A 59,926-nucleotide genomic window follows, 5' to 3' on the forward strand; every position below is an offset into this window, starting at 1 on the left:
TTTATTTTATATGATTATACATTTATGTCAGTCACCATAATATAATATATATATTCTTTTGAAGTAAAAATGCGTCTATATTTACTCATATATAGTTTTAATATTTATGATTATGTGATTTTTTTAATTTTAATTTTGTCATTTTCCCTCGTTTTTGCTCATAAATAAATAAAAATAATTTCATCTATTCAAAATATATATGCTTTGAAGTGGACTGATGTTTTACATATCGGCTATATAACAAATAACAGACGTGATTTTAAAAATATAAAAAGAAATGTGATTTTGGTCTATCATTCTTTAATTGTGTTTAGTAAAAATAAATATGTGAAATTATGATGTATCTCATTTGACATTAGATTATAAGAATACTATTTTAATAAACAATTTTCAATTTTGTTAGCTTCAAAGGGAAAATTGGTTCATTGTTCTAGGGGTGTAATTCGAAAGTTTGTAACTACCAACCATATTATAATAATGCTTAGTGGACTTGTACATTATTGCATAGTAAACTTGTACATTATAATTGATAAGTCGATGTTGCATAAAATTTACATCGAAGCGTTGCAATGGTAAGTCCGGTATTTTTTATAGCATAATATATTAAAATATATATAAAGAATAAGAACTTTAAATAAAGTTGTCAAATTGAGTGTTAAAGATGAGGGGGTAATTATGTAAGAATCTTTAAAATTTACAAAAGTTAACTATATTTAAAGGGAATAAATTGTAACTATTTTAATTAATATGGAGCACACATTATATTTGATGTTGCAATGACCTTTTTACCCATCTTGAAGCTTGTAACATGTGCTTTATGAGTTGTAAAACTCTTAAAATTACACTCTTAATTTTGCCCATCGCTCATGCTTTATATATAGTAAAGATAAGGTAGAATTTGTTTAGCCAACATGGAGGGGATTCTTTCTTCTGAGTATATTATATATGTTTGTGTAGGCATTATCATCCTTGGACCATGGTGCAACGGGAAAACGCCCTCCACCTTCTCTTCATTCGTGGAACAAAGTCAAGCCCACCTTGGAGTGTTGCACAAAACGCCCAAGCCACTTTTGTCCCCAAAGTGCCCAGGGGCAGAGTGGCCGGCATTATGGGGCTCTTTCCCCTGCTAAAACGCCTCACTGCTTTTGTTGTTGTTGTTGTCGTCGTCGTCGTCTTTTTTTAAGTGATCGGATGTGTGTGAAATGATTATCTTTTTTAACTAATTTTTTCACCTATTTCACCCATGTCTCATGTGGGACTATATTCCACAATTTTGTGGTTGTAAAATCGTACGTAGTTAAAACTAAACACCTCCAGGCATTTTACGTCATGTGACGCTCAGTCAGCATTTCAAAATTTTGTAAAAAAAAAAACAAGTATACTGGTAAAATGCCCAAATAATAGTTTGGTGTATGATTTTTCGAATTCTCTTAATATGACACCAGCTATACATAACGCTAGTCGAAGTGGAATGTTGTACCCCGAGAGTGGCTTTTGTGTTGTTGGAAGTTACGGGAATGGTAGTTACTATGGCTATGGTTATGGAAGTGGACAATTTGGCCATGGAGATGGAACGATAGTGCACGACTTTGAAACACCGGTAACAACAGCAGGAGCTTAAGCCCCATCCGAACCACACTTAAACTAACAATGTGTATGTTATATACAAAAAAAAACACGCTAAACAATGTGTTTCAATGTTGTTCGATGTTTAAATCTTTACCTATATGTATATGTAGGTTCTATGAATAAATAAAGTTTTTTTTCTTTTTAAAAGAAAAATAAAATTATAAGAGATGTATAATTAGTATTGCATTTTAACAACAAACCAAAATAAAAACCCAGATTTGAAAATAACTACTAACTATCATACATGTTATGTTTCCCATTTTTTATAACTAGATAATCTGAAAAAACGTTTTTTCTAAACAATTTTCAAAATATTAAAATATTATTTTTATATATTTTATATTAATTTTATACAGACAAGTTATAAAACTCATTATTAACACAATAAATAATGTATTTTTATAAATTTTTCCAGGCTACTGAACACTTATTTTTTCATAGTTGTAATCGCATACCTAATTTTAATTTCAAGAATTCTAAAGTTAGCTTTTAACTTATAAGTGCATTGAAAATAATAATATTAGTAAGGAAAAAAAATCTTAAATTAGTTTTATACAGTCAAGTTATATCACAAAGTTTAAAAACTCATACTGATTTGGATTTCATTATGTTTAAATTTTAACAAATTTCGTTCTATTGACTTTATGTGAGTGAGTGTATCATTTTTGTTGTTTATATTTTACGTTTTTTCAGAAAATCCGTGTAATCTCAAAGGAACACAACAAATAATGTTAGTTAAGCAGATTGTTTTCTTCAAGACACATTATTGCAAATTCTATTGTACGATGACTTTGCATTAACAATGTACTATAAGTATATTATTAATTGTCTTTTGATTATTTACTAAATATTTTATATTAGTTAATTACCTGCGTAATACACAATTCTCAAGAAATTTTCATCATATATATACACACGATACAACTTTTTCCTTAAACAAACTCTCTAAACCTACTCCTAAGTCTATACGCATGCCCCCTGAAACTAGAGCCATTAAATCATTTTAGAAGCAACATCTTTTCTATCACGCACTTATTGTTGGACTTCAAGCACTTTTGGTGCACATACCTTACCAATCATGTCTATCCATGTTCTACAGTATGTGGGCCATTATTTCAAGAAGTAGAATATATGAAGTAAATATGAGTTGTAATTGAGAGTGCACAAAGCATGATCAAGCTAGATGTGTAAGTTCACATTATCCACACCCAAGTGGATCCATCATAGAGGTGTAGTGCCACGTTTGGTGACAAATGAGAAATCTTAATACAACGGTGAATACATCCGGTAACCATGTTTAAATGTGTGTGTGTGCGTGTTTTTTTTTGGAGTCTAACATCAACACTCCACAAATAAGAATACTCAAGATGGCCCAAGGATCATCTTCTTCACCAACATTGTTCTTTGGCACCACAAGAACAGAAAATAGCATGGAGTTCATGAACCAAAGCAATCAATCTCAAGGCTCAAGCAAGTTCTTCAATAGTTTTATGTAATTACTCTATTATCTTATACCTGTGTATTTGATTCTTTCATTAATGCGTAGAGTTTACAACACATAGAAGGCAAAGAGGCAACAAACTGCGCCGCTAGCTGGCCCTTTTGTATGATAATAAGAAACTTGAAAAGTATAACCATCAAAAATTAACTATTTATGAATTGTTTTGATATCAACTTAGGGAAATATACTTATTTTACTTTTACGTATATAATTATTATTATTTTTTCTAATTTGGAACTTTGGCTTATTGATAACAGATCCAGATGCAGATAATGCTATAAGAGTATCACCCAACATTCTATTGTATGCAACCAGGTATGTTTGTGAAGTATGTAACAAAGGGTTTCCAAGAAAGCAGAATCTGACACTTCACCAACGAGCTCACAGCTGTTCTCATGCCTTAGGAGACCATGGAGATGGGACAGATGCGCACGACTTTGGATTTTGGTTTTGAAAAGCCGTATCATATTTTTGGATTTCAGTTTATTGTTATTTATATTCCTTTGAATTTCTATTTGGCATTGTATTTTCTTATTTCAGTTTATTATCCTTAAAATGGATAACAATAATGTAAAAGCTAAATATCCTCATTTATTTGTTTTCAGGTTCCTATGATTCAAGCAAAAAAAATTTACTTTTTGTCACCAGAATGTTAAAATAGATTAAGCTTGTGGGTATAGTATACTAACACAACTTAACAACCTGATAAAATAATAAAGTGAACATTAAGCATGTTAATGCAGCTTGTTTCTGCCATTCGGATGGCTATCACTTGAGCCACCATGTAATGTGAGAAGAGGAAGAAGAGAGATGAGGAGAGAAGATAAATGGGTGAAGTGGTGGTGCTTGAAATTCTAGAGTGCTCGAGATGCTTCAACACAGATGGACTTAATTGGTCTAGACTATTAAAATTGTGTGTAATTGATGAAGTCCCTATGGGGCGTTATGCGTCATGTGACGCCACGTAACCATAGCGGCTATAGCTAAAAGAGGTGTAGTGGATGGAGCCCATTCAAATCATTTCATCAATATTATTTTATTGTTACTTTTATATTAAAAAGAAGAAAAATAAAGCAACCAATCAGATTCCGCTTCTCCTCCCTCTTCCGATGTTGTGAGGGAAGCCCCCCCCCCAATGGCGCCCAGAGCAACCCGGGGGCGGTGGTTCAGTCGCTATGGGGCGCCATGGTTGGGGTGGCGCCCCACTACAGGTGGTTTTAGTGTGAACAAACACCTCATATGTCAACTTTTGTGTGAAAACGCACTCAAAGTGGACAAATGTGATACACATGTGTTCTTTGTGTAAAACTACATAGATATGTTTTTATTTTTTCAAAATTTGAATTTTAAATACTTGGCATTTTCTTCAAGTTTTTAAAACTTTTTATTTATATTATATTGACATATTACTTACTTTGAATATTATTTCAATTTACAGTTTTTTTTTCAAATATTACATCACTTAAGTTTTTATAACTTAATTAAAAATAAGTTTTATGTATTAATATAGTAAAACAAAATCTTTGTGTGGAAATTTTTCTATATCCCACTACCTGCTATTGATTTCTTTGTACATTACTCGTACATGTACTAAATTATTTTGTGGGACCAATTAAGATTTGTGCGTTCATACACTCCGAACAAATAATGCATGTATGTGACAAGTCTCATCCTCCCGGTGAATTAACCGTAGCCCAAACTGACATAGGTGAACAAGAAGAGTATACTAAGGCGCTTGAGAGAACCATGTCGAAGGAACTCGGCCCCTTTTTGATAACAAGGCAGAAAGCCCCGACCTGACATTCATAAGTTTCGAATGAGCCGGATGAGGGGAAATTTTCACGTATGGAGCACTGAGTTACTTACGGAATCTCAAATCTCTCTAGCTTCTTCAGCTTGTTCCTGTTCGTCTATTCGGGACGGGATCTTGCGTAATTGAACGGAATGCTGTTGGCATGTTTGAGCTAAGCAAGTAAACTACTTTGAGAAGGATGTGATACCACCACCTATCAGGCTCGAGGAGCGGTCCACGGAGCTGGCGGGACAACATTTGTCAATCCATGAAGGAGGGTGGGTTGGTAATTAGACAGGAAATTTGCATGCCAAACTTGCGGGGGCTTATGTTGTTGGTCAGTTTATCTGGGGCAAGTTTATGAGATCTAAATAGGGTTATCCGTTTGGCATGGCTGTCTCTTGGGAGCACTAACCCCAAGGAGCCAAGAAGGGATGCACGGAGTCTTAATAAGTTCTAACGCCCCCTTAACTCAATCATAGCCGTTTCGTTTGTAGACGTCAAATTCGCACCTCTCCGAACGTGGGGGGAAATCCTCAAGGGTCTCATTGTGGAGTGGGTTTATTTCGGGAATTGAATTTAAGACAATATTTATATTTATTTTGAATTAATTTGACTATTCATTTTTTTTTTGAACAACCAACAAACAGAGAATTATCTAGGTAGTCGCACAGGGTGAACAAATGGTAAAAAACCACAACCAACTGGCCCAACCTAGTTGTACAAAGCCTTTAAGCGCATCCAAATATCTCTAGTTTCAGGGTAACCCACCGGCCGGAAGGCCCACTGATGGTAAAACTTGAACGCCCTCAAAATCAAACCAGAGATCATAAAGATCCCCGTCTTTTCTCATTGGTTCACCCACCCAACCAATTCAAATAGGCTTAGGTTATTCATACATCAAGGAGGTTATTCACACACCAAGAGGGCCTATACGAGTCGTATAGGGCCTATACAACTCGTATAGGTGTAGTGTCAAGTCATTTTCGGTCAGGTGTGTCAGTTTTCGTTTATTTGCATCATATAGCCTATATACAAGCCGTAAACTCGTATAGAGTCTGTTTGACTCATACAGTATTTTTTTCGATTTTTTAAAATTACAAAATATTAAAAATAACATCCGAGTTGTTTACAAAATAGAAACACGTAATTTAAATTTTGCTATATACATAAAAACATGCGAACACGATGAGCGTTTTTGGTAATGACTTTTTATGTGTGGTCATGCAATTCATTTTGATTGACGCCCATGTGAGTTAACTAAGTTTTTGAAATATAACTGCCATAAAAATAATTACGTTTGGAACAAGAAAAACCGATACCTGGCCTATACGAGTCGTACACCATCTATACGGCTCGTATAAACCATAAAATAATTATAAATATCTGACCAAAGTACAGCTGACATGCAGTCCATATGAGTCGTATAGACCCTATACAGCTGGTATAGGTCTATATGGCTCGTATAGGGTCTATACGAACAAGAATATCTATACGACTTGTGTAGGGTCTATACGGCTCGTATAGACTGCAAAAAGCTGCCATACTGTCACCTCCGTACGCATGTTAATAAGTTAGGCCTATACGATACGAGCCGTATAGCCTTATTCACACACCATGGGAATGGTGTTTGTATATAATAACCCTTCAAATAACCCGAAAAGCAACCTTCGCATAAAAGTAACCGATTTTAACAAACATTCATTATCCAACCCATCCAATTTTGCTATTACTGCCATATAAGCTTGGACTTCATTGCACCAACTCTTGTACATACCATCAAATATGGGCACTTGCCATTAAACGCCCATATCCATGTAATATAATTATGAACTTTTATGACAACTTTGAATCATTCATTCATACATCAAACGCACAAGTGGAGTAACATCAAAATTTAAACCAACCATTTTCACCGTCGTTTAACTACCTTTGTGATTTTCGGTTCAGTTCTCGGCTCAAAAGTTATGATGCTACATGCATCCATTCGTACACCTCGTCAAAATTTAAACCGGTTCTCAGTTTGATGCACTAGATGCATAGCGCTGCATCCAAACACCCCATTATTTATGATTGTGAAATAGACAACCAGACCCAGCCCACTTGACAATAACATATCACAAAACAACATACAAATACAAAATAGTTTTAGTTGCGTTTTCTACATACAAAAAGATAAAAACCGGAATCTGCCAACCAAAACCATTTCATCAAGATACAAACACTTTGCATAGTTTGATAACTTATTAATGACCACCAAAATGCTTCTCTTTCAACCTTTTCTGTTAGGTCTTTTTCTCATTTTTTATGGAGAGATTACTCACAAAAATAGATTAATTAAAAGGACCAAAATGCCCTTCCCTGATCATCCTTTGGTTCTCATTATTGTAATACTCCCCTTTCCTCCTTCGGTTCGAATCTTGGTCTTTCCAACAACGGGTTTGCCTGAAAAGGCGGAAGTCAGGTATGATTTAGTGGCATTTTCCTTATTTTTCTTTGATTTTAAGGGCGGTGGAGTCAATATTTTCTGGTTTATGTCTTTTATTGTAACCGCTCCTTGCATACCACACGGTTTTACAAAGGCAAATGGAAGCACAACCGATGATGCCATCTTTGTAGGTGTCTTGGTAAAAGACCTTTTTCCTGAACATTACAAGAAGGCAAGATTAAGATCAAACAAGAAAGCAGGTTCTTGTGAAAACGGATCAACCATGTGTTGTGATTTTATATATAACTAGAGTAAAGTGCCATTTTCGTCCCTGAGGTTTGATCACTTATGCGATTTGGTCTAAAAATTAATTTTTTTGCATCTGGAACCTTGAGGTTTTACATTTCTTGCCATTTCCATCCAATTCACCAACTCTGTTAGTTTTAACGTTAAATTAAGGCATTTCCGTCTTTATATCCATTTGTTTATTTTCTAACTCAATAAAATACAAGGGGCCATTGATAATGAAGAAAACAATTAATAAAAGACAAGTGGGACCCACCATCCTCATCATCTAATCTTTCACCAGCATCACTCTCCCCATTCTCCCCACTTTTCAACATAACCCCAACCTGATGAATTTATAGCCTTGAATGAGACGAATCGCCGGAGATGACGGAGATATACCAGCCGCTAGAAACAGTACCACTACGCACCTTCTCCGATTGCACCACCATGTCGAAAAACACAACCTTGACCCCAACCCATCCCGTCACTCCTGCCGGAAACCATCGCCACAACCTTCTACCCCGACTAAAACTCCTGCCAATTTTCAGCCAAAATCAGACCCCTACACCACCCACCGCCACCGGTCACCACTGCCACACCTCACTACCACCGGTCGCCTCAACAGTACACACCTCCACGAATCCAATGCTTTGAAGAAATCAAAAACATTTATGTGTTTCTCCACCCAAAACCGAAGAACCCCGCCCGCAAACGTCGTGATTTTTTTCTCGGTTTTCTCCATCGTGGCAACCCACCTGCAAAATCTATTTGGTGCTCTCCGGATGCAAAAAAAAAATTGAAAGGCATTATCTTTACAAGAATGAATCGTCTTCGAGGGGAATCTTGTCCAGAGGTTGCAGTGGTTATTGTGGTGGTTGCCGGAGACTGCAGAGGTTGCAGTGGTTGCCGGTGAGGGTGTTTCTTGGTTAATCAAAGAAGATGGAGATGGTGTGTGGATTTTGAGATGTACAAAGATGAGAAAAGGTTTGGTTGGGTGTGTGTTAAAGGATGTTGGTTGAAAAAATACATAATATTTGCAATTAAATAAACAAATAGGGTAAAAGACAAAATTGTCCTTAAGATAACGTTAAAAGTTAATAAAGTTAACGAATTGGATGAAAATGGCAAGAAATGCAAAACCTCAAGGTTCCAGATGCAAAAAAGAATCTTTTTGGACGAAACTCGCACAACTGATCATACCTTAGGGACGAAAACGGCACTTTACTCATATAACTAATGTATTAACTATTACTAAACTAGTATATAGTTTGTTTCATTAGCGAGCTCGAGCCTGAACTTGTATAGGCTCGCGAGCTTAAACGAGCCAATTATTTATATAAAGACATAAACTTTGTTTGATAAAATAAATATATATATTTATATAATAAATTTATTTTATGTAAAAATATGATTAATAAAACTTAATAATATAGAGTTAAGAACGGTTTTTGCCCCTGTAGTTTGGCAAAAACCTCAGTGTTATTCCAAAACTCTTTTTCACAGTTTTAGTCCCCCCGTCCAATTTAATCATTTTCATTCCATGACACTAACACCGTTTGTTACTTATTTAGATGGAAGGGTATTTTAGTCATTTTACACCTAAGAAACTATATAGTTACAAGTATAAATATATATGTGAAAACACTTATACATGTATATATGTATAATAACTAAAAATAAACGAGCCAAGCTCAAGCTTTAGACATAGCTTAAACTAGAGCTCTCTTAAGTAAATGAGCCGAGCTGAGCTTAGGCTCAGCTCATTTAAACCTTTGCATAAACTATCAGAAATGGTATTTATTTGAAATGAACGATTAGGAAATGAAAAAAAAAACATCAGATATGAAACAAACCTTTTAGGACGATATTTTTACGAGTAGGAGTGGAGAGAGTTTGACTGGCACCACATCCGTTCTCATGTTCAGAATCGTTTGACTCTATAAAGTTACGATTTAGTGACAGATATTGCATATAAGTGAAGATTATGAAATATTTGAATATAGTTTGTGTACCGGTAGGATCAATCTGGATAGCAGCAGATGGATTCCTGTTTTGCACATATTGGTAATTAAATTAATATTCCAGTCGTTAATAGTTAATTTAATGAATTATCATAGAGTTGACAGAAAGTCAAAAACATACGAATCATCAATGTTTATATGCATTTCCGTAACGTTTATTAAACAATCGGCTAGCCATTCCTCTGAAGACTGATCTAGACCCCCGTTACAAGATGTGTCATCTGTAAACAATGAATTAATTGGTCATAATTAATATAAAGATTTTGGTATTTTTGATATATGGTAGATGATCAAAGTAAAAAATTTTAAAAGAAACAATCATGAAGGTGTTGGTAGGCATGTAAACGAACCGAACAGTGTGTTCGTGTTCGTTCGTTTAACTTTAACCGAGCAAATGATCAAACATGAAATTGAGCGAACAGGGTTTCTCGTTCGTGTTTGTTCGTTAACAAAATGAATATGTTCATGTATGTTTATGTTCGTTCATGTTCATTTGTTAATAGTAAAGTTAACTGAACATTTTGCACACACAAACGAACATAAATGAGCACAGATGGCCAAATACCAGCTAAAAGTAAACGTGAGCATCAAACAATTAGGCTAAAGAAATTACTAAAACCAGAAAAATTGTAAAGGGCCTAAAAGTTTATGTAAATATATGAACGAACATAAACCAACAGACTTAAAACAAACATAAACCTACAATCATAAACAAGCATAAACGACTGAGCATATAAACGATCATAAATGAACGTTCACGAACATAAATGAGCAAACGAGACACGCGTTCTACTGTTCATGCCCGTTCATTGAACTTAATGAACAAAAAGGGTCATTAAACGAACTTCCAGCCGAATGGCTCACTGAAAGTTTGGTTCGTTTACAGGCCTAGATCGTTTAAAGTCGTAATATTTAAGAAAATAGTAATTAAAATGTGAGCACAGTTACTTTTGTAAGAAATGCGAGTAAAAGTCAACTGTTCGGTTATTTAAAAGTCAAACCTGCAAATCCAGCAACCCATTGGTTCATATCAGATAAAGCTTCATCCATTGAAGTATCCCATTCCTGCTCGTTTAACACCTAAAATATAATAAATTATTTCACTTGATAAAAAATAATAATTTGAAAATAAATTTAACTAACCTTGGTTTTTAGATATACAGATGAATAGTCCTCTTCATAAAATGGCATAATATCCACATCCGAAATTTCATTATCAAAATGCAGCATTCGGCGTCTTTTTGCTTGTGAAAATGTTTCTTTACATGGCTCGGTTCCCTTGTTTATGTTTTCTGCATTTTTATTCCTTGTATTAGATTATTAATGTAACAAGTTTATACCTATGTTAGAATAAAAATGTTAAAATGTACCATTGTAGTTAACTTGATACTCCAAATCCTCAGGGGACTTTGCTGGAGTCGTTTCGTTAAACACGCAAGAAAAATCATCTTGATTTTCAATTACATTGTTCCATAGGCTATTAGAAGCATCTGCTTACAACCATTTTAACCGATTAAAATTTTTAAAAAATTGTCGCATGTTGATCATGTTAATGCGAGATAAATAACTGTATGTTGAACTAAATCTTACGTGTTTGCAAACTGTAATCTTCATCTTGCCAATCCCACATCTCCGTGCTGAAATTCAACATTAAAGAAAATCATGAATAAAATCAAATTCCAGATCCTCAACTTCATTTCAATACTTAATTTAGCAAGCAAAAGACTTTGACACGAACCCGACAATTTGAACAGGTCGTGTTCCAGGTCCAAACCCGAACATGGCCCTGCATATTAGCGGGTTGACCCGACCTGAAAATTATTTTTTTTATCTTTCCATCATATTACCATGTTAAAGTTATATTTTTACAACAAAGAATACAAATTTATACAAAACAATTGCAGTTTAATTATAAAATGAATGTCAATTCCTTTTTAGTTTTAAGTTTTAGTCCCACCGTGTGCTACACCATAGAGTTCTGCTCTTATGGTGGCACAACGACTGTCAAATGATAGTCGGCGGCGGGGGAACACCCAAGCCAAACTTTAAAGCCAATGTGGGCCCCGTTAAGACAACATAGTCTGGCCAGAGTGGGGCAACGGGGTTCCCAAATTGGAGAGTGTGGTATCCTAACAAACAAACAACAAAGTCGCCGTTCTAAAAAGAAAAAGGTTAAACGAGTCAACAAGTGGACACCCAGGTTGACCCATACCCGACCCATTTAGCTAAACCTTGTTAACTGACCCAAAACCCGCAAATTTTCACACCCCTAAGCAAAAGTCATGAAATGAAGCAAAACCAAAGTCTCAAATACTTTATTTGTATCCCTAAAATGGGCATAATATAATAATCTATCTGCATTGTTGTGAAACCACATATAAATACACAAACAAGGTATAATAACCACAAGATTAAAAAGCCCTAAGGTAGCAAACAAAATCAAAGGATGAATATAGCACAGGAAGGAAGAAGCAGAGTAGTATTTGTTAAGACTTACTTGTCTTCATCATTGTAGTTCATTTGGTTTGAGTGACTAATAATAAAATCTGGAATGAAATGAAAATAGACAGTTGAAGTTGAAGAGGTGTGTAGAAGAAGGAACAGAATAGAAGAAGTTGTGGGAAAGTGTGTAAATGGGTATGGAAACAACCGCAGGCAATCGCACCACAACCCTCTTTTTTAGGAATGTATGTTTATACAGCTAAACGACACTCAACTTTTTGCTAGATTTATTTATGTGTTATCATAATATGAATAATAATAATATCTAGTCTTGTTTCTCTAAAACAAAGTGCAATTTTTTTCCTTTTTCTAAAAGAGTTTGATAGTTTGATGCGATATAGTTACCAACTTACCATTCTATGTCCAAAACAGAAATTATTCTTGATTATGAAACACGATCAAACTCGATTAATAACTAAAAATTCAAATAAATATAAAAAAGTGAAAAATGTTATGATATAACTAGAACCTATTAGCAATATCGAGAAAATGGGAGAAATGATTTTCATTCTTTTTTAATATTGAGTACAAGATCTCTATATATAGGCTCATTACATTAATCATAAAGAGAAGTTAAGTACATGAAGAGTCCTAATATTATGGCATACTTGTATGTAGATAGTCACTATTAATGATAATTTATAACACTCCCCTTGACTATCCACATGATCAAATACGTTTGTTAATGCTGACTCATAAAAAACCTTGTTAGGAAAACCCAGTGGGATAAAACCATAGCTAAGAAAAAAAGAGTGCAGCGCGTATTATTCTCCCCCTGATGATTTTAGCTCCTTGAGTCGACGCATCCCGATCCCGTGAACTAATTTCTTGAATGTTGAGGTCGGAAGTGATTTAGTAAACAAGTCTGCCAAATTTTTGCTAGAGCGAATTTGTTGAACGATAATATCTCCATTCTTTTGTAGATCATGTGTGAAAAAGAATTTTGGCGAGATATGTTTGGTTCTGTCTCCTTTGGTGTATCCTTCCTTAAGTTGTGCAATGCATGCTGCATTGTCTTCATGTAACCTGTCGGTCCCTCGTCTGCAGAAGGAATACCACAAGATCCATGAAGGTGTTGTATTATAATTCTCAACCAAACACATTCTTGACTAGCTTCAAGGATTGCCAACAATTCTGCATGGTTAGAAGAAGTGGCTGTGATTGTTTGCTTCACAGAACGCCATGAAATTGCAGTGCCTCCATGTGTGAATAAATATCCTGCTTGGGATCGGCCAGTATGAGGATCAGACAAATACCCTGCATCTGAAAACCAACCAAACTTGTTTTCGATTGATTAGTAAAATACAAGCCCATATCTTTAGTTCCTTGGAGATATCGAAATATTTGTTTTACCCAATTCCAATGTCTCCTTGTTGGGCATGAACTATACCTTGCCAACAAATTTAATGAAAATGATATATCTGGTAGTGTATGGCTCGCAAGGAACATTAATGCACTGATTGCACTCAGATACGGTACTTCTGGATCAAGAATTTCTTCTTCGTCTCCTGGTGGTCGGAATGGATCCTTTTCCACATCAAGTAACCTTACAATCATTGGAGTGCTCAGTGGATGTGATTTATCCATGTAAAACCTTTTGAGTAATTTTTCTATGTAAGTTTCTTGTTGCATAAGTATCCCACCTTTAAGATGTTCTATTTGTAACCCAAAACAAAACTTTGTCTTTCCAAGGTCTTTCATTTCAAATTCCTTTTTCAAATATTCGATAGCCTTTTGGAGATCTCGAGGAGTTCCAATTATTTTCAAATTATCAACATATGCGGCAATTATAACAAATTCATACTCTGATCTTTTTGTAAAAATGCATGAACAAACAGAATCATTTTTGTAACCTTTTTTCAACAACTACTCACCAAGGCGATTATACCACATGCGCCCAGATTGTTTCAGCCCATATAATGATTTGTTTAGTTTAATTGAAAGATGTTCTCTAGAACTTGATTTACATGAAGGTAGGTTGTCACAAGATCCATTAGACGCATATCAGCCCCTTGTTGTATTACCAGACTAACAAGATAACGAAAATTCTTTGCATCTACCACGGGAGAATACGTCTCCTCATAATCAATTCCAGGTCTTTACGAAAATCCTTGTGCTACCAATCGTGCTTGTAGCCTGTAATCTCATTCTTTTCATTACGTTTTCGCACAAAGGCCCATTTATAACCAACAGGCTTTACACCTTCAGGTGTTTGAACTACGGGACCAAAGACTTCCCGTTTCGTAAGGGAATTTAATTCTGCTTCAATTGCGTCTTTCCATTTTGGCCAATCATGTCTCTTTTACATTCATCAACATATGTTGGTTCATGATCCTCATTGTTTTCCATTATTTCTAGAGCTACATTATATGAAAAGATACCATCGACACCAACTTGGTTTCGATTCCATACCCTCCTAGACATGTATAGTTTGTTGAGATCTCTTTATTTTCAGGTACCTTATGTTCATCTTGAACCATCATGTCTAGTGTCTCTTTAAGAGACTCTTTTTCTGGCATTACTGCTACCTCGATTTGACTATGTTCATTATTTGCTCCTCTTTTCTTTCGAGGATTTTTGTCTTTGGAACCAATTCGTCTTCCACGCTTTAGGCATGCATTAGATTCATTACCAGTATGTGGTGGTCCTTCAGGGACATTGATTTTAATTGGAGCATTAGCAGCTGGTATATGTGACTTAGTTACTCTCTTTAGGTCGGTAAATGTGTCTAGTAATTGATTTGCTAATCTTTGTAAATGAATTATTCTTTGAACTTCAAGTTCACATTGTTTAGTTCGAGGATCCAAAAGAGATAACGATAATTCATTCCAGCATATATCACTTTGATGAATCAACATTCATCAAAGTGGCAATCAACAAAACGAGCCGTAAATAAATCTCATGTTGTTGGATCTAAATACTTAATTATAGATGGTGATTCATACCCAACATATATTCCTAACATCCTTTGAGGCCCCATCTTTGTACGTTGTGGTGGAGCGATTGGAACATGTACGGCACAACCAAAAATCCTTAGATGGGAAACATTTGGTTCATGACCAAAAACCAACTTTAGTGGGGAAGAAGTATGATAACTTGTTGGCCTGATGCGAATTAATGTTGCTTCATGTAAAATCTCATGCCCCCAAGCAGTAACTAGTAATTATGATTTCATAATCATTGGTCTTGCGATCATTTGAAGTCGCTTAATAAGCGATTCAGCAAGCCCATTTTGTGTGTGTACATGAGCTACAGGATGCTCCACACTTATTCCAATAGACATGCAATAATCATTAAATGTTTGGGATGTAAATTCACCAGCATTGTCTAACCGAATTTTCTTAATGGGGTAATCTAGGAAATGTGCTCTTAACCTTATTAATTGAGCAAGTAGTCCTGCAAATGCCATATTACGACTTGATAATAAACACACATGAGACCATCTAGTTGATGCATCAACCAGGACCATAAAGTATCTAAATGGTCCACTAGAGGGATTTATAGGCCCACATATGTCCCATGTATTCTTTCTTAAAAAACTTAGAGTTTCGGTTCCCACCTTAGCTGGTGAAGGACGAGTAATTAATTTTCCTTGTGAGCATGCAACACATGTAATTTTCTTAGAATAAAAGACCTTTTGGTTTTTTAAAGAATGCCCGCGCGAATTTGAATAATTTTCCGCGTCATAATTGATCCGTTATGGCCTAACCAGTCATGCCAAATGATAAAATGTTCCCGGTCCATAAACTTTTGCTTTATGACCATATTTGATTCAATTATATTAATTTTAGTATGGTACAAACCGGAGGCAAGTGCGGGTAACTTTTCTAATATATGTTTTTCACCCGAAATCGAACTTGTGATTTGAAGGTACTCAACATGTCCATCAATTGTGTCTCAAGATGATATCCATTTAGACGAATATCTTTAAAACTTATTAAATTTCTTTGAGACAATGTGGCAAATAATGCATTGTTAAATGTAACGCCCGGAAATTTCGTCAATCAGCTCGATCGTTTATAAAAGTTTGTTTAAAAGGCGGGGTTTCATCTTTTTAATTTAGGAGCCTTCTAATACATTTTAAAATTCCATTTATCCATCGTTTTGCTCAAGACATCACCTCTCATAATTTGAAGGACTAGATTAGTTTGTAGCACCCGCTAATTTTCGTTTAACGGTAGACACGTTGTAGAGTTGTATGTTAGACGGGTTTTGATCTTTCAACTTGATAGATCAAGGGGGTTGCGGCGCAGCTTGTTGCCCGTTTGCCTGCCACTTTATTGTAATCGTTTTATAGTAAATTATATAAAACTTCGATTGTGATGGATTCAGAAAGAAAAAAAAATACAGAGCGTACTTGATAGGCCTCTTAGTACTTCTTAAAAGTCCATTTAATTATTTTTTGGTTCTAGTTATCACCATTTACAAATGTAAGGGCCCGAATTGTAAAATCTTAAAACCTAATATTATATTGGCTGCCTTCCTCTTCCCTCTTCCTTTCTTGCGATCGGTGTATAGCAGCCACCCCCAATCACGAATTTTTTTATATTCCAGCCATTACCAAGCCATCTCCGTCCAATTAAAGGTTAGTATTATGTCAAGGAACTTCTTTTTCACCATTAAGTCGTTTATTGAACCCTAGAGATGTCAAAATCATCTTAGGGTCTAAGTTTTGATTAAAATAGTTGCTGACAGATTCGTACTCGTTTATTGTTTGGTCTGTAACTCGATGAAAATTGATTGCTTTTGATGGATTCTTGATTCCATTATATTCTAAGTTGAGTCTAGTTTCCAGAAAGGTATAATTTCTAATTTTTGGATGAGATTTGAATGGTTTTTATGATTTTATGAAAACGTGTGTCAAAGCTGATGCGGGGAGTCGGATTTTGGTCTATCTTCCCGACATCATAACTCTATTTTGACAAGTCCAAATTGGTTGGTTCCACTTCTGGAACTTCATATTTTGGGTTAAGATTACAACCCAATTGGAATCGTTTAATTTGGTTTGCTAATGATTTTTAAACAAATAAAACACTTTTGCTGCGTACTGAAATAGCTGCACGTACCTTTCTGTGTTGGAGTAATTTTTATGATTTGAATACTTTTAGAAACCTAAGACATTTATACAACTATGGTAAAAAATTTCATAATTTATTCCTATGTAATAAAATGCCTCTTTGCATACTAAAATCTGCTCCTTATACTTGTTATTAATCAATTCATTCGATTTATGCTTAACCGGTGGCTGTCTAATTTTGTACCTTTCGGGGCTGTTTTAGGTGAAGTGTTTGCTCTGTAATATTCCTAGGTATGTCATATATGTCATACTTTAGTAGCATGAGCATTGAAGCTCGTTTGATTAGTTAATTGTTGAAACTTGGATTTCGGTTGTCTATTTGTTGATTGTTGCGTTTAGCGCGTTGTTTGAGGGGATTAACAACCAATTCAGATTGTGTAGCCTTTATATGAATTAAGGGCTGTGAAAAACTATTTTTTTTAATTAATGAGGCTGAATTGGTTGTCGGTTTACTCAAACAGGTCGGTACAACACAAATTCGCGTTTAATTGGTAGTTTGTGTGTTGTGCATGCGAGTTACCGAGCCATCCGACTCGTGAGGCGTCGTGTGGACTTGTTGGCTGTGATTTTATTGAATTTGGTCCACACGGGGATGAGTTAGTTTCTAAGTGCATAAACAACTCATAAACGCGCATAACCGATTCAAATAGCAACCTCCGGGGGTAATTTGGGACTCCTTTGCCCCCAGGATTATCTAAGGGTGGTTTTGGTAAATACAAGGCCCCGCGAGCTGTGGTAATCAAACTTGATTTGGTTGAGGCTTTAGGTCCATAAAACCTTTTTAGAATGCCTCGTAGGATAAACGAGTCGGTACGGTTTAGTTAGTAATCTTGGTGTGCAATCCGACAGGCTTGTGATTTGTGCATTGGCTTAGAGGTTCTTTAACTCGTTGGAATTTGCGTGGCTCGTGTCAGCTGAGTTCATGATGCCCCTTTTCAACTCTTTTTACGTTTTGGGCTAACATACACACTTTTACCTGATTTTACTCGTTTAAACTATTTGGATGGTAATGCATAGTCTTATTCGTATTTGTGTATTTATGAAACCATGTGTAAATCATATTATATGACTTAGGATATTTTAGACCCATTTATAGGCATACATTCCTTAAGGTTATTGATGTGCTAAAAGAAGTTATATAAAAACACGCTAATCTAGACACTAAGTAATAAATTCTAGACTCTTAAACTTAACTAAATTACTAACCGGAAAGTGAACCGGTCGACTATATTACAGCTAAGTAAGTTCGGATATCGAACCCACAAGACTCTTTTAATTACGTAAACTAGCTAAATTAAACTCAACTACAAACACAACTATTTATTTATTATTATGGGGGGGGGGGTTTACTAAAAACTAGTAGTAAACTAATATTAAATAATCACTAAGACTTAAAGACGACTTAAACCTAAACTTAATTCAAATGATGACAAGCAACCACCTAGGCTAGAATCCCTAATGCATCAATTATCAAATAGTAGGAAAACGCTAAGTTATGGAACCGGGATCTTAAAATAGTCACTTAAAGAAAACCCGAACAGGACCCCTGACCCTTCTCAGGAAGACACCTATGGATTTCTATTAAGTTCTAAAAATACCAGTTTAATTAGACTCGCTTACGGTCGCTAATTATTTTATGACAAGTACCTCTATAAGAAATCCTACCTTACAGCGGAGAAATCAAAGGTAATTTAAAGAATTCGCTCGACTAGATAGACAAGGCAAATAAACCAAACCTAGACGGACTCCTTACAGAGAACTAAATCTTGCAATTTATCAACCAAGACCTATCACATAATCTATCACCTTACAGTTATTTAGATTAGCAGCACACTTAAGTTTATTTAATTTATTAATATTGTTCCTATGGTTTTATTGCAAATCAATCATAAACTAGTCAAAAACACACAGTAGATGACCTAACAGGATCCTATTATATTGCAGAAAATCACCAAGGAAACTGTGAAACAATAAAATTCACCAAACAATCCTAAGCACACATATGCATCGAATGAAAAACAATAAACCTTTTACTGATTCATAAACCCATAACGCAAACAAAATCCAAACTAAAATCCAACGTCCACAAAAGTTCATAATAAACCTAGGTGGTTGGGGGTTTAGCCAACAACCATACTCAAGAATAAACCAAAATAAGTAAGTTCAAATAATGAATTCATAAAGAAAACAATAAAATCAAACCGAATAATATTGATGTTTGGCTGAGTAGGTGTTGAACCCAAACGCTCTCTGCTCGAACCAAAGGCTTGCTCTCTCTTTTCTTTTTTCTCCGTGAGGTTGACTAGCTTCCAAACAAACCTCCACCAAACTTATTCCGTTTCTTTTTGCGTCTGCTTCTCTGTCTCGTTCCCTCGGTTAATTCCGTGGAAGCTCCTCTTTTTAGTTCACGACCCTCCATTTAATATGTTAACAAACTTAATACCTTTTATGCTTGTAGCATGAAACAAAACTCATGTGAGCCATTCATCTAAATTGTGGGCCTCAAATTATTTTGAGTAGTAATTATTTTAACATATAAAAAATTCCCAATGGTGCTCATAATTTTTGCTGATTCGTTAAATCTATTGTTGAACTCAAATCTTGCTACAACCTTATGGCTCCCATAATTCCTTTTTTAAAATACTGCTTAAAATAAATCAATACAAAACTTTAGAATATATTATGATTATTTAAAATTAAAATTAATATTATGTTCTTCAAATGATGCATCTTCAATTTAAAAGTATATAACAATAATATATATAAAATGTATTCCACCCTTTAATCGTTGGTCTCAAGTTTAGTAAAAGTAATTCATATTAGCTCATTGTCTCAAATTTAGTAAAAGTACATAATTTTAGCTCAATCTCTCTTAAAACCTTAAAGTCCACACATGAGCCAACTAAGAATAATATTCATTAAGAATCTGCCCCAAAAGTATTTAAAAGTTTAGGAAATATTTATATAGTAATATATTTATTTTATATCACATCAAATATCCCCACACTTAAACCATTTTCGTCCTCGAAAAATATATTTGCAATGGAATCATAATCGGAAAATATGGTCTTAAAAACATATAGGTTATTTTAAAGCTTAGATAAACGTAAAAACCGCAATTGCCGATATTGTTGTCCACTTAAACCCAGCCACCAGTCTATCAAGCCCCCACACACATTAAGCATTTAAGTTCAGATATAATCAAAATCCTATGGGTCTCACACCTTTTGAGTCAAGATTCACCTACCCCATCTCAATCATAGTAAAGACAATTAAAAAGTGAGTTGAAACAGACTGGTTCAACATATCACCATAAGATAAGAACACCTTAATGGCAAGAAGAAAATACACTTAGATGGAATTATGAGTGATAGGTCAAATGAGGTTGTACGAGCATGCACTAAATATTATTGGACTTTGTCCTATATATTTCCTAAGAAAATATTTATTGACTAAAAACTTCGAGTCCCAATACTGTATCCTCAGAGTCGCAATCCCCTTGGTAACACGTAAACTCTCAGTCTTGTCTAGTATGTGCACTTTGGCCTCTTTTTCTATTTTTGAGAATGCTTCTTTGACATATTTCATCACATACTTTTCTCTCATTTTCTTTTCAGATCAACTTTTGGAATACTTATTTATTTATATTGTTTTCTCTTTATTTTATTATATTTTTATTATGCACTTAGGCATCTTTAATCTAAAAATATATAACTAATTCTAAGCTCGTAAAAATTTGGACAAGGCGGGGCGCCAACACTCTTTATTTATTTTCATAAAACGGAGTGGCGTGCTAATTTTAAAGTGCATTCAATTCTCACCACCTTAAGGTAATCAGCTTATGGTAATAATCCCTATAACTTATCGAATTTCAGCTTCACTGTCCCCCCTTAGGATGAGAACCCATAAAATCTAAGATTTAATTAGGTTTATTAAGAATATGCAATGGGAAACCTTTCAAGACTAGTTGGGCCTACCGATACATCCTAAGCTTAGTACGCTTTCTTTTTATATTATCTCATATTATTAGTAGTTTGAAAAACCGATTCTCGATAAGTATCCTCATCTCCCATTTAAATGCAAAAAGAGACAAATTCAAGGTATATTTTTTAAAACTTTTTTTTAATATAATTAAAATTTAACTATGACAAACAAGATTAAGCATGACTTAAAGCTCTTGACAAACAAGATTAATCAAATGTAAAAACCCACCCCCAACCCCATAAAACAATCCCCGTCTTTCAAGATTTTAATCTACACTAAGACTATACCGGCCATCGATCCTATCGTCTTCCTCCAATCATGTGAAACAAGGTTTTCTTTATAACTGTGCGCCAAGTGTTCGATGAAATGTCTTTTTATGTTTTAGTATCGTTTTGTCATATTTTATGACAACTCATTCCTCTACTTTGAACGGCTCATGGCCGTGTCCGTTCCGTGCGTTTCATTGTTGTTCGAATGGTGGAGCGGGAAATAAGGGGATTTCTCGTTTGATCTCTCATCTCAAGAGTGTGCACCTTACTAAAGAAGAACGTAAAAGTGTGTTGTGGGAGGCGATCTCTACAGACCATAGCTTGTTTTTGAAAGTGGATGAAACATTGAAGGTGTTGGATCAATGGTTGTGTGGGGATTGCATGAACCTTCAGAGCTTGAAACGTGCTTGTCATCACCCTGATGGCATTGTGAAGTTTAATGATCATGCAATTGACTCGGATACACACATTATTGGGATTTCGAAACCTTTTATCAAGGGCCCCGAGATAGCTGTTCATGAGTCCTGCGTGTTGGATGTCTCCCTCCTTGATTGTGTACTTAAGGCACCTATCGTTACCGTCAAGAGTATCCCTCATAGTTGTCGGATGGCCTTTTCGCAAGCTTTGAAAACAACACTCTATAAAGTGGTTGCTCAACCAGATTCTGTTGATGTGTGGGTTAGGCTGTTACTTCTTCCTCGTTGCACTTTACAGGTGTTCAGACCCAAAAATAGGCACGAAAGCAGGTCCGAGAATAGGAAAGCCATGCAACATCATTCAATAATGTGTTCTTTAGCCACATGAGGGAAAGTTGACGGTATTACCATGTTAATTAAAAATCTGTTAAATGGTTCTGGTTTGAGGTCCTTAGGCCAAGGTGGCATGGATATTCAAAAGGAGGGGGATCTTGTCAACAATAACGTTAAACAGTGTCTTCGAAAAGTTGCGGATGGTCACTTTACTGCTGCAGTAAAGGTGTTATGCTCATCTGGTGTTGCACCATACAATTCTGATACCACAAAAGCTTTAGAAGCTAAACACCCGTACAAGAAGCCGCCGGCTATGCCGAACATGACTTGTTCCGAGCCTCCTCTTGTGGCGGAGGTTGATAGAGTCCTTGGTTGCATTAAATCGTTTCCCAAAGGAACTTCGTGTGGGAGGGATGGTTTGAGAGTGCAACATATTTTGGATGCTCTTTGTGGAGAAGGGTCGGCTATTGCCACTGACCTCATATGTGCTATCACTACAGTGGTTAATTTATGGTTAGGAGGGAGATGTCCGTCTACTTTGGCAGAGTTTGTCGCGTCTGCTCCTCTTACACCGCTTTTAAAACCCGAAAACGGGAGTCGACCTATTGTAGTGGGTACTATATGGAGGCATTTGGTTTCTAAGGTGGCTATGAAAGGGGTTGGCAAAGAAATGACCAAATACCTTAATGATTTCCATTTTGGGGTTGGTGTATCGGGTGGTGCGGAGGCCATATTACATAGCGCCAACAGGGTATTGAGTGAGCGCCACACTGATGGGTCTCTTGCAATGCTTACAGTTGATTTTTCTAATGCATTTAATATGGTGGATAGATCAGCTTTACTTTATGAGGTAAGGATCACATGCCCTTCTATTTCCTTGTGGGTGGAATTTTTATATGGGCAGCCATCAAGACTATATCTTGGGGATGATAATATTTGGTCCACTACAGGGGTTCAACAAGGAGACCCATTGGGACCACTCCTTTTTTACCTGATTTTACCCCTCCTTGTGCATCAGATTCGAGATAATTGCAAGCTTCTTCTTCATGCCTGGTATCTTGATGATGGGACAGTCATTGGAGATTCAATGGAGGTGGCTAAAGTGCTGGATATCATTAAGGTGACGGGTCCAACTTTGGGTCTTGAACTGAATATTAAGAAAACTGAGCTATTTTGGCCTTCTTGTGATGGTACGACGTCTCGTGACGGTTTATTCCCTGCTGACATCGGGAGACCATTATTAGGGGTGAAGCTTCTTGGGGGAGCTGTTAGTAAAGACACCGGGTTTATTAAGGGTTTGGCAAAGAAGAGAGCTACTAATGCTGTTGATTTGATGCGTCTTCTCCCAAAACTTGGTGACCCGCAGAGTGAGTTACTTTTGCTTCGATCATGTATGGGTATTGCTAAACTTTTCTTCGGTTTGAAAACATGCCAACCTGTACACATGATGGAGGCAGCGGTGTTTTTTGACAAGGGATTGCGTGAGGCGATCCTTACCCATTAAGAATGATCTAGGACATTGTAGTTTGTGGAGGTCCTTTCTTTGGAGACCTCCAATGGCGACTTGCTTCTTTACCCATTAAGAATGGGGGTTTGGGGTTGTATTCGGCAGTAGAGGCTTCCTCTTATGCGTTTGTGGCCTCGAGAGCCCAATCGTGGGTGCTTCAGGATCACATTTTGCGAGACAGTGGTATATGTGGGATGGATTCTGATTATTCTTGTGCTCTGGCTTGTCTTCGTGATATGATTCCAAGCTTTGATTTTAGCAGTTTCTCTAACAAAGAGACCGCCCCCTCTAAAGCCCAGCATGCATTGGCGAGCACTCTTTTTAGTAAAATTGTTCACGACATGGAGTCACACTTTAACATGACAAGCAGACAAAAAGCCATTTTTGAGTGTCTACAAGCACCACATGCTCAAGATTTTCTTCTTCCTATCCCTATAGATGGGTTAGGCCAGCATATGTCTCCAGTGGAGTATCGTAGTATCCTTAAGTATCGCCTTATGATTCCTCTATTTCCGGTTGATGAGATATGTCCTGTTTGTCGTAAAGCGTGTTTAGACTCATATGGGGAGCACGCGGTGCACTGTAAAGAGCTCCCGGGGTTCAAGTACCGACACGATCTGATTAGGGATGTGCTCTTTGATATATTCAGGCGAGCTGGAATTTCTGTTAAGAAAGAAGCACCTGTGAATTTCCTAACTGACCCGTCGGAGGGTAGATCATCTCTTCGATCGGCTGACATTTTGGTGTTTGGATGGATAGGAGGGAAACACGTGTGTGTGGCTTTAACAGGGGTTTCTCCTTTGGTGGGCTTAGGGAGTAGTGGTTTCGCGGTCGGTCAAGCCGCATTAAAAGCTGCTTCAGGTAAGGTGGCAAAACATGAAAATGTGTGTCTTGACAACCAACATGTATTTATTCCTTTTGCTTTTGACACTTTTGGTTTCCTCGTGCCTGAAGCTGTGGAGCTACTTACCCGTGTTCAGCGGGTCATGCATAGTAATGTTATGACTCCAAGATCAGCAAATATAGTTTTTAAAAGATTGGGTTTTGCGATTAAAAAAGGGGTAGCGACGCAGCTTGTTGCCCGCTTGTCTTCTGTTTCAATGTAATCCAAAAGACATTAATCACCTTTATTTAATAATTAGCCTATATTTAACTATTACCTCTTTTTAATGGCATTATTCTAATCATACTATGACTCAAATGTCCTATCACCACACTTAAATTTAGCATTGTCATCAATGCAAGGATAAGGACCAAAAATAAAAATAAAATCGAAATACAAAAAACTAAAAACCTAAAAACCAAAAACAAAAACAAAAAAAAAATAAACAAGCAAGATAGATAATGGAAAAGACTTAGCTGGTAATATGCGCATGACGATATGATGCCAAAGTCTTCTTCCAAAGCTGCCCCCAACTCCAAACGTGTGCATCAATCAAATATCCCTTTCTCTCACCCATAAACGGAATCGGCAAATTTTCGACAAACAATATCTAAAATTATATCTTATCAGCTCGATAGATATTCAACATTAAAAACATGTCACCAGACCAACCAACCCACCCAATATATAAAACATGAATAAATAGCAGCAAATAATAAAAAGTATGCAGGTCGGCTGCTCCATCCCCACACTTGAATTTTGCATTATACTTCATGGGGGTCATTTTTCTAGCTCTCTCAATCCTACAAAAACTTTAAAAACAAAGAAGAACTACAAAAATCTACGTTAGTGACTCGACATGACTCAAAAATAAAGATTGGACAACTATACAAACTCTACACTTGAGTTTTCACTCAAGACGCTCTATTGTGTAAACTGCTCGGCTGCCCAAGTGGAGCTTCCTCCACCTCGGTCAAACTCCATGGTCCTCCAAGAAACTGCATCATGATACGACCACTCACCTACGATCTTATTCCTCTTATCTCCAACTTTTCCAAACTCCACAAACTTTTGCAGACAACCACCTCTCTCTTTATCAAACTCCATCGACTCTCGAGAACTCGCGACCTCTCTCTCCTCCTTCAAACAAACTCTGACGGAATGGGGATGCTCAAATCCATGCCCGGAATAAAAGACTTAATTGCATAAACGGGATGACATGGATCAATGAGACCGTCTTGACCACTCGGGTGTCTCATGGATTTAGCAACATAAGTGACACTATCGTCGCCAGCTCTAAGAGTGATCTTACCTTCAAATACATCAACGAGTGCCCTAGCCGTACGTAAGAATGGACGACCTAAAATAATAGGAACTCTCTCATCGGCCTCCATATCTAAAACCACAAAATCTACAGGGAAAACTAAATTATCGACTTTCACGAGCAAGTTTTCTATGATTCCCCTAGGGTACTTCACCGAACGGTCAGCTAAATACAACGACATACGAGTGGGTGTGAGCTCTCCTAGGCCTAGCTTCTCAAACAATGATTATGGCATTATGTTTATGCTAGCTCCTAGGTCCGCTAACGCTTGGCACGAGGTATCCCTACCGAACAAACATGGAACAGTGAAAACACCGGGATCGGGTAACTTTTCCGAAACCTTATTGAGCACTCCCACAGAACACTCTCCGTTCAGTGGAACGATCGAAAGCTCCTCCAGACTTTCCTTTAGTTTAAGAAGATCTTTCAAAAACTTAGCATATTTCAGCATATGCTGGAGGGCCTCGATAAACGGAAGGTTAATCCTAAGCTGCCTAAACATATCTAAGAAGTTCCCATACTCTCTACTAAATTTTTGATTCTTAAGACGGTCTAGATACACGAGCATGATCTATAAGTGGTGTCTCTCGGTTTCTTTTCCTCACTTCCTCTAACTATGAGCTCACTGGTTGGTGCGGTACTTGCTGGGCCTAGCGTAGGTTGCACCCTCCCAGGAGTCTCCATCACTATCTCCTCATCCACTAACTCATCTCTCTCCTCTACCTCAATCTCTCTCTCCGGACCTAAAACCCTACCACTACGAGTAGAAATAGCATTTAACTGAGCTGCCGGATTTTGCTGAGTGGAACCCGAAAACAGACCTAAGGGTCTCTCATCCAATCTTCGAACAATATCGCCAATGGACCTTTGCATGTCAAGTAGAGCCGATTGTTGATTCTTAAAAAGTAGGTCATGATCGGCAAGAGTCTTTTGAGTAACTTGATCTCTAGTAACGATTTGCTGCATCATCTCGTCCAACTTCTTACTCAGATCTGGCCCATTATTCGAACTTTGACTACTTTGATCCCCGCTAAACGACTGATCCTACCCCCCGGTTAGGATTTAAATTTGATTGGAAACCAGGGGGTGCACCGGAGGAACGCCAATTAGAGTTATAATTATTACTTTTATAATTGTTCCAATTCGAATTATTATTTCCATTAAACGCATTGGGAACCCTATTCTGCCCTCCTATGAACTCTACCTGCTCCTGAATCATCAAAGGACAATCTAAAGTCCCATGCCCCCCTCTACACAACTCACACTTATCTATATTAGCCTTAAGTTCTTTAATCTCATAGGTTAGGCCCTCTAAGGCAGCAGCCATACTAGCATCCAGATTGACCTGGTGCACACCTTGGACAGATGAGGGTGTACTAGTGACGGGATTTGAATTCCAATTACGTGGCTTTTTAGCAGACTCAGACTGGGCAAAAATTTCAAACAATTCATTACACTCAATTACATTTTTCTTATCCATTAAATTACCTCCAGCAGCAGTGTCGAAACGAGCCTGAGTCTCATATGTCAGCCCATTGTAAAACTCTCAACAAGGGCCCGCTGAGTAAGACCATGCTACGAAAAACGGGCCAGTAAAGTCTGAAAGCGCTCCCAAGTTTGATAGTATTGCTCGTCCGGCTCCATATGGAAAGAATGAATCTGATCATGGAGACGAGATGCTTTGGCAAGCGGGAAGTATTTCTTCAAGAAAGTGGTACACAACGCCTCCCAAGTAGTGAATGCTCCAGCAGGTTGTGAATCGAGACAAGTGGCGGCACAACCTGTAAGTGAAAACGGGAACAAATGGAGGAAAATGGCATCTTCATTAGCACCTTGCAAATTGAACGTTCTGAGCACACGAGTGAGACGGTTGATGTGCACTGGTGCGCCTTCATCGTCACGGCCATGGAATAGGTTACTCTGGGTGAGATTGGCTATGACATAAGATGGAATCTACCAGGAATTAGCGTTATCAGTTACGGGGGTGATGATGGGCGAGTGGTCTCCGGTGAAACCCTCGAAGGCTTGTTGGTAAACGATTCGGTTGTCGTCCATTTGAATATCGGGAATGGTTCTGGGACTCGACGACGGTGAACTGTGTGGTGATGAAATCAGTGGAGAATCTATGATGATTGGTGATGACGAATTGGCTTCAGACTTTAATGGAGGTGGTCCTTGCGAACGGAGATATGGCATAAACCTGAAAAACACACAAGACCAACTGAGTAGACTCTATGTAAATATGAAAATAAAACTAAGAATAAATAAAATAAACTAGACTGAAAATTAAACCAAAATTAATTAAACTCCTTCGACTCAAACACAAAACAAAACACGTAGCACGTATGTAGCAGATAAATCTAATCAAAGCTAACAACGCAATCGCCAAGAGTCCCCGGAAACAGCGCCAAAAACTTGATGTACTAAAAGAAGTTAAATAAAAACACGCTAATCTAGACACTAAGTAATAAATTCTAGACTCTTAAACTTTACTAAATTACTAACCGGCAAGTGAACCAATCGACTCTAGTACAGCTAAGTAAGTCTGGATATCGAACCCACGAGACTCTTTTAATTACGTAAACTATCTAAATTAGACTCAACTACAAACACGACTATTTATTTATTATTATTGGGTGTAACATCCTAAAATTTTTATATGATAAATAAAAGAAAGTTATGTTTAGTAATTTCACGTTTTAGTTATTTAATGTCGAGAAAGGAACGGGTCATGGGCTTAGATTACGTAAGATGGGTTAAATGAGAATGGGCCTTGGGTCCGTGGGCTCGAGAGATATAAATACCCATCCCGAGCCCAAAATACCATTTCACTAACTCCCTTTCACTCCCGCACCCAAACACTCTCAATTCTAGAGAGAGAAGCTAGAGAGAGAAAGTTCTCAAATCACAAATCCGAGTCCACAATCTTGTTCCTAATCGTTTTTGGTAAGTCCCTCTCGAAAATCATCCGTTTTCATAACCATTTTCGGCCTCAAATCGAGCAAAACTCCCATTTTCGTAACTTGAGTTTTCGGGTCAAAAACCGTCTTGTTTTGGTGTCAAAATGCAGGTCTTTGTGTTTAAAATCACTAGGAATTGATAGCCCTTTCAATCCCGAACATTTCCATGTCAAAAACTTCGATTTTGGGTCAAAAATCTGGAAAATCTGGAAAACCCGTAGGTTTCTCCGTCGCCCAGCTTGAAGGCGTCGAATCAGACTTATTCGATCGAATGAGTCAACCGAATCAGTCCATTCGATCGAATAGGGAAGCAACCGAATGGTCTCCATCTTATTCGACCGAATGAGCTTCATATCCGACCGAACGAGTTCCTATTCGATCGAACAAGTGCCATGTCCGACCGAACGAGTTTTCCCAACTGGTTCGATCGAGTGTGTGTCTAGTTCGATCGAGTGTGCCTCAGATTCGATCGAATATGTCCCTATTCGACCGAATCAAGCCAGAACCAAGCCGAACGAGTTTTCCCAACTGGTTCGATCGAGTGTGTGTCTAGTTCGATCGAGTGTGTCTCAGATTCGATCGAATATGTCCCTATTCGACCGAATCAAGCCAGAACCAAGCCGAACGAGTTTTCCCAACTGGTTCGATCGAGTGTGTGTCTAGTTCGATCGAGTGTGTCTCAGATTCGATCGAATATGTCCCTATTCGACCGAATCAAGCCCGAACCAAGCTGTTTCCAAGTTCGCCTAAGGTTTAACTTCGCCTGAAGTGAAGTTCGTTTAGAAAATAAATTAAAAACCTAATGGAAAATGTGTTAAGGCAGTTATCGAAAATAAAATTTTTCCAAGCTGACCTGGCAGCTTAACCCCAGCCAGGGGCTCTGCCCCTTGGACCCCGCTAGGGGCTGCCGCCCCTAGAACCCCGCTGCCAGGGGCGCTGCCCCCGGACCCCCGTTCGTTGTGGGTCATATATAGATAGAAATACAAAACGAGTAGTAGTAGTAGTTAATTGATATGTGTAAATATTATACAGTTAGCCGAGCCCAGTTAAAGAAAGGAATTACGATCAACGGCGAGCGTAACAGGATCCAGGTGAGTTTCTAGCCCCATTCCTTGTTATGTTTTCGGGGCTGTGTGCATACTTGATGTGTTGTTAATACATTTATCCAAAGTGATAAGTGTATGCCATAGGTGATATATGTGATATGTATGAATGATTGCTTGATGGTTCGTGAACGATCTTCGGATATTGCACGTACTGTCAGGTTGTAACGTTATAAATATGGCAAGTATGATATGTATGTTTATGTGTATGAACGTAAGAAAGTTAATAAAAGAAGGAAATGACGGTTGTATGGTTGTATGGTTACGAAAGGGGTACCGAGCCCTAATAATACTCGAGGTATGATGTATGGTTGTATGGTAACGAAGAGAGAATCGAACCCTACTAATATTCGAAAACATGGGACCAGACCCTAATAATATCTGTGATGTTAGGGACCAGACCCTAATAATATCTGTGATGTTAGGGACCAGACCCTCATAATATCTGTGATGATAGGGACCAGACCCTTATAATATCTGTGATGTTAGGGACCAGACCCTTATAATATCTGTGATGTTAGGGACCAGACCCTTATAATATCTGTGAGGTTATAGGGCGAAAGGCTCTTTAAAACGTATGATTATGAATGTAAAGAAAGTATGTAAGTAAGTAAGAAAGAAAGTATGTAAGTAAGAATGAAGGTATGAGTACTTATGTGTGTATGAAAGAAAGTTATGAGGTTAAGTACGTATGTATGTAACAAGGTATTGTATGGTAGTGTATGATTAACTAGAACTCACTCAGCGTAGCTGACTTTTAGTATGCACGCAGGTGAGTAGGATGAGACAGCTGGCTTGAGTGGAGGACACATGGCAGAAGACTAAAGCCTGGCATCTGAAGATCCGATATGTTTTATAAGTTACGTTTTGATTTTGAAAGACAAGAGGAATGTTTAAAGACATGATTATGAATTGATATGTAATGTTTTATGAAAGTTTTATATTCCGCGTAAAGTTTTTAATTAACTCTGATATTTAGAACTGTGTTTATGAGTAAATCCAACACGAAAGTAGGGTTACCGGTAACGGGGCCTTACAAGTTGGTATCAGAGCAAAGTTCGAGAGATTTAAGCATCCTACATGCTTAGACTCGAACAGAGAATGGGATTTAAGTAAGAAAGGAAAGAAGATGCCAGTTCAAGAATGCCATGTGTCGCTCAAGCAAGATCAGTAAAGGTAAAGTGCATGATTAAATGATGTATGTTAATAAGAAAGAAAGGATATGTGAACGATGGGGATAGGAATAATTGACTGTTTAAATTGACAAACTGCTTAAGTAGAACCAGCACAAATAGACTCATAAAGGGAAGTGTATAGGACACGGAAAGTAACGTGATCAGCTAATCACAACTGGCCACTGTTATTACCTGTTAGCCTTACTATCCTTGTACTAGATAGTTCCTTGAGTGATGATGTTTGTGTTTTTCCCTTTAGAATACTGATGGCTGGAGCTGGAGAATTTGTTGAAGCTGGGGGTCGCACTGGACGTCGTGGCAGGCCTCGTCTTGTCCGGCAACCCTCGGTAGAAGAAGCTTCCCACACCGAAGATGAAGGAAGCGCAGCTGGAGGAGACCAGAACAACAACGAGGAAGTTCAACTTAGCCCTGCAGTTCAAGCAGCCATTGTTCAGGCTGTAGTTGCTGCTGTGAAGAACCTGAATCCCGAAGGATCTGCTGGAAGCCGTGAACGAACTGCTGAAGGAGCGGGTGGTGATGGTAGAAGGGATGGGGAAGGTGAAAGAGGGGCCTCGAGTGGGGATAAGTCTGTGAAAGTCGATGATAGGAGAGGAGGACAAGGCGGGTGCAGCTATAAGTCCTTCAAAGGTTGTGACCCGCCTAAGCTGACTGGTTTAGGAGACGCAATCGCTACTCTCCAGTGGATAACCGCTATGGACAAGGTTATCCGCATTAGCGAATGCCGTCCCGACCAAGCTGTGGGCTATGCTACTCAGTCATTCATAGATGAGGCTATGTATTGGTGGGAGAGTGTGGAGCAGAGGAAGACCCGTGAAGAGATCAAAGGGATGAAGTGGGAAGATTTGAAAGAGTTGGTAATGAAGAAGTTCTGTGCAGATGCCGAGGTTGAAAGAACGGAGATGAAGTTCCAGAATTTAAAAGCCGGTATGATGACGCATCGTGAGTATACCACGGAGTTCAACCGACTATCTAGGTTGGTGCCTGACATGGTTGACACTGAGGTCAAGAGAATCAAGTGTTATGTGAGGGGGTTGCCACAAAAGGTCCGCATGTTAGTCAGGGCGATTCAACCTGCTACTTTTGATTCGGCTGTTGGACTCGCGGAAATGGTCTATGCTGACGTGGCCGCGGATGATAGGGTGGAAAGGGACGAAGAGAAAGAGAAGAAAGGGGTCACTCCTGCTAAACGACCCGGTACTCAGTTATGGAACTCCAGGGATAAGAAACAGAAAGTGTGGGAGAAGAGATCGTGTAAGACCTGCGGAAAGAGGCATGGTGGTGAGTGCAAGTGGGGTAAAAGTTCTAATGTTTGTCTCAAATGTGGAAAGGCTCATGGTGGAGAATGCAGAATGGGGTCGAATGCCTGTTATAAGTGTGGGAAGGTAGGGCATTATGCCAATGAGTGCAGTGCGAAGCCAGCATGTTACAAATGTGGCAAGACAGGCCATATGTCAAGGGAGTGCACTGAAGGTGTAGCTGGAGGTAGTGGAAAGAAGGATGCCGATCAAGCTAGGCCCAGAACTAGAGCCTACATGCTGACCCAGGAACAAGCCAGGCAGATTCCGGATGTCGTCACAGGTACGTTTCTAGTGAACGATGTTTCCGCTTCTGTATTATTTGATTCTGGTGCGAATAGAAGTTTTGTAGCTACGACGTTTAGTAAACTAGCTAAAATGAAAGGCTGCCGAGTGTCTGAAACTTTTGTAGTAGAAACCGCAAGTGACACTTCGGTGAAAATAACAAAAATGGTGAAGAATTGTAAGATAGAGTTAGAGGGACATGAGTTCCCTGTTACTTTGTATGTTATGGCCTTAGGAGGGTTCGATGTAGTCTTGGGTATGGATTGGTTGTCTGAGTTTGAGGCTCAGATAGTATGTAAAAGTAAGATGATAAGGTTAAAGTCATTGGATGGTAGTGCGGTGACGGTTTATGGTGATAAGGAGAGTTATGGACTTAATGTCATTTCGATGATAAAAGCCGAGGGTTTGTTAAGGCGAGGGTGCGGTGCCTACCTGGCGTATGTTGTCAACGCTACGGCCGAGACGAAAGAAATGAAGGATGTTCCTATTGTGCGCGACTACCCAGAAGTATTCCCTGAGGATCTTCCGGGGCTGCCACCGGAGCGAGAAATAGAATTTCAGATAGATTTAATACCAGGAGCCCAGCCCGTCGCGAAAGCGCCTTACCGTCTAGCACCGTCCGAGATGAAGGAATTAATGTCCCAACTGCAAGAACTCCTCGACAAGGGTTTTATCAGACCGAGTGTTTCTCCATGGGGCGCACCGGTTTTGTTTGTGAAGAAAAAGGATGGAAGTATGAGAATGTGCATAGACTATCGTGAGTTGAATAAGCTTACGGTAAAGAATAGATACCCCTTGCCTAGGATTGACGATCTGTTTGACCAACTGCAAGGTTCGAGTTGGTTCTCACGAATAGATCTCAGATCAGGCTACCATCAGCTGAAGGTGAAAGAGGTAGACATCCCTAAAACAGCGTTCCGAACGCGGTATGGACACTACGAGTTCCTTGTAATGTCATTCGGTCTAACAAATGCTCCTGCAGCATTTATGGACATGATGAATAGGGTGTGTCGACCGATGTTGGATAAGTCGGTTATCGTCTTCATCGATGACATATTGATTTATTCAAAGAGTGAGTCTGACCATGCCGAGCATCTGAGAGAGGTATTGGAAGTTCTGAAGAAAGAAAGGTTGTACGCCAAGTTTTCGAAGTGCGCGTTCTGGTTAAGAGAAGTGCAATTTTTAGGTCATGTGGTTAATCCGGAGGGGATTACCGTGGACCCAGCTAAGATTGAAGCGATAACGAATTGGAAGACTCCGCAGAATCCGACTGATATACGAAGCTTCCTAGGGTTAGCTGGCTACTATAGGAGATTCATCGAAGGTTTCTCCAAGATAGCCGCACCGCTGACCGGTATGACCCGAAAGTCGATAGTATTCAGTTGGGGAAAATTTCAAGAAGAAGCCTTTGAAGAGTTAAAGAGAAGACTCACGCAAGCTCCAATCCTTACTTTACCCGATGGTGATGAGGATTTTGTTGTTTGTGCTGATGCCTCGCATCAAGGGTTAGGTTGCGTGTTGATGCAACGAGGGAAGGTGATAGCCTACGCGTCTAGACAGTTGAAGGTCCATGAGAGTACTTATCCGACGCATGATTTGGAGTTAGCAGCTGTAGTGCATGCTCTTAAGATATGGAGGCATTATCTGTACGGCACTAAGTGTACTATCTATACCGATCATAAGAGTTTAAAGTACTTCTTCGAGCAGAAAGAACTGAACATGAGGCAGAGAAGATGGTTAGAATTGATAAAGGATTACGACTGTGAGATTAAGTATTACCCCGGTAAAGCTAACGTGGTCGCTGATGCGTTAAGTCGGAAGAATGAGGAAGTCCTTGCAACAGTGAAGTCATACAAGTTGATCATGAACCCGAGTCTTTTTGAAGAAATCATCAAGGTGCAGTCAGAAGTGTTAATAGATGAAGGGTTAGTAAAGAAGGAAAGGATTTATGGCCAGCAAGATGAGTTGATGGAAAACACTCATGGAGTTAAGACTAGGTTCGACCGTATGTGGATCCCACGCCATGGTGATCTTAGAAGTCGAATCTTAGATGAAGCTCATAAGTCAAGGTACTCAATCCATCCAGGAGCTACAAAGATGTACCAAGACTTGAAAAGAGATTACTGGTGGCCAGGATTGAAGAGCGATGTAGTGGATTATGTTGGTAAGTGCTTAACTTGCTTACAAGTCAAAGCCGAACACCAAAAGCCTTGTGGGAAGATGCAACCGCTAGAGATACCTGAGTGGAAATGGGAACACATCACCATGGATTTCATAACTAAGCTACCTCGTACAGCTAAGCAACATGATACCATCTGGGTGATTGTGGACCGTTTGACCAAGAGTGCTCACTTTCTGCCCATACGAGAGGCCATCTCGTCAGAAACGTTAGCAAGCTTGTTCATTAAAGAAATTCTAACCAAGCATGGAGTACCGTTATCGATCGTGTCTGATAGGGATACACGGTTTACTTCGAGGTTCTGGAAGAAATTTCATGAAGCTATGGGGACGAGGTTGAACATCAGTACGGCGTATCATCCTCAAACCGATGGACAGTCTGAAAGGACGATCCAAACCCTTGAGGATATGCTACGTGCTTGCGTTTTAGATTTTGGTGGAAGTTGGGATGATCATCTGCATCTGGCAGAGTTCTCCTATAACAACAGTTACCATTCGAGTATTGGTATGCCACCGTTTGAGATGCTGTACGGTAGACGATGTAGAACCCCGGTGTGTTGGGGTGAGATTGGTCAGAAGGAAATGGGAAGTATAGAAGTGGTTCAAGAAACGTCTTCAAAGTTCGATCAGATCAAAGCAAGAATGAAAGCCGCTCAAGACAGACAAAAGTCTTATGCGGATAAGCGGCGACGACCAATTGAGTTTAACGTTGGCGACTATGTGATGCTTAAGGTCTCGCCTTGGAAGGGGATTATCCGTTTTAGGAAAAGAGGAAAGTTGAGTCCGAGGTACATTGGACCGTTCAAGATTGTAAAACGTGTGGGTGAAGTAGCTTACAAACTGGATTTACCCGATGAGTTAGAAGGAATTCATTCAACCTTCCATGTTTCTCATTTGAGGAAGTGTCTAGCTGATGACACGTCTCACGTGCCCTTAATGGACATCGAGGTTGATGAACAATTGAACTACATCGAGCAACCGATAAAGATCGTTGATCGCAAGGAGAAGCAGCTTCGTCACAAGATTATACCCTTGGTCAAAGTGATATGGAAACACCGCAAGGGATCAGATGCTACTTGGGAAGTCGAGGATGAGATGCGCAAGTTTTACCCTAGTTTGTTTATGTAATAGTTAGGTTTCGGGGACGAAACCTCTTTAAGGGAGGAAGACTTGTAACATCCTAAAATTTTTATATGATAAATAAAAGAAAGTTATGTTTAGTAATTTCACGTTTTAGTTATTTAATGTCGAGAAAGGAACGGGTCATGGGCTTAGATTACGTAAGATGGGTTAAATGAGAATGGGCCTTGGGTCCGTGGGCTCGAGAGATATAAATACCCATCCCGAGCCCAAAATACCATTTCACTAACTCCCTTTCACTCCCGCACCCAAACACTCTCAATTCTAGAGAGAGAAGCTAGAGAGAGAAAGTTCTCAAATCACAAATCCGAGTCCACAATCTTGTTCCTAATCGTTTTTGGTAAGTCCCTCTCGAAAATCATCCGTTTTCATAACCATTTTCGGCCTCAAATCGAGCAAAAACTCCCATTTTCGTAACTTGAGTTTTCGGGTCAAAAACCGTCTTGTTTTGGTGTCAAAATGCAGGTCTTTGTGTTTAAAATCACTAGGAATTGATAGCCCTTTCAATCCCGAACATTTCCATGTCAAAAACTTCGATTTTGGGTCAAAAATCTGGAAAATCTGGAAAACCCGTAGGTTTCTCCGTCGCCCAGCTTGAAGGCGTCGAATCAGACTTATTCGATCGAATGAGTCAACCGAATCAGTCCATTCGATCGAATAGGGAAGCAACCGAATGGTCTCCATCTTATTCGACCGAATGAGCTTCATATCCGACCGAACGAGTTCCTATTCGATCGAACAAGTGCCATGTCCGACCGAACGAGTTTTCCCAACTGGTTCGATCGAGTGTGTGTCTAGTTCGATCGAGTGTGCCTCAGATTCGATCGAATATGTCCCTATTCGACCGAATCAAGCCAGAACCAAGCCGAACGAGTTTTCCCAACTGGTTCGATCGAGTGTGTGTCTAGTTCGATCGAGTGTGTCTCAGATTCGATCGAATATGTCCCTATTCGACCGAATCAAGCCAGAACCAAGCCGAACGAGTTTTCCCAACTGGTTCGATCGAGTGTGTGTCTAGTTCGATCGAGTGTGTCTCAGATTCGATCGAATATGTCCCTATTCGACCGAATCAAGCCCGAACCAAGCTGTTTCCAAGTTCGCCTAAGGTTTAACTTCGCCTGAAGTGAAGTTCGTTTAGAAAATAAATTAAAAACCTAATGGAAAATGTGTTAAGGCAGTTATCGAAAATAAAATTTTTCCAAGCTGACCTGGCAGCTTAACCCCAGCCAGGGGCTCTGCCCCTTGGACCCCGCTAGGGGCTGCCGCCCCTAGAACCCCGCTGCCAGGGGCGCTGCCCCCGGACCCCCGTTCGTTGTGGGTCATATATAGATAGAAATACAAAACGAGTAGTAGTAGTAGTTAATTGATATGTGTAAATATTATACAGTTAGCCGAGCCCAGTTAAAGAAAGGAATTACGATCAACGGCGAGCGTAACAGGATCCAGGTGAGTTTCTAGCCCCATTCCTTGTTATGTTTTCGGGGCTGTGTGCATACTTGATGTGTTGTTAATACATTTATCCAAAGTGATAAGTGTATGCCATAGGTGATATATGTGATATGTATGAATGATTGCTTGATGGTTCGTGAACGATCTTCGGATATTGCACGTACTGTCAGGTTGTAACGTTATAAATATGGCAAGTATGATATGTATGTTTATGTGTATGAACGTAAGAAAGTTAATAAAAGAAGGAAATGACGGTTGTATGGTTGTATGGTTACGAAAGGGGTACCGAGCCCTAATAATACTCGAGGTATGATGTATGGTTGTATGGTAACGAAGAGAGAATCGAACCCTACTAATATTCGAAAACATGGGACCAGACCCTAATAATATCTGTGATGTTAGGGACCAGACCCTAATAATATCTGTGATGTTAGGGACCAGACCCTCATAATATCTGTGATGATAGGGACCAGACCCTTATAATATCTGTGATGTTAGGGACCAGACCCTTATAATATCTGTGATGTTAGGGACCAGACCCTTATAATATCTGTGAGGTTATAGGGCGAAAGGCTCTTTAAAACGTATGATTATGAATGTAAAGAAAGTATGTAAGTAAGTAAGAAAGAAAGTATGTAAGTAAGAATGAAGGTATGAGTACTTATGTGTGTATGAAAGAAAGTTATGAGGTTAAGTACGTATGTATGTAACAAGGTATTGTATGGTAGTGTATGATTAACTAGAACTCACTCATCGTAGCTGACTTTTAGTATGCACGCAGGTGAGTAGGATGAGACAGCTGGCTTGAGTGGAGGACACATGGCAGAAGACTAAAGCCTGGCATCTGAAGATCCGATATGTTTTATAAGTTACGTTTTGATTTTGAAAGACAAGAGGAATGTTTAAAGACATGATTATGAATTGATATGTAATGTTTTATGAAAGTTTTATATTCCGCGTAAAGTTTTTAATTAACTCTGATATTTAGAACTGTGTTTATGAGTAAATCCAACACGAAAGTAGGGTTACCGGTAACGGGGCCTTACATTGGGGGTTTTACTAAAAACTAATATTAAATAATCACTAAGACTTAAAGACGACTTAAACCTAAACTTAATTCAAATGATGACAAGCAACCACCTAGGCTAGAATCCCTAATGCATCAATTATCAAATAGTAGGAAAACGCTAAGTTATGGAACCGGGATCTTAAAATAGTCACTTAAAGAAAACCCGAACAGGACCCCTGACCCTTCTCAGGAAGACACCTATGGATTTCTATTAAGTTCTAAAAATACCAGTTTAATTAGACTCGCTTACGGTCGCTAATTATTTTATGACAAGTACCTCTATAAGAAATCCTACCTTACAGCGGAGAAATCAAAGGTAATTTAAAGAATTCGCTCGACTAGATAGACAAGGCAAATAAACCAAACCTAGACGGACTCCTTACAGAGAACTAAATCTTGCAATTTATCAACCAAGACCTATCACATAATCTATCACCTTACAGTTATTTAGATTAGCAGCACACTTAAGTTTATTTAATTTATTAATATTGTTCCTATGGTTTTATTGCAAATCAATCATAAACTAGTCAAAAACACACAGTAGATGACCTAACAGGATCCTATTATATGGCAGAAAATCACCAAGGAAACTGTGAAACAATAAAATTCACCAAATAATCCTAAGCACACATATGCATCGAATGAATAACAATAATACTTTTACTGATTCATAAACCCATAACGCAAACAAAATCCAAACTAAAATCCAACGTCAGCAAAAGTTCATCATAAACCTAGGTGGTCTGGGGGTTTAGCTAACAACCATACTCAAGAACAAACCAAAATAAATAAGTTCAAATAATGAATTCATAAAGAAAACAATAAAATCAAACCGAATAATAATGATGTTTGGCTGAGTAGGTGTTGAACCCAAACGCTCTCTGCTCGAACCAAAGGCTTGCTCTCTCTTTTCTTTTTTCTCCGTGAGGTTTGACCAGCTTCTAAACAAACCTCCACCAAACTTATTCCGTTTCTTTTTGCGTCTGCTTCTCTGTCTCGTTCCCTCGGTTAATTTCGTGGCAGCTCCTCTTTTTAGTTCACGGCCCTCCATTTAATAGGTTAATAACTTAATACCTTTAATGCTTGTAGCATGAAACAAAACTCACGTGAGCCATTCTTCTAGATTGTGGGCCTCCAATTATTTTGAGTAGTAATTATTTTAACATATAAAAAATTCCCAATGGTGCTCATAATTTTTGCTGATTCGTTAAATCAATTGTTGAACTCAAATCTTGCTACAATCTTGTGGCTCACATAATTCATTTTTTAAAATACTGCTCAAAATAAATCAATACAAAACTTTAGAATATATTATGATTATTTAAAATTAAAATTAATATTCTGTTCTTCAAATGATGCATCTTCAATTTAAAATTATATAACAATAATATTTATAAAATGTATTCCACCCTTTAATCGTTGGTCACAAGTTTAGTAAAAGTACTTCATATTAGCTCATTGTCTCAAATTTAGTAAAAGTACCTAATTTTAGCTCAATCTCTCTTAAAACCTTAAAGCTCACACATGAGCCAACTAAAAATAATATTCATTAAGAATCTGCCCCAAAAGTATTTAAAAGTTTAGTAAATATTTATATAATAATATATATATTTTAGACCACATCAGTTATATGTGTATTACTTATGGTCTAGCCTCGAGAATATTATTAGGCCTAGTATTATTTGAATACGGGTAGACTTGCTTGTATTGGTTTTCTGGAATGACTTACACATACTACCCTATGACCTATACCTGTTGAATCATATTAGTTCATTGTGATTAAGCTATATGTATATATTTGCCTATTGATGTGTGTACTTGATGAACTTGCGTGTAAGCGTGCCTTTGGATGTGTGGGCTTGTATGGATTGCGGCCGGGCCAAATATATTACTCGGGTTCTTAAATCCCGTGATGAAGAGGCCCGTGTTGCATACTCATGATTCGGACGGGTCAAATATATTACTCGGATCCTTGACTTCTTGACTTGTGATTCATGGTGAAGAGGCCCGTCTCTTGCTAAACCCGCAGTCGGGTCAAATATACTACTCGGGGAAACCCGTGGCGGAGAGGCCTGTATTGCGTGAATTTTCTGTAATAAGGTCAAATATATTACTCGGGGTAACCCGCGGTGGAGAGGCCTGTATTACGTATTGTTTTCTGCTACCGGGTCAAATATATTACTCGAGTTACGACTCGTGGTGGAGAGGCCCGTGTTAGCATAAATATTTCAAAGGAAAAATATATATTTATTTAATTATGATTTTCAAGATTTTTGTACTTATGAAATTTAAACCGATTTATAAACGTTGATTATATAAAACGTGAACTCACTCAGCTCAAGCTGACTTTGTGTGTATGTTAGTGTGATTTTTCAGGTTAAGGATTGGAGATTATCGCTTGAACGTGCTAGAGACTACTCTGACAGTTGAAGACATTCCTAGTCGAGACTTTCTAATAAAAAGAACATTTTATCTTATATTTGGTCATGGGATTTTAATACTTAACTTTTTCCATTGTTTATCGTGTGGTACTTCTTCCCGGTTTTTGGGAATTTTTGATACTTATGAATTTTTCGCTGTTTATTTACTCTGAACTTGTTTTAAATAAAATGAATTGCTTTAGTTTTAAATTTTTATGAATTTTGGGTATGATTACCAACTGTAGGATTCCTGAGATTTCGGGGTCTTACATTAAATTTGAAATGTGTTCCACCCAGTAACACACTTGGTTTAAAAAAGTGCACCTAAGGCGAGCCGAGGCGAGAGGCGACCTAAGGCGAGGGCCTCTTCGCTTTAGGCTAGTCAAGGCGAGCAATGTTCAAAAGGCGATCCTGAAGCCAGCATTTTAGGAAAAAAGCGACCTAAAGCGAGGGTGAGGCGCTGGCCTTTCGTATTCAAGTGGTTTTTAAGCATCTAAATGTTGTGTAATATGCTTTTTAGGTTATATGTGTAGGTAGTTTATATACTAAATCATATATAATGCTTAAATATAGCTACATTATAAGTCAAGATGCTAAAAATCCGTGATATATACATATATAAAAATTATATAAATGCGTTCACCTCGAGTACGAAAAGCTCTCGCTTTTGTGCCTAGCGCTTTACACTTCTGTTTTAAACCCCGTCGCTTTTCTTTGCCTCTCGCTTTTTAAAACCAAGGTAACACAACATGTGCTTCTCCAAAACCTTCAATTAACTTTAAACTACCGGAGATGGTACCAACATTTGTCTCTTTTATAATTAAATTAGAGAAAAAATTTCTTTTCTTGAAAATTGTATGCGTGGTTGCTCTGTCGATTAGACACATGTCTTCATCGTTAACAGGACGTTTGAAATGCTCCATATACTTCAAAACAACAAAAAGAAATGACATAAATAGAATGCATATACGCTTAGAGAAAAACATTATTTCAAACAAAATGTCCAGACATAACATGACATAACGAAAATAACATAAATTTAAGTCCAATCACTCATATTGAGGGAAATCGCAAGCATCCATCTTGGGTGTATCATCCATGGTATCACCAGAATTTATATTGGTTGGATCAATAATGAAATCATCCATATCAAGAGCAGTTGTATTAGTATGTTCTTTGTGACCATCAGGGATATCAATGTTGCCATCTTCATATACAAAATTCATTTCTATTATTTTTCCTTTATTTTTGATTGATTGTTGGTAGAGTGCCACCAAGTGTTTAGGCGTACGACAAGTACGTACCCAATGGTTATTACTTCCACATCGATGACATCCATTTGATGTGGTTACATTTGTCTTTTTATCACTTTCATACTAAGGCTTCTTTTCATTGTCTTGCCCTTTATGATGGGATCTTGTTTTCTTAAATTGAACACCATGATAACTTCCCCGGTTATATCCACGTCCACAACCATGACCACGACCACGACTTCCACTTTGATCGTTATATGCTGCCACATTCGCTTCAGCGAATGGGGTTGTGCCAACCGGTCGGGTCTCATGATTTTTCATCAAGAGTTCATTGTTTTGTTCGGCCACAAGTAAATACGAAATAAGGTTACAATATTTTGTAAAACCCCTTTCACGATATTGCTGCTGCAATAGCACATTTGATGCGTGAAATGCGGAGAATGTTTTTTTCCATCATATTTCCATCAGTAATATTTTGTGCACACAAAATCAATTGTGAGGTTATTTTAAACATAACTGAGTAATACTCGCTTATTGATTTAAAGTCTTGTAACCTTAAGTTGACCCAATCATAGCAGGCTCTTGGTAATATTACTGTTTTTTGGTGGTCATATCTTTCTTTTAATTTGGTCCACAAGTCATGTGGATCCTTAACCGTTAGGTACTCGGTTTTTAAGTCGTCATGGATATGATGGCGAAGGAAATCATCACCTTTGCCTTATCTTGGGTGGATGTTGTATTATCTTCTTTAATTGTGTCACCAAGATTGTTGGCATTTAGGTGTATTCCGCATCCAACACCCATAACAAATAATTCTTTCAGGTAATGTCCAAAGCTAAAAATTCAAGTTTTGCTAGGTTTTGACATGATGAATGCTAAAATATAAAATATATTAGTTAATATGTCATTCAAAGAATATTTAAATCAATGTTGAAAGAACGTTGGCAACTACCTTTGATTATTGTGAAGTAAAAGTATAACAACGTTTATGTTTTTTCCTACTTCGATAATTATGGGAAAAGATAAATAAATAATGAGCAAAGTACAAATAAAAACTTTTCTAACAAGATCATGTATGCATGAAAATAAAAATATGCATGCATCATTTTAACATATTTACACTCAATGAAAATGTCAATGAAAAATGGCATGGCTCATATTAGGTGTTTATTAATTGTCAAGAGTATAAGAAACAAAAATAGAAGCAATATGTATGTGTAAGTACAAAGTCTAAATCAATGGATCATTAAAAGTGAGCATATTCTATATAACTCAAGAAGAGAAATAAAAAATGATACATAACTTCTTAAAGATGCATCAAATAATTTACACCATGTTTTTGATAATTAAGAATATCAAATTTTCTACATTTATCTCACCAATAAAACTCTTATTATGAATTACAACTTTATTCATTCACAAGTACCCAACCTATTACCTCAAGCATTTTCTTTTCAAAAAGTAATAACCAAAAGAATTCGTAGTTATTAACATGAATATTAATAATAACAAGCAAAGAAACGTAAAATTACCAGCCCCCATTTTCATTACAGAATTAAGCCATCAATCAAAGTTATATTAAGAACACATGTATCAAAATAATTTAATTCATTTAACTCAAACAACATGCTTATAATATATTATATGGAAACAATAAAATCTCTCAACGCATCCCAAGATTGTATGAATTACAATATGGGTTATTTTGAGATATTGTATGCATACTTACCGAATGATAATTTGGTTTAAACTTCCAACGTGTTATGATATGACTAGAACCTATTAGCAATATAGAGAGAATGAGAGAAATGATTTTCATTCATTTTTTAATTTGGAGTACAAAACCTTTATATATAGGCTCATTACATTAATCATAAAGAAAGTTAAGTACATGAAGAGTTCTAATATTATAGCATACTTGTATGTACATAGTCACTATTAATGATAATTTATAACAAAAAATAAATAAATAAATAAATTAGAAGGGGTTACACTTCTTGTTCTTGTAAAAAGAATTAAATATTTCATTCAAGGTATATATATTGGTTGTAAATGAACTCATCTATTAGCTTTTGGTCATTGTTGATCCAATAAACAAAATGGCTGGTGATAATTTCACATTTTAACATGTTTGCTTCAAATGATCCGTGACTAACGGAAGCGTAATTACTCTGTTAGTCTCCGGTCACCGGAAAACATTTTCGTCCAGAAAACTTCGTTTTCGCCGAAAAACTTTTTTTTCGTGTTCAGGTGGTGGTTGTGGTGTTCAGGTTGAGTTTTCTAGCGAAAAGGAGTTTTCCGGCAAAAAAAACGATGGCTGGAGACTAACAAAGTTACGCTTTCGTTAGTCGTGGATCGTTGAAAGCAAACATGTTAAAAATTGGGACCGGCAACAACCAAAAGGTGATAATTATGATTATTTAAAACCAATATACCTTAAGTCAATTTCATAAAAAAATTCAGGTTCAATCGTGTGTTTTATGAGAATTTAAAAATGAATTTTCTCCATATATTATCCGAACCTATGGTAGAGAAGTTTTCATATTTATACCTTGGCTGTTTGGATGGTGTCTTCCCCAAAAAAAAAGTGATCCGAGACTACATGGTCGTATGGGCACCCAACCAGATAAGTTTTAACACCTATATAAAATCCCTCATGGGCCGACAGTCATCTAGACACCCAATCCTATTAGCATCTAGCCATCTGAAAACATTTGAAGAGTGGAAGGTCTTTGTTACTTTGTTAGTGTAGGCCAGTGACAAGAGTGTATAATGTGAGCACACGATCCGCGTGTTTATCCATTATGAGATGGCTATGAAGGTCACATGGTCCTTGTGATGGTTTCGAGTCAGGCCTGACATTTTCTACAACAAGCTATAGACGTGGCAAACGATAGTGGGTCGCAATCCAACCATTTCAGCCTATGCATTCCTCGTCACTAAAAATCCTTGTTCACCTATGCTGATAGTAAGCCGATTCAAGATGGCTAATCTCCCAAGATAGTGACCCTTTGAGCGGGTTAGACTCCAAAGAAATAATAGAGATATTGACACATTGTTTTATCAATTTTCTTCTTAATCATTTAACAAAACTAAGAGGCCTTTTATAAGGCTTACAAAGTGAAACGTGCATATGCATAAACTACTAAAAACATGGACATAATGGAATTAAGAAACTAATCTAATAAACTGTAACTAAACATAATGCTAAATGAACATGGAGGTTGTGTTGTTGCATGGATGTCATATGAGTGATGGTATGGTCTACGTGGGTATGTATCATATACACATACACCATATTAGATGTTTGTTCTTCACCTTTAAACAAGTTAACTATGGTCAAAACCAATTATACCAAAGTGGTTTTCAAATGGCGTAGCTTGTTGCTCGCTTGTAAGGTGCCAAACCCGAGCACCTTACTTTAAATGAATGAGCTTATATCTTAACACGTACCTTGAATCGGTTTGGGTCTTTGAACATTTTTCTTGTTTACTTGAAACGTGTAGGGCTCGTTCTTGTAAATTCTATTGGATTCAAGAAGTGTGTGCTGGTAAATATGAAAAGTGGCTAGGGTTTAAGGGTTTAATGCTTATTCATGCCTTAAGCCCGTGAACTCTTAAGCCCACCTTCATTCTTTTGAGTCCATAAATTTCTAACCTCAACATCATATTACTTATTTACATAATAAATACTAGGGTTGGCATATCATGTATACCCATACACGATATGACACGAACACGAAACATGTATACCTACCTGTACACGACACAAAAACGTATCGTGTACCTGCATCCCAAACCCGAACACGAACTTGTTAATACTAGGTATACATGATAAGATACGAACTTGCATGAGAATCTAAAAAGAAATCGGCCGATGGCGCCACTGCAATTGCGTGGTATTATCGGAGAATCAGAGATGCGGAGAGGTAGACCGGAGATTCGAAGGGTTGCGACTACCGAAGATATGGAGGGAAACCACTGAACTATTGGAGATCCGGAGAGGGAGAATCAGAGGTGTGTCGTCTACTTAATGCTGGATTGGAATTGTGTGCATCGTGTTTAATTGTTTGATATAAAAATTTATGGTTAATTATTTAGAGTATATAACATATTATATTATTACATATTTTATTTATAAAAAATGTAATCATGTAATAACATGTACTTAACAGGTAAACGGGTATTTTGCCTATTTAGACACGAAACCTGTTAAGGCCATACTCGATACCTGTTAAAGTCGTGTAAGTTCGTGTCGTATATTCGTGCATCGTGTCTAAATTGTCAGCCCTAATAAATACTAAATAATAACACCTGATAATAATAAATCCTTTATTATTATTATTAGATTATTATTATTATTATTTATTATTTATTTATTTATTTATTTTGATATTTAGAATGTTACACCACTTGCCTTCTATTTTAATGTAATCACTACCATTCATGTTCGGTTTGGACTAAAATCCAGTTCCTATTCACACACCGGTTCATATATCTTGGTTATAGGTGTATGGTGCACCCTATGAGGACAATTATACTATATATAAAGAGAAACCTCTAGCTACAGTAGTTTTATTGTTGGTTAAATCAGTGGCTGTCATGTGGCAGCCATTAAATTTCTTTTTTTTTTAATATTTCAAAATATGTTTGACTGTTTAATCATTTGGAAGTAATCAAAGTAACAAAAAAGAAAGCTGCTGTGGTGGTGGTGGTGTTGTATTGTTATAACCCAGTTGTCCTGAGTTCGAGCTTTATGTAAGCCGGTTTTTTCTTGTATTTTTTGTTTTTTATGGTTTTGTTTTGTTTTTTTCTCAAATAGATTTTTTTCTATTTTTGTTTTATGGTTTTCTTTTGTTTTTTTTAAATAGATTTCATACTAGATCAAGCAACGAAAAAGTAAGGTAGTATGATGTTTCGTTTTTACTTTGTTTTAAATACGTTATTTTGAGGAATTATTTTTTGGGTTTAGTTTTGGTACCGTAAAAAACATAGTCGATACCAACCGAATTTGCGACAACTTATGGAAACGACGTCCGACCAACAGAACAGCCCGACGCAACGCGCCGGGTAACAACCTAGTTCTTATTTAACTGTCAAAAGTGATTGTGATTTGTGAATTCTGAGCAAGTGAGATGGGCCTATTTGGGCCACTTATGAGGGCTGAACCAAGGCCCGTTTTCCAAATGCACCGATTTAGCCTCCTTGCAATATTTTAACGTCTAATAAATTGCCTAATATAGCTTTGTGCATAAATAACATGTATATGGGCCAAATGGGTAGGTTAAAGTGACATGAGAGTTGAGACGGTATATTTGTTAGGCTAATTTTCAATAGGAAAACAATTTTACAACTGTAAACAAGTTTCAAATTTGTTAATCATGTAACCTATAGCACTATTAGAAACAAATAACTCAAATAAGAAAAAAAAGTAAACAGTTTATTATTGGTGATTATAACTTTCTAAAATAACTAACAACATATTTCTCTTCCTCGTGCTTGAATCAGTCATGCAGCTTCACTTCTATGCTGTCATTGTTAAAAAGATATCACGAATTGTATTGTATTTAAGATAACCTTATATAACTTTAACGGCATGTATTAAATACAACTCGAGATTAACGCACATGTGATGAGGTAACGATATATCATATGTATATCTTATGGAAGAAGATATAACGATATGGATACAATGTAACAACTATACCATAAGGGGAAGTATGAGATAATGGTTTCCAACTTATATCCATATAGTCGTCATCCCTAATCTTAATATATGAGTTTCCAACTATTTATTAAATAATATCTTTTAAAAATAGACAAGTAAGATTAGCATGGCTTTAATACCGTTGCATATAGCCAGTACATCAAACAAACTAAAAAGGGAGCCTCCAATCGGACATCAAACTGCCTCTAAGGCTTCATTAATGTTAAAGGTTACTGTCCCAACCATAAATGATAAACATAAAAGTTCCAAGCCATACACATATCACTAACATACTACTTGCACGCTAGTAAGGGCTTGTATAGGCCGTATAACATTTTCGCATATTATACGGGTCACGTAAGGTTATAGTGTTATACGGCCCGTATGATATGCGGAAATAGATTATCTTGGGCGCATATAAAAATAAGATTAGGTTTAAAACGAGCAATTATTTATATGAATAGTTAAAGGTGGTATGTGAAAGTTATATGACATGTATAACATTATACGACCGTGCAACTTTAAAATTGACTGATGTGATAGTGATGTGTTGGGTTAGAAGTTATGCGGCCCACATTAGGTTTACAATAATAATTGTAAAACACTTGAGTAACTTTTATGCTAAATTTATTATCACATCTATATTATACATAAGTGGATAAGTGTAAACATTGTATACACAATAGTAGATAAGTGTAAAAATATTTACACGTGAAAATAGATTAAAAAATGGTTATATTTGTATATTCTAACATATTTATAATTATAATGATACACAAACGTAAATAGATATTGAGATAACCTGTTATGCTTAATTACTACGTATCTATATGGTAATTAAAAATGTTTATGGTATAAATATTTGTGATAATGTTATTGAAACCTTAAACCCCCATCATATACGATAAATTACAAAAAGATATGAGCTAATCTTAAAAAGATAATTGCACATCAAATTCTTGTAATGAAGTATATCACTAATTATATTCTGAATATATCTAGTCTATAAATCCACAAACTATTTAAAATGATCATAAATTTGAAACTAAGTCGTTTTAACATGAGTATTCTATTCTTTTTAAATAAATACATTTTATGCAGATGTTATAAGAAAATATTATTAATTTTTAGGGGAAAAGGATAGTAAGTAATTATTAATTAGGCAAATAAAATTAAAATACACGTGGGTAAGCTCAAGTTCAAGTCAAGAAAATGACTTGATTTTATTTATTTATTTTTTGTTACAATCATTTGTATTTGATATTAATAGCAAAAATAAACAGATAAAGTTGTTTGAGCCACAAAGCAACTTCCAAATCGGCGCTGATGATGTGTTTGTGTTATCAGTTATGGACATACCGAAATTAACACCAAATAGTTTGTAAAAAGTATAAAAAGAAGAACATGTTTATGGTTTATATAAGTCCCATTGATCTATAAAACAAATCATACACATACTAACAAGTTATACTTCTAGCTCATAGAATGGGTTTTCAACCAAGGATGCTGATGCTCGTTGTTACTTTGTTTGAAATGTTTTTCTGTCTTGGTGCCACAACAAGAAACGATACTTTTGATAAAAATTATTATGTAACTTGGGGGAAAGATCGTATTTTGTTTTTTAAACATGGACAAGAAGTTCAATTGTCATTGGACCAATCTTCAGGTTATAGTTTTATTACAAATTGGATTTTCAGTCGTTTACATTTTACCATGTTTGTTATTATTGCATTTTTATTGTAGCATGCTTATTTCTTGGATCGTTTAACTTATGATAGGTGCTGGATTTGCATCTAAATCATACTATGGATCCGGATTCTTCCAAATGAAGATTAAACTTCCAGATAAAGATTCGGGTGGCGTTGTTACTGCTTTTTATGTACAGACGAACACTTTAAACTAGTTTATTAATTGTTAAATAAATTTTCTTTAAAATCTTTACAAAAACGAGTGAAGGTGATCGAGATGGTGGAAAACCACTCATTTGCCTATTGTTTTAGCTTAAGGTTTACAATAAGGTTAAATATTCTTTTACATACTATTCACACCATTGAAATCTCGATGCAATTAAGGTTTGATGGCTTGTTTCTTATGAGTTAAAAAAAAATGTTATGAAACTTAAATTAAGTTTTTACGAAACTATATGTTTGTTCACTTACAAACGTCCTTCTCTATTGAAAGGCCGACCTTTTATACTCTTCAATACATTTTTCTATGTTTTTCCCGTTATGTTGCGTGATTTAATCTTATATGATATATGATATGCTATGTAGTTAAATTCTGATGCTGCCATACACGATGAGTTGGACTTTGAGTTCTTGGGAAACAGACCAGGTAAACCCGTTGTCTTACAAACAAATGTATTCGCACATGGCCTTGGTGGTAGAGAGCAAAGAACTCGTCTATGGTTTGATCCCTCAGCAGATTTTCATTATTACAAACTCCTATGGAACCAACATCAAATTGTACTAATTATCTCTCCTTATCCTGGGATATCAATATGGTTTGGTTTGACCCATCAATATTTTTCTTATAAACATTAGTTTATTGTATAATGTTACATATACCGCATTATTAATAAAACAACTTAAGAAGTTGTAAACATACGATTACACTTGCGGTGACTTTCATCCTTATTTAATTGTTTCATTTTAATATATGTTACCCTTTAACCCATAAACGATACAATAGACCCTTTTTACTCGTTTTTATCTGTTTTACTCTATTGACATGTAACCGATAAAATACAACCCAAATCGACTTGTTTTAATGGTTTTCTCGTCAGGTTTTTTTTGGATGACATACCGATTAGGGTATACAAGAACCACTTGGTGAGAGGTATAGTTGGATACCCTCATAGAGCAATGCAAGTGGTTGTAAGCTTATGGGATGGATCTAATTGGGCCACTGATGGAGGCAGAACCAAAGCTAATTGGACCCAAGCACCATTTCAGGCCCATTTTCAAGATTTTAACATTGTGGGCTGCCGTTCTAACCCCAATAGCCCAAATAAGGATTGTTATTCCACAAGGTACTTTTGGAATAGCAGAAATTATTGGCAATTAAACAGTCAACAATTGAGAAAATTAGAGGCTGTGAGAAGAAAATATATGAATTATGATTATTGTACTGATAAGAATAGGTACCCTGTTCCTCCAGTAGAGTGCCTTGAGGAATAAATTATTAATTTTAGTATTAACTTGTATTGGGCTGTGCTTATGCTAGTATACCTTTAACAGCCCATATCCCCCTAGCAATAAAATTGAAGCAAAATATATATGTTACAATGTACTTGATTTACTAAAAGTTGGTATTGAAAGAGTAATGTTTGATTTTGTTTTTCTTCCAATATTATATAGTTCACAATGTGTCAATTATAGGTTAAACTGAGTAATGTGTTAGGACGTCAGGTAAAATGTGTCAATTCTATGCTGAGCTAGTTGACACACAGTTGTAATATTATAACCATAACGAGTGTTTGTTCATAAATAGTTTTAGTTTATTTGAAATCAAGAAATTTATTATATGGACGAATTGAAACACTTCAGGTCTAACAATAAAAGAACTTGTCAACCTGCGTTGTAAAACAGTTGAACTAAACAAACACCACTTACAACTAGAGGTGCACAAAAAACCCGAACCCGGAACCGGACTCGAAAAAATACCCGGAACCGGTTTTTGTATACCTGGGTTTTTAATACCCGAACCCGTACCCGACCCTACCCATAGAGTACGGATAGAGTATGCATTTCAGTACCAAAACCCGTACCCGGAACCGGGCCCGATTTATACCCGGTAATACCCGAAAACCAGAACCGGTTCCATACCCGGAACCGGGTTTTTCCAATACCCGCAATTGGGTTTTTTAAATACCCGATCTATACCCAAAAAATACCTTAAAATACCCTAAAATTCTAACCCCTTAAAAAAAATCCAATCTATACCCGAAAAGTCCCCGGAAAAAGCCCAAAAAAAAACCCAAAAATAGGGTTTTTCACTACCTGAAAATAAGGTATTCAAATACCCGGTTTTAGAATACTCCGTTCTATACCCAACCCGAACCCGATACATAGGGTATGGTTTTTAGACACAATTCCCAGACCCGAACTCGACCTGGGGATTACCAATACTCGATTTTCCAATACCTGGTCATACCCGAACCCGGGTATTTGAAAAACCCGATTTGTGTACCTCTACTTACAACCCATAAGTCAAGGACATGTCAAACCGGTGTGATAAGAAGAAAAATGAACAGATGAATCTTGTAACACATGAAAAATATTCATGCAAGTATTATGATAGCGAATCATACGATCCCATATGTTTTTACTCACAAAGAATTGACTGATATGACTATTGACCAAGTCATATGACCATTGTGGCCATTTGTTGCCCTGTTATACAGTGACGGATGTAGAACAAAATGTCAGGGATAATGCTTAAAAAAAATTTTTTAACCGTATTTCATTCAATGTAAACTAAACAAAAATAGAAACACGATGATAAATAAATTTAAACACATGGGCTGCATATTTCTCTCATTTGGTTTTTGAAAGGTTGAAATCGAGCCATCACATCCTCTTTTTTTACTTTATCAAGCGTTTCTCTTACGACCGCACAAATTAAAGCATTGTTCAAATACTTATCACTCGTTCGAATGCGCAAATCCATCTTGATAAGCTTCATTTTAGAAAAAAAACATCTTTCAACGGTTGCAGTTGCAACCGGTAAAACCAAAGCTAGCTTCAATATACGATAAACCAAAGGAAAAGTGACGTGTTTTCCGGTTTCCACCATTGCACGAGCAAGGTCACACATTCCACCCAATTTTGTAAATTTATCATCTTCCTTTAAAGTGTGATAAAAGATCGTAAGATCACCCGAAATACACTCTCTTTTTTCATTACGAAAGTCATTGGAATACATATCAGAAAATGCCACCATCTTCGATATGTCAAACTTAGAAAACGAATCACAAGGATTTAAACCGAACATATTTTCTATCAAACTAGTTGAGACCTCACTAAATCTATTTCCAAGTTCTTGAATTTGCATATCAAAATAGCATTAAAAACTTCAACATCAAAATGATGTCGATTAATAATGATATTCTTTCGGTTCATTGATTACCATAACTTTCTATCATATCTAACATCTTAATCTTGTTTTTTTCACAAAACAATGTCACTTTAGTCAGCATCTTGTCAAACCCGTTTTGTCTTAGATTATTCAATGCTCGGTTTGTCCCGCTTATCAACTTAGACGCTTTAACAAGTCTTGTTTTTGTTTTTTTTGAAGATGTTTTGATGGAGCATTTTTTAGGCCTAAAATATCGTCTAACAAGTGTATTAAAACACAAAATCAAGACTCTTAAAATACTTAAGAATACTTTTCGCGTTAGTTCGTTGTTGCACACTCTCTCCATCTTCTTTAATAAAAGTAAGTACCTCAACAACTTCCAGGAATAATTTTAGCAAACTTACGATTGTTCTATATTGACAATTTATATAAACAATTATAATTTTAGTTTAAAATTGAAGAATACCTAAATTGAGAAACTATAGGTTGAACCGTGAAAAACGGTTCGAACCAATGAACCACCTCTTCTCGGCTGTAGCGTGGAGCGATGGAGGTCACCTGGTCAGGTGACCGGAGGAGGAGAAGGGTAGACTGACAGAGGGCATCCCGCAGCACCACAGTGATGTCTGGTGGTGTCTGGTCACGGTGGTGGCAGTTTTTGATTAATTGAGGACCAACAATTTTGTTTTGAGTGTAACATATATTATTTTAAAGGTTAATGGATTTTATTGGTTTGGGTTTTAGTTGGGTTGAGTTTTTAAATTGGTTGGGCTTAAAACGCATAGTGTTAACGTTATTTTCTTTCAGGGGTAACGAAACACGAAAAACGACCTAAATTTTTTTTTTTACACTACCGACTAGAAGTTGAGCGGTAGCCGAGGCTACCCCTTCCAATACACTACATCTGCCGCTGCTGTTATACGACCCATATAATATGACAAACAAGATGATGGCTCTAGGGCTAAGCGCGGTTCGGTTTTTAGGTGAAACCGAAACCGAAGTTGGTTTTCGGTTTTTCGGTTTTTTCCGGTTTCGGTTCGGTTATAATCGGTTTTTTTTGTTGTGTGTAGGCATTGCAAAAAAATTCCAAAAAAATGAAAATGCATATTATATTCAAAACACAAAAATAGGCATTTGTTACATGGAACCAAACGAATACAAACTTGCAAGAGTACTAGAGTTTAAAATTCAACAAAGTTCTTAATCAAAAAACATTAAAAGTTTAGTTTCAATCTTCATTCTTCATCTTATTCATCTTCAAAGTTTACTCCAAATCTTCATCATCTTCATCACCATCAACAATAGATCCTTTTGGTGTTTTGTTTCTGGTCATAACATCTAAAAAAACACATATAATTGTATTAATATTTAAGTGAAACACATATCGGTTCATTTCGGTTTTTTTCGGTTTTTTAAAAATGGAAAACCGAACTGAAACCGAAAATTCGGTTTTTCAAAAAAACAAAAAATTAACCGTCGGTTAATGCTTCAGTTCGGTTTTTTCGGTTTTTTAAAAATGAAAAACCGAACCGAAACCGAAAATTCAGTTTTTCAAAAAAACAAAAAATTAATCGTTGGTTAATGCTTCGGTTCGATTTTTTCGGTTAATTCGGTTTCAGTTTGGTTTCCTACTCACCCGATGATGCACACTATTGAGATGGTGCTTCGAAAACAACCCCCTTGTAAAGCTATAAAAAAAATAATAATAAAAACAAAATAAAGATAAATGAAAAATTATTCTTGCTTTTTTGTTTGTTTTATAATTATATTCTTAAATATCTAAAAAGTAAATTTTTATAAAGTTACTACTAAATTTATTTATCTAATTAACCATATAACAAATTCAAATAAGGAGTCAAACAATTAATTACGTTTTATGCCATGCTTTCATACCTAAACTGATCATTGAACGTCTACTTGTCGAATAGACCGGATTTTTTTGTTTTTTTTTTTCAAAAACAAAAAAAAATTTTAAAAATTTACAAATTATTATAAATATAACTAATCTAAAACGAAATATGAAACTATTTTATCCAATGTTGTAGATTTGTATAAATATGAAAATATGAAGCAGTAAATCTGGCAATTTGGGGATACGTATAAATACAAAAAAAGAATCTATAGCTGAACTAAACTATATGTAAAGCAGAAGCATTAAACCTTTAAAAGATGAAACCAGAAACACGATCAGCTCAAGTAACGAATCAGCATCCCTCTAATCTCTCAATGGCACTCATCTTATTTTCAGCATTCATATTCAACCTTTGTGTTTTCAACAACTGCCTTCACCATTCCCAGAAAATAATAAGGTCAGGCACATTTTTATATTCTGGCAAATGTGTAAATAAATTTTATGTGCTGACTATTATGGTATTTGTAAAATTTACAGAAATGGATGTTAAAGAAGTAAACAAAAAGTTACTTGATGAACTTGAGGAAATGGGGTTTCCGTTGGCTCGAGCAATGAACGCGCTCTATAAATCAGGTTAGTCTGTTAAAAACATTTTGTTTTAAGGAATTGGTTTTGTACAAACACATGTTAAAACTCGTTTACTTATTTTTATGAACGGTGATAATTTCGACTTGTTTACTTATTAACGGGTAAGGAAACACGTAAAAGAACAATACAAAGTGTGTTTACTCAAATAGTTAGATTATTGCATTTTTTATGCTAATATGATAATAATATTTTTTTTTGTTAAGGTAACTCTAGTTTGGAGGATGCTATTAACTGGATTGTTGATCATGAGAATGACCCAGATATTGATCAAATGCCCGCTGTATGATTCATTCGTGTAATTTGATAATTATTTAAGTTTTATCTCATTTTATGAGTGCATATGCAGTTTTTACCTTTTCGCTTGTTATAACTTATTAAAATTAGTTCATATCAACTGCTTATTTATTTTTAATCCACTAGGTTCCGGTAAAAATTGATGTCGAGGATGTTGAGCCTTCTGTAGTATCAGAAGAAGTGAAGCTAACAGCACAAAAATTAAGGTTTGTTTTGGCTTTGGTTAGTGAAACATTTTAAATTCTCTATGCCTAGTAGTTGAGTTCTTCATGAGTTTTATCCAATAATAACGTTAATATTAATAATAACTATGATTTGTTTGTTATCACAGAGAAAAATCACGAAAAAGGACCAAGGAAGATGTGCAATCCGTAGCGAGTAGAGAGAAGGTATTGTAAATGACTAACACGGGTTGGGTCGAGTTGGATTGGCCCGACACGCCAAAACTTTTCTCTTTTTTTTTTTAATATAAAATTAGTTAACAAATGTAACATGAATGCATGAATGGTTTATTCTCTTTCTTTCACATTTATAGGAAAGAATTCGGGCAGGTAAAGAACTGCAAGAAGCAGAGAAAATCGCAGAAGAAAACGAAAGAAAACGGTCTCTTGCTACAAATCCTGTTAATATTTTTATTTTAATTTTCTGTTTTTATGAGTATGTGTCGTTGACTACTCGTTTCAATTCGCAACATTATAATCAGCTTTATAGCCTTGAGGAAAGCAGAAAAGGAGGAAGAGAATAGAGCCCGGGAAAAAATTCGTCAAAAATTGCAGCAGGACAAGGTTTAACTCTGTATTTCTAAGTATTGCTTTTTAAATTTTATTTTTATTTTTTTTAGCCAGTATTGTTTTTTATGCGTTAGGCAGAAAAAAGGGGGAGGCTTGAATTACCTATGCAAAATCATGCATCTCTTAAGACTAGCACGCCTACGGTTCCAGAAAATAAGGTAAACTTTAGTATCATGTTTTGATGTCTAACATTGAGAATATTTATAATCTTAAACAATGAAATTTTAATCATTGAAAAACAGGAGATGCTACCTGTTATTTCTAATGCGACCGGTGCTAATTTAACAACAAAGGTAGATTTGATGAGAGAATGTTTAAGGTCGATCAAGCGAAAAAATAAGGTAAGTCTTAGTGCCACAAATTATCATATAATGAGTAAGTTGATAAAATGACGAAAATGCACATTCTAAATTTCTTACATGTTATTGAAATATATAGGATGATGGTGTCAAAGTGAAGAGAGCTTTTGAAACTCTTCTAATTTATGTCAGAAACGTTGCAAGAGATCCCGATGAGGATAAATGCAGGAAGATCCGATTGAGTAATCCTGCTTTCAAGGTATTAATATAATCTTTGTTGTAAAATCATTAAAGAAAATGGGATTTGGGTGACTTTAATACTGTTGATAAAACATAACCTTAATCGAGTTGACATAATTTAGTTTAAAAATTTTCTAATGAGAGTTTTCGTGTTTCTAATTCGTGTGTGATTGGAATAACAGGAAAGAGTGGGGAGATTTGAACAAGGGGAAAAGTTTCTTGAGCTTTGCGGGTTTGAAAGAGTCGAGGGCGATAACTATTTGTTTCTGCCACGAGAGAGGTTTGACATGGCGGTTTTTAAGTCAGCCGGGAACATATTGCAGTCTGCTATAACAAATCCCTACTTTGGACTTCTATCACCAGAAGAATGAATCATATGTAAATTCATACATGTTTGCATAACTAGTATATCAAGTATGATTTAAAAGGCACATTATTACAATAAGATTTAAGCATTTAAATACTAATTTCGACATGTTTGACTCGTAAAACCCATATGTAACATGTTTAAGTAATAGAACATTATTATATTTTATATTTTATCTGTTTGACCCGTAGCCTAACCCCCGAAGCAATATGTTCTCATGTAAATATGATTTTTTGTGACGTTTGTCTAGACTTTCTAGACGCATATGAACGACTTGATATATATTTACTTAGACCATCAATTGTTAACATTTTCACCAAATTTTCAAACTTAGTATATTACTAGTCTTATAAACTTTTGTCATCAAAACAATTTCATCCTTTTCATGCTAAGTATAAAATAAAATATCTAAAATTTTTAAGTTGAGCAAGTATACTTCAAATGAATAATTTGTGTGATTTATTATATCAAGAAAACAATGTTTTTAAAAAGGATTTTTATATGCTTTATAGTTTCATTTTCTATATTTGTTATTTAATTGTTATACTTCAGCAATTATTGAAAAGGTTAGCTATAAAGTCATTATCTTATTTAAATGCATAGAAGTTGTTAGAAATTTGGCAATTTGACACGAACACTACACAAATTAAATCATGACAAGGTATCAAGTTCGAATCCGATTTAACCGCGTTTTACTGCAGGGGACCTTCGGGCGACGGGTTTTCCTGGAGCAAGAGATGGCGCGCTTAGGCCACCCAACCCCTTCTACGATCGCAGGCGTATGCGGTCGCATTTTGTCATTAAGTTACCCGGGTAGCTAGACTGTATGACTGTATTCGTTGGCCGCTGATAAAAAATGACTTTCCAATGTGATATTCTAATTAAATAGTACAAAACTACAAACACTAGTTAAAGTGGAGATTAGATCATTCAGAACTAAACATCAACAAAACTCTCTTAAAAACTTCATTATCATTGATATTAAAGCATACATATATGCATGCATGTTTAACCAAAAAAACATCAAATCCTTATTCCTCACATGTAAACACACATCATCCGTTGCAAAGATCCATTCTTTACTAATAATATCCGGGTACATCACCAACAGCAGGTACACCACTCAACTAATATCATCCTATGCAAGAACTGGTGATATCAAGCATGCCCACAAGGTGTTCGACAAAATGCCCAGCAGAAAACTGGACGTTTGGAACGCTATAATAACCGCATACTCTCGTAATAATTGCCCCAATGAAGTAATTAGCCTTTACCATGAACTTAATTTGACTGAAATTAAACCTGATAGCTCCACTTTTACAGTGGCATTAAAAGCCTGCACAAGTTTAATGAACTTGGAACTCGGTGAAAGGGTACGAAGGCGTGCAGTCGAGTGCGGGTATGAGGATGACGTGTTTGTAGCTTCTTCGGTGTTGAATTTATACGCAAAGGTTGGGCGAATGGATGATGCGTTGAAGGTGTTTGATGAAATGCCTAAACGGGATGTGGTGTCGTGGACTACGATGATTACGGGGTTTGCGCAATGCGGGAGGGGTAGTGAAGCGATAAATATGTATCGGTTTATGCGGATGGAAAATATTGAAGGGGATAGAGTTGCGATTTTGGGTTTGGTACAGGCTTGTGCTAATGTTGAAAACGTGAAGTTAGGTCTTTCGGTTCATGCGTATGTTGTAAGAAGACGTCTTCTTGCAATGGATGTTGTTGTTCAAACTAGTTTAATAGATATGCAGGCTAAAACTGGAAACATAGAGCTTGCGTCTAAAGTATTTAAATCGATGGATCACAAGAACATAGTTGCTTGCAGTGCATTGATTTCTGGTTATGCGCAAAACGGGCTTGCTGGTAACGCGTTTGATATATTAGTAAAGACACAAAGCTTCGGTTTCAAACCGGATTTGGCTTCCATTGTTGGTGCACTTTTAGCTTGTTCACAAACCGGATCTTTAAAACTAGCTAAATCATTACATGGGTATGCGATAAAAACCCTAGTTTTTGATCAAGTTCTAGGTACATCGTTGATCGATACATACTCGAAATGTGGTTCACTTTGTTACGGGCGCCGCCTGTTTAATAAAATGCCTCATAAAGATTTAATTATGTGGAACACGATGATTGCTAGCTACGGGATACACGGGCATGGGAACGAAGCAATAACAGTGTTCCACAACATGTTGGAAGCAAATACAAAACCGGATCATACAACTTTTGCTTCACTGATGTCAGCGTTAAGTCATGCAGGTTTAGTACAAGAAGGCAGGCTATGGTTCAAACATATGGTTCAAGAATACAACATTGAGCCGGACGATAAACATTATGCGTGTATGGCT

General features: G+C 36.7%; 4 protein-coding genes across 5 annotated transcripts; 3 read left to right on the forward strand and 1 right to left on the reverse strand.

The window, feature by feature from the left end:
- Window positions 1-7,114: 7,114 nt before the first annotated feature.
- On the reverse strand, window positions 7,115-12,179 carry LOC143617014 (protein XRI1-like). Its single transcript, XM_077089691.1, has 9 exons — window positions 12,157-12,179; window positions 11,250-11,296; window positions 11,030-11,152; window positions 10,803-10,951; window positions 10,661-10,724; window positions 9,781-9,880; window positions 9,651-9,685; window positions 9,492-9,575; window positions 7,115-7,565 (listed from the first exon to the last, which is right to left on the reverse strand). Exons 1-9 carry the CDS (start codon window positions 12,177-12,179, stop codon window positions 7,288-7,290), a joined length of 903 nt encoding a protein of 300 aa, XP_076945806.1. The 3' UTR covers window positions 7,115-7,287.
- A 37,300-nt stretch (window positions 12,180-49,479) lies between these two features.
- LOC143617012 (xyloglucan endotransglucosylase/hydrolase protein 2-like) lies at window positions 49,480-51,358 on the forward strand. The gene is made up of 4 exons (XM_077089687.1): window positions 49,480-49,674; window positions 49,787-49,887; window positions 50,282-50,511; window positions 50,794-51,358. The coding sequence occupies exons 1-4, from the start codon at window positions 49,494-49,496 to the stop codon at window positions 51,185-51,187; spliced, it is 906 nt and encodes a 301-aa protein (XP_076945802.1). The 5' UTR covers window positions 49,480-49,493; the 3' UTR covers window positions 51,188-51,358.
- Window positions 51,359-55,474: 4,116 nt separating this feature from the next.
- On the forward strand, window positions 55,475-57,647 carry LOC143617013 (uncharacterized). Of its 2 annotated transcripts, none has more exons than XM_077089689.1 (10): window positions 55,475-55,572; window positions 55,801-55,867; window positions 56,008-56,087; window positions 56,213-56,270; window positions 56,417-56,484; window positions 56,585-56,666; window positions 56,747-56,830; window positions 56,915-57,013; window positions 57,111-57,230; window positions 57,394-57,647. In XM_077089689.1, the coding sequence occupies exons 2-10, from the start codon at window positions 55,859-55,861 to the stop codon at window positions 57,580-57,582; spliced, it is 789 nt and encodes a 262-aa protein (XP_076945804.1). In that variant the 5' UTR covers window positions 55,475-55,572; window positions 55,801-55,858; the 3' UTR covers window positions 57,583-57,647. The 2 variants fall into 2 exon arrangements, with proteins under 2 accessions (XP_076945804.1, XP_076945803.1); XM_077089688.1 differs by having other exon boundaries at window positions 55,479-55,572; window positions 55,791-55,867.
- A 935-nt stretch (window positions 57,648-58,582) lies between these two features.
- Window positions 58,583-59,920, forward strand: LOC143617015 (putative pentatricopeptide repeat-containing protein At3g25060, mitochondrial; the record flags this gene model as incomplete). Its single annotated transcript, XM_077089692.1, has 1 exon — window positions 58,583-59,920. A coding segment is annotated over exon 1 (1,338 nt), but the record flags the coding sequence as incomplete, so codon positions are not given.
- Window positions 59,921-59,926: the final 6 nt, after the last annotated feature.

The sequence above is a fragment of the Bidens hawaiensis genome, unplaced genomic scaffold (genome assembly GCF_021521415.1).
Source record: "Bidens hawaiensis isolate Kalapana, Puna unplaced genomic scaffold, B.hawaiensis_p1.1 tig00051308_1, whole genome shotgun sequence".
Taxonomy (NCBI): domain Eukaryota; kingdom Viridiplantae; phylum Streptophyta; class Magnoliopsida; order Asterales; family Asteraceae; genus Bidens; species Bidens hawaiensis.

Excerpts from the sequence above, each read along its gene's own strand:
- LOC143617012 (XM_077089687.1), top strand. The coding sequence starts at position 49,494 with ATGGGTTTTCAACCAAGGATGCTGATGCTCGTTGTTACTTTGTTTGAA. Across the intron at positions 49,675-49,786 it reads GTCATTGGACCAATCTTCAG|GTGCTGGATTTGCATCTAAA; the intron begins GTTATAGTTTTA and ends AACTTATGATAG. Across the intron at positions 50,512-50,793 it reads TATCCTGGGATATCAATATG|GTTTTTTTTGGATGACATAC; the intron begins GTTTGGTTTGAC and ends TTTTCTCGTCAG.
- LOC143617014 (XM_077089691.1), bottom strand. The coding sequence starts at position 12,179 with ATGAACTACAATGATGAAGACAA. Across the intron at positions 10,952-11,029 it reads GTATCAAGTTAACTACAATG|AAAACATAAACAAGGGAACC; the intron begins GTACATTTTAAC and ends ATAAAAATGCAG. Across the intron at positions 9,881-10,660 it reads ATGGGTTGCTGGATTTGCAG|ATGACACATCTTGTAACGGG; the intron begins GTTTGACTTTTA and ends CATTGTTTACAG.
- LOC143617013 (XM_077089688.1), top strand. The coding sequence starts at position 55,479 with ATGGATGTTAAAGAAGTAAACAAAAAGTTACTTGATGAACTTGAGGAA. Across the intron at positions 56,667-56,746 it reads AAAAATTGCAGCAGGACAAG|GCAGAAAAAAGGGGGAGGCT; the intron begins GTTTAACTCTGT and ends TTTATGCGTTAG. Across the intron at positions 57,231-57,393 it reads TGAGTAATCCTGCTTTCAAG|GAAAGAGTGGGGAGATTTGA; the intron begins GTATTAATATAA and ends TTGGAATAACAG.